The sequence below is a fragment of the Hibiscus syriacus genome, unplaced genomic scaffold, assembly GCF_006381635.1.
Source record: "Hibiscus syriacus cultivar Baekdansim isolate YM2019G1 unplaced genomic scaffold, ASM638163v2 tig00110912_pilon, whole genome shotgun sequence".
Taxonomy (NCBI): Eukaryota; Viridiplantae; Streptophyta; class Magnoliopsida; order Malvales; family Malvaceae; genus Hibiscus; species Hibiscus syriacus.
Genome location: NW_024062911.1, coordinates 1,414 through 73,502, shown reverse-complemented (window position 1 = coordinate 73,502; position 72,089 = coordinate 1,414). Strand labels below are relative to the sequence as shown.

Here is a 72,089-nt window from a genome sequence, read left to right as displayed (position 1 = left end):
AATCCAAAAATAAATAAATCAATTCTCAATGATTTAACGTCACTAGGCGATGATACCACTTGTTAAAACCAAGTCATAATAAATATAAAAACTAACCAGTATTTAATCATGTCGAACCATTAAAAATAAAATAAATTAGATTTACAGAAGCGTACCTGAGTTAATCGATAGGTTGAAATCTTGAAGATTGTCTTACTTGTGATCTTCCTAAAAATAGAATTCTCTCAAGTATGAACTCTCTGACGGGATAAGAGTAATTAGAGATGATCTATTTCTTAGGGACCATAACCTTTATATAGCTGATTTAAGAATCAGTTATTATCTTTATTTATAAGTCTGCCCTTCATCATATTATAAATACAATTTTATTTCCATCTCACTTCTAATACCTTGTGACTTCATAACATATTTGGTCGCTTAATTTATGTCATATTATATGATAACATTGTACATTATACATATGTGCCAACAATTTATGTATTTTAATCCAACATAATTGACTCAATATGTTCTTGATTGACCTGTTAATTGACTCGACTTGTTATTGAATCGATCTGATATTGATCCAACTTGATATTTACTTGACTTGTAAGTTGTAATTGATGTAGTCTATGATTTACGAGAGAAGTACGAGGAAGTTAAGACTTGGGAGGCTATGAATTTATGATATTATAATGTGACAAAATAATTTTTCACCATTTAAGGAACATGATTAATTATGATCATTTGATTAATAAATTTACTTTTTATATTTGTAAATTATAATCTATAAATGTATTCAAAAAATTAATTAAATTAATAATTTGTTGTCGATAAATTTATTAGAAAATAATTCTTCATCATTTAAGACACATGACTAATTATGCTCGCTATTCGTTAGAATAATAAGTTTAGGGGTAAACTACATAATGGTCACCAAATTTTTAGGGATCTTGCATTTTAATCACCCATCTTTTAAAACTTGCAATACAAATCATCAAACTTTTAGTTCGCTTTCAGTAAGGTCCCTAACATTACCTCCTATTAGTTTTATCTGACGTAGCACATTACTGTTATTTTTCAACTTAATAAAAAAAATTCTCAAACGACTCCTTATAAAATTTGATAAAAGTTAAAAGGGTTTAAAACTCTTTCACCGATCAAAGTTTAGATCAAATGACTCAAAACATAAGCAAACATCGAAAGACACACGATGACAAATTGATAATTCATGTTCATATTCACAATTTTAGTTGATCTTACATACACTTCAATTTGCATGTTGAACCTCAAATTCCAACTTATCAAAATAAACTTGAAACAACAAACATAAGGGGGAAACACATAATCCCTAAATCCAAAATTACTCCTTTGTTAACCCAACATAACCAGGTACAACAAAACCGTCAAACAAACCACCCAAATCACTCGCTTCTTCCCCTATCCATGGCTCTTGTCTTCCTTAGCAAACCAATGATAACAGTACGTGAAAGTGGATTTAATAGGGGATCATAACAAATAAACAAATTACAATTTCTTTTAAATACACACCCATGGTTAATGCACCCAAAGAACCTTCTTCCAACATTATTATTCATCCAAAATGTGCATAAGGTAGCTAACATTCTAAAAAAACATGTTGGGAGAGTGCGACATATCTGGAAACTGAGGATTGTTACAATCTCCAGGCAGCTCGAGTACAATTCTATCTAGAAAAGTCCTTCCTCTTTTTACTTCCTTACTTTACGTGAAAAGAAGTTCAATTCATATCCACAACCGATCAAGCTCAACCTTCCTATGGTATGATACGATCTTTGTCTCTTTGCTAGATATGAGCAGTAAAGAAAGCATCTCATGACATGGTTCTTGTGACAGAATAGGCTGCAAGTGAGAATGATAGAATCAGCTCATTCTATCCTTACACTTAATTACCTGAATCATATAAAATAACGTTAAGTCGGCGGTTGGACCAAGCTATTATTGCAAAAATCTGTGAATATAACCATCTTTGGACAAAGACAAACAAGGGGGTGGAATACCACAAACAGAAAGCGTACCTACTAAAAATGCAAACCCCGTCACTATGGATTAATTGTCCCTATCTAACTACATGGTAGTACTCTAGGGAGCGCAATTGCCCGAGCATGAGAGAATTGGAGACACCTATTTTCGTCCGGGGTTTATTTAGTATATATAATAATATAGTATAGTTTTTGAAAATATTTTGGAAAAATGTATAACATATAGTTTTTGAAAACTTATAATATGTAGTTTTTTTTATTAAAAAAATCGGTTTTTGGAAATATATATAATATGATTTAAAAACATATACTATATAATTTTGAATACACATTTTTAAAACATATATTATATAATTTTGAAAAACAATTTTTGAAAATGTATATTATATAGTTTTGAAAACACATTTTTGAAAACGCATATTATATAATTTTGAAAAACAATTTTTGAAAATGTATATTATATAGTTTTGAAAACAATTTAAAAAAATTAGTATATAGTTTTTAAAATAATTTTGAAAATGTATAATATATAGTTTTTATAAAAAGATTTTGAAAACGTATAATATATATATTTATACATATATATATATATAGTTAGTTAGTTAGTTATATTATATTATATTTTTTATTTATTTATTTCACTTATTTTTTTTTATTTTTTTTTTGGTTAATAGGTTCAAAGAGTCTAAAGTCCAGAGGAAGGGTCCAAGTCCGGGAAGCATGGCAACAAGTCCACCTGAACCAGTGGACCAACTGCCAAGCCCAACAAAGAAAGCCTATATGCCTGAACCAGTCCAGTATATTAGGATTTTGGAACCCAAGTAGCGCCTCCGGCCATAACAGAAACCGTCTGAGACGTCTGGCCGAAGAACCCGGGACTGCACCATCCCGGGGTTTTCAGTCAACCCACAAACAACCATGAACAATCCAGAAAATCGTGCAACCGTGGTAACAAATTCCGTCATTTTCGATATCAGAACGGCCGACCATGGGGTTATAAAAACCCTGGCAAAGAACAGCAAGGAAGCACAATATACAACGAACCAACAAAAGGCAACCAACACAAATCGATCAACAAGGAAAATCACATGGAAAAAGCCGAGAAAAATACAATCAACCAAAGATCGAACCATAAAAACCACAAATATATAGCCATACAGAAACACAAAAGCAACCCAACCACATACGAAAATACCGAAAGAAACAAACAAAAGAAGCCCCGATCTTGGCTCGTAAAAGGAGCACCGAAAGTCGAAAAGTTCACCAGGAAAGGTAAAAACTGAAGCATTAAAACCTAGATCTACGTGATTTGGGGAGATTTTGGGGATTTGGGATTTGGTTTCGTATTCTCGGGGTTGAGGGCTTTCGAAAGGGGTAAGCCTTTAGGTTTCCGACAACCTGAGGCTGTGGCCGGACCGGTGGTCGACGTGGTGGTTGGTCACAGGAGCGGTGGCCAGATTTTGACCTATTAGGGGAGAGTTGAGAGGATTCAGTGAGGTTGAGAGAGATGATATCTGAGGGAAATGAGAAAATGAGGGGAAATGAGGGGGTTTGGCACATTTATATACCGAGTACCAGTGTGTAATTAAAGGATTTTTAAATCCTTTTCGTCGTCCATGCTACTTTGATATATAAATCATTCTGGTCACTGTATTCAATTTGGCCTCTGAATCTTCAATTAATTCAATTCGGATCCCATATATAATTTACATTTTTTGCAGTTTAACCCCTCTAACTCTTTATTTTTTTGGCAACTTTTTTTAGCATCAATTTGATTCATGAATTTCAATTTATTCGAATTTAGTTCTTTAAATTTATATACTTTTTTCTTTTTATTATGTTTTTTATTTACTTCCAAAATTTAACTTTTTTATTTCATTCTTTCTTCTCTTTTTTTTTTAATTTAACATTTATTTATTTATTTATTTCATTTAAAATAATTTTTTTCTTTCTTAACATTTCTTTTTTATTTTTTCTTTTGTGTCTATTCTTTCATTTAATATTTTATTTTACCATCTAACACCTTTTTGGCCTTTTCAGTAGTAATTTCAACCGATCAAAGGTAAGCAATTCGAATTGAATTTTTAAATTTCAATTTCAATTTTAATTTTTGCAATTAAGATAACCGACAAATTAAATGGTACTGAAAGGGCAGTGTAAGGGTGCTAATCCTTCCTTGACTGTAACCGACTCCCGAATCCGACATATTTCTAGTAAAACGCAAATCAGGTAAGTTGGTGTCCGATCAACCTAAATATTAGTTTTAAATGATCGGGTGGCTCTAACATTTTTTCAAGTAGAAGCCCAATTCTGGGCCCACCCAAAAAATGGTTGCGACAGGTTGGCGACTCCGTCGGGGACAGGTAAGTGAGTCAGGTCAGAATTAATTTCCGGTTGTCATTTTGAGCGAAAATTATAAGTTTAAATTTTAATTTATTTATTCGATTTTTATTATTTATCTTTGATTACTTTTTCAAATAAATAGTTGTACTGGCGTTTTTTTCAATGATTTAAGATTTTTTAAATTTTCATCTCTGGCTCTATACCCGAGCTCTAAACCCTTTTAAGTGGAGGTCAAATCGACGCCTTAGTGGGAATTTATTCTCCGTATAGGCCTAGCAAGTAACATTCGGGATTCATATACCTTATGTCTTCGTGCAAATTTATTCTCCATATAGACATAACGGAATGTATCCTCTCGAGTTTAACTTGTCCATATAAGCTTGTAATGGGCTTAGAAGCCCAAGGGGGCACCAGCAAGGAGAACTCGGGTTCCCTTTTTAGAACTTAAACCGAGAGACTACAAGGAGTTAGAGCCCACCTCAAAACTTCATTTCAAAACCTAGGATGTTTTGAGATTATTTCCTGCTTTATTTTTTGTTCAAAGCATGTGAACTAGAAAGTTTATATGGTTAGGACTTGTTCAAAATTAAATTGCGGGATAGAGATCATGTCTGGGTAGGAATAATAAGTATGTGGAGTTGATATCATGAGGGGTATGACTTTTATTTTCATTATTGTTTTGATTATTATCCTTACCTCACTAACTCTTTCCTTTCATTTTGTTTCTTTCATTTACATTTCATTCAAAAAAGGTGTTGATCCACAAAAAACGTGTTCGTTAAATATAAATAGTTTGCATTAATGGATAAATGGGTTATAATACAAGAGGTGAAAAACGCAGAGGTCCAACTATGGTCAGAAAATACTCAGAAGGAAAAGGGAGACAGTCTGCAAGGCAACTATGTTTCACATTCAATTAAGAAGACGTGGTGCCCACAATCGAATAGTACACCACTCTGCTGCATTGTGAGGGACTCAGAATGGATCGGGTTTACATCAAGCACATCAAAAGTTAACTTTTCAAAAATGGGTTGGTAAAGGTTGCAGGGGCAGATGAGAAAAAGGTTACTGACCTGGAGAGTCCCTTCAAAGACAACAAGAACAAGATGGCAAAACGATAGCTGAAATTGGAGGCCATTGTTGATGAATTCAAGAAACAAGCAAATGAACTTCAGATAGTTCCTATCGATAGAAGGTTCCGATGGTGTTTCCGTTAGGGAACAAGCTCAGCAAATAGTGAAAGCCAGAAATACAATCATTCGAGCAGCTCAACACTTTCACAGTTTAGCCAGATAAGTTGGAGCAGTTTGACAGGGTATCCAACCGGTGACAGGCGAAGGTAGAAGACTAGTCAACCTAGTAGAAGCTATCAGGGGGTTTTTATCTCTTAAGAAATAACACTTTTGTCCCAATAAAGATTATTTATAATAACATATGTGTTTTTGGATCAATGCCTCGAACATTTCATGCATCATGCATATTTTGCATTTGTTATTTTCATTTCTTTACATTCTCATTAACTAACAAAAAATGTCTCATTAAAAAAAGGAACAAACACTGGGTATTCCACCTCAAGCATTGGACACACCTCATCCTCATTACACCCATTCAAAGAAAATAAGATTGAAGCAAAGAAAACTTATAACTTTTGAAAAGAAAAGACAATTAAAAGAGAAGCTTTGAAAGCAAATTGAAGTTACCTGAAGCGTGTATGTAGAAATATCCAATGCAATGAATGAGATATTAGCGCGTGTTAGTAGGATTGAGAAAATTCAAGAGCAACTCGTAAAGACCCAACAGGAGATGATCGATCAAGCAAAAAGGTTTCAGAATGAATCAAGATAACAAATGACCAAATTAATGGACATGGTAAGTGTTATGATCCATGGAGAGAAGCCACTAGTGGATCCCGTTTTGGATAGGACTATAAATGCTAATGTTGAAACTGAAAATCGAGGACTTGTTAAGGAGCCGGATATTTCATGCCAGCTCTAAAAATCAAATGTAGTTGTAGAAGGTTCCACTGGGCCAACAATGAACGAAGAGCTAAAGAGGGATAAAGTTTCCCTTGTGAGAGATAAGCTTTACTCAAAGAAGAGGGGCATAGAAGAGGACCAAATGTTAACCAAGAAAGCTAAGAAGGATCAATCTCTCATGATTAGAGGTTCTAACCCTTTACAATCATCTAGTCAAGACAATCAAGTTTTATCTATAAGGCCATCATCAAGTAGTCTCTCGTCATGGGGATTAAATGAGAAGAAAAAGAAAGTGCAGGGTTTTCGGTTCCCTTTCTTCTATTTTCGCTTGAAAAATTACATTAAAAAATACTCACAGCCAGATTGGTTACACCGGGATATGTCCAGCCACAATGACCCCCGAATGAAAGTGGACCTATAATGAGATTCCTTGGATAAACCATAATAGAACCCCAGATTGTTCAGTTAAGGTTCCTAGCAACCTTGAGGATCATTTAGAGCAAGCAATTCAAGGGTTCAAGGTAGAAGAGAAAGAGGTTAAGGTCAAAACTCAGAAGTCATTGTTTCAACAGAGATTAATACAGGCAATTCCTATGAAGAACATAAGGCGCAAGAGGATGAAAAAGGAAATCCAAGCAAAAGGGCTTCCATGAATGTAATCTGATACTAGCTTGTGGGTTTAAGAATGAATGGGGTAGATGCAGCCTTGAAGACACCTCAAACACCTATATAAGATTTCCTGAAGACAAGTGGGGTTTTGGGCAGTTTAGAAGGCCTGACGAATATTACGTCAATCACAGCTGCAATATGCGTTCAGGATCTGGCCAAAACTATCACCATCAAGGAAAATCATTTTGGATCTAAATTTGGGACCAATTTTCAACTAGGAAAGGAAAAGCTAATGAATAACAATAAAGTGGGATCTTCCCAAGAAGTTGCTCAGGAGGAAGCAGAAATTTGTGCGTCTGAGGATACATCAAAATGAGCCATGGCAAGTGAAATGATCGAAAAATGGGGAGCAAATATGGATGAAGACCCTAATCCAATTAGACATTCAATATTATAGGAGTAATGTGGCATCCTAATTAGAAATAGATCATTTCATTCTATGATGAAGCTTTATTCCATTTGCAGCATTTTGTTTGAACTTGTTTTTTGAACTTTCTCATATTTCTTTTTGTAAGAATATTTAAATGAATTTATGCTACTTTAAATATGGCGAGCATTGAATCAACTTTACAACTTTAAATTCTTCGAATATCAATTGAATTAAAAAAATTCTGTAAATGATTTAAAGATACAGACCTTTGACAAAAGGACATGATTAAAACAACGACCCTTGACTTTACCCCAGAAGACACACTTTAGTACCACATCATTCTCTTGCGGGGACCAATATAGCCTTCTCATTTCATAAGGGAATGAATAAGAGGCTTGGTATTAGGTATGTATAGGAGCGGACAACATGAGGCATCTCCTGTGTATGACTTTTGTTAAGGACGTTCAATGATGATGTTGATCTTCACAGATGGAATAGTCGAATAGGTGAATCTATTTTAGGTCAGTTGCTTGGAAATTGAATTCTAAAGATGAGATTTTTTTTCCTTTCAACAACACCTAGACTATAACATGTTCTTCCTGACAAACTTAAGAAATTGGATCCGTATACCCATATTATAATATTATACAATAAAGCTTGAGTTGTCCCTCTAGAGTAATTGGTTAAACGCCCCGGCTTTATGGATAAGATTCAGCTATCCTGATAAAGGTGAGTATAATATATATACAAAAAAGCTTGAGTTGTCCCTCTAGAACAATTGGTTAAACACCCTGGCTTTATGGATAAGATTTTGCTAGCCTGATAAAGGTGATTATAATATATATATACAATAAAGTTTGAGTTATACCTCTAGAGCAATTGGTTTAGTGTCCCGTCTTTATGGATAAGATTCAGCTAGCATGATAAAGGTGATTATAATATTGAGTTATCCCTCTAGAGAAATTAGTTAAACGCCCCGGCTTTATGGATAAGATTCAGTTAGCCAGATAATGGCAAATTAAATCAAATTTATTTAAATAAGGAGTTTCGGTAAAGATGGACTAAAGGAGTTAAGGAACACCTGTTATAGTCAACTTCACACGAGCACTCAAGAATTTCATTTTTAGACCGATATTTCTGCACTGCCTTTGTTATAGGAGTCTACGAAGCTTGAACAAATGGAAGGTCTCAGAGAACTGAAATAGAAGGTCTAATAATTGATTATGCTAGTTGTGTCATTTTGTCAGCATCCGAGAGGAGGGGCATGTTGCGATGTTCAAAATGATCGAGAAAGAAATAACATTTTGGTGGCTGAAACCTTAGAAAATAGGAAGCCAACCTGAAGTCTACTTATCAATTTGGATACTTGTCAAATAGCTATAACTATGAAAGCATTAAAGAGCTATTGATCTTTTGATATTCTGTGAACTCTTATTTATGATGTGATTTGCTTGTGAGTCTGAATTAAGGGGCAATACTTTATAAAATCTTTTTTTTCCTAAAATAAAAGAAATTAGAAAAACATTTTCAAACAGGACAGTCTCAAATATGAAAGGCCCTTGAAGCTGGTGAGGCTCATTTTGCCTCTATTAAAGAAAGGATAAACAATGCCAGAATAATAGAGCATTTCACATTCTTGAAAGCAAATAATCCGAAAGACCAGATAGAACTTGTAACACTCCCTTGCGACATTGTCAGCAACCCGAGAAGAAAATGGGGCATGATCGATTTCGAGGACAAGACTGACAACAAATAATGAGACTCCATCTAGGAGATAAAACAAGAACTAATTCATGTTGCATACATCTTAGACATACTTAAGAGCATCACATTTATCATTTTTCGCATACATAATTTTTAAAGCTTTAGAGTCAAGTTTTAACTTCAAAACGAATAATACTCGATTCAAAAGCACATTTAAAAAGATCGATGGTTGCTTAACTCAGCAGTAGGGAGCTACACCTAAAACAAACTTGACATATTGAAAGATCGGAAGATCTTATAATCAACTTCAAACAGGTTTGAGAGCCAATTCATAATTGATTCAGTTCAGCTTAACTCAATGACGAAATGCTAGTTTCCAGTTAATGTTTTCATGTCGGATTTAAACTCCACGACGGATGATATCCGACTGACGGAATCAATTATGAATTGGCTCTCAAACCTGTCGAGAAATAATGTCTGTCAACAAACAAATTTCCAGCTAGATTTTAACTTCACGGCGAAATATATTGAACTCGAAATGATGTAACTTATACAAGATTGGATTTCAACTTCACAACGAATGATATCCAACCCAAAGCCAATTTGGCGAAGCACTACAACTCGATATTGGATTTCAACTTGACAACGAAGGATATCCAATTAAAAGCTCAACTTTACTGCGAATGAGCCATCTACGATTTCATCTTCACGAAGAATGATTTTGTGCCCAAATGGATTGACTTAGTTTCACAGCAAATGAGTCATTTTAAATAATAGGGGGTTATCTCTCAGCCTATTATAGTATGGCTCAAGGCGAGAAGGGTTATATGTCAACGAAAAACTCTCGAGTCCGATTCCATTCAGCTCGATGACGTATCAACCGCATGGTAGCAGCAATGAACTATTGTCCGATTGAAGCTTAAACTAAGGTCTTTAAGTCCAGAAGAAGACCCGAGTTGGCTGCGATTTAGCAACAGGGAACTATATCCCAGCCAAATTCACATTATAGCTCAAGGCGAGAATGGCTATCTGTCAACGAAGACTTTTGGGTTTGATTCCATTCAGCTTGAGGACGTATCAACTACATTATAGCAGCGAGGAACTACTTTTCGGTTGAAGTTTAAACTGAGGTCTTTAAGTCAAGAAGAAGACATGTGTTAGCTGTGTTTTAGTGACAATAAACTATCTCCCAGTAGCATAGCTTAAATCGAGAAAAACTATATGTTAACGAAAACTTTCGAGTTCGATTCTATTCAGCTCGAGGGCCTATCAACCACATGGTAGTGTCGAGGAACTACTTTCCATTCGAATTTTCAAACTGAGGTCTTTAAACTGAGGAAAAAACCAAGGTTGACTACGATTTGGAAACAATAAGCCACCTTCCGATTCAAATTCCGAACTACGATTTCAATTTCATGAAAAATGGTATCATTTCAAGACTATCTCAACTTCGCGACAGAGGAGTCATCCGTAATTCTATTTAACAGAGAGTTATTCCTAATTGCAATATCACAGTCAATTTTCAACTCCGCAAGGGAGGATATTAGACTCAGGGACCCCTTCATACCGAACGAAAATTTGTGTCATATTATCTTTATCCTATTTTTCGTTACACGAAAAATGGACAAAGAGGACAGTTGTAGACACCCATTTTCATCTAGGATTTATATAGTATATATAATAATATAGTATAGCTTTTGAAAATATTTTCAAAAAACGTATAATATATGGTTTTTGAAAACGATTTTTGAAAACTTATAATATGTAGTTTTTTTTATAAAAAATCATTTTTTGAAAATATATATATAATATGGTTTAAAACATATATTAAATAATTTTGAAAACACATTTTTAAAAACATATATTTTATAGTTTTGAAAAACAATTTTTGAAAACGTATATTATATAGTTTTGAAAACACATTTTTAAAACGTATATTATATAGTTTTGAAAAACAATTTTTGAAAATGTATATTATATAGTTTTGAAAACAATTTTAAAAACTTTAGTATATAGTTTTTAAAATAAATTTGAAAATGTATAATATATAGTTTTTATAAAAAGGTTTCGAAAACGTATAATATATATATTTTTAGTTAGTTATTTATATTATTTTATTTATTTATTTCACTTATTTTTTATTTTCGTTAATAGGTCCAAAGAGTCTAAAGTACAGAAGAAGGGGCCATGTTCGGGACGTACGGCAACAGGTCCACCTGACCCAGTGGACCAGTTGCCAAACCCAACAAAGGAAGCCTATCTGTTTGAACTAGCCTAGCATATTAGGGTTTCTGAAACCCAAGCAACGCCACCGGGCACAACGAAAACTGGCAGTGACGTCCGGCCGAAGAACCTGGGACTACACCATCCCCAAGTTTTCGGTCAACCCACAAACAACCATGAACAGTCCAGAAAATCACGCAAATATGGCAACAAATCCCGTCATTTTCGAGACCACAATGGCCGGTCATGGGGTTATAATAACCCCGGCCGAGAGCAGCAAAGAAGCACATCATACAACGATCCAACAAAAGGTAACCAACACAAATCGGTCAACAAGGAAAATCACACAAAGAAAGCCGAGCAAAATACAAGCAACCAAAGATCGAACCATAAAAACCACAAATCTATAGCCACACATAAACACAAAAGCAACCCAATCATATACGAAAATACCGAAAAAAACAAACAAAAGAAGCCTCGATCTTGGCTCGGAAAAGAATGAGCCATCGGAAGTCGAAAAGTTCGTCGGGAAAGGTAAAAATAGAAGCATTAAAACCTAGATCTACGTCGATTTGGGGGATTTGGGCTTTGGTTTCATATTCTCGGGTTTAATGGCTTTCGAAAGGGGTAAGCCTTTAGGTTTCAGACAACCGGAGGCGGTGGCAGAAGCGGCGGTCAGCGCGGTGATCGAATTTCGACCAGTTAGGGGAGAATTGAGAGGATTCGGTGAGGATGAGGGAGATTATATCCGAGGGAAATGAGAAAATGAGAGGAAATGAGGGGGTTTGGCACATTTATATACCGAGGACTAGTGTGTAAGGATTTTTAAATCCTTTCCGTTGTCCCTGCTACTTTGATATGTAAATCATTCTGGTCATTGTGTTCAATTTGGCCTCTGAATCTTCAATTAATTTGATTTGGTCTCTATCTATAATTTACATTTTTTGTAATTTAACCCCTCTAACTCTTTATTTTTCTTGCAGCATTTTTTAGCATCAATTTGATCCATGAATTTCAATTTATTCTAATTTAGTCCTTAAATTTATATATTTTTTCTTTTTATTCTGTTTTTTATTTACTTCCAAAATTTAACCTTTTTATTTCATTCTTTCTCCCTTTTTTTAAATTTAACATTTATTTATTTATTTCCTTTAAAATAATTTTTTTTCTTTCTTAACATTTCTTTTTTTATTTTTCCTTTTCTGTTTATCCTTTCATTTAATATTTTATTTTATCATCTAATATTTTTTGGCCTTTTTCAATAGTAATTTCAACCAAAGGTAAGCAATTCAAATTAAATTTTTAAATTTTAATTTTAATTTTCACAATTAAGACAACCGACAAATTAAATGGTACCGAAATGGCAGTTCAAGGGTGTTAATCCTTCTTTGACTATAACTGACTCCTGAATCCGACATATTTCTGGTAAAACGCATATCAGGTAAGATGGTGTCCGATCAACCTAAATATTATTTTTAAATGATCAGTGAGGACTCTAACATTTTTTCAAGTCAAAAACCAATTCTTGACCCACCCAAAAGACGATTACGACAAGAATGAAGAGTAAGAATTTCAACAAGAGCAGTCGTACGGACAACTATAGCGAGTCTAGTGACTACTAGAGTAGAGTCGAGTAAGAAGGTATTGTATAGCAACATTTTCGAGCGAGCCAGTTTCGATTGTTGATCAAACAAAAAGAATAAGAGACGGGAAAATTTAATTTTTAAGATCAATGATCACTTATTTAGTTTCCCCTCAAATTAAAGGTACTTTAAAATTGCGATGATCTAACTATATACATATGATTACAACTAGAGAAAATAACCTCAGTGACCAAAAATACCTTATAATATACGATTTTAACCAACTTTTTTTGGATTTGCCAAAATGACCAACTAAATCGCAATACGATCGATAATTCGCAATGCGATCGATAATTCGCAACGCGATCTCCGGTATCGCAAATCAGTTTCCAAATTCGCAACGCGATTCTGACTATCGCATTGCGATTTTCCAAATTCGCGTTGCGATTTTCCTAATTCGCAATGCTAATACGTAAATCGCAATGCGAATACGTAAATCGCAATGCGATTTACATAGCGTCATTCGTATCCAACGCGTATTTTTTTTTCAAATTCTAAACACGAATATATTAATATATCGGAACACTGAACCGTCCACAGTATATCCCGTAATCGTAACTCATAACCTAAAACCCTAAATCACAACTCAGTCTCATCTCCATCTCTCACTCTCTAAGGCGACATCCATCCCCATCTCCGACAAAAGCAGTCCCCATCTCCGACGATATCAGTCTCCATCTCCGACGAAATCATTTACGGTCAGAAATAGAAAATCAACCAAATCAACCACCGATTGTTAGTTTTTTTAATTATTTTTATTTTGAAATTTTTGCATTATTATTAGGTTTTTCATATTGAAATTGATGATAAGTTTACTGGTATTTTCAATAATAGATTAACCATTTCACTTAGATTGCTTATTATATTCATTCTATTGCTGCCAATACTGCTAAACTGTTTAGTCTTTAACCTTGTAAAGTTAGTATTTGTCTTTGTTTTGTCTTTGTTTTGTCTTTTGGTTGAAGTAATGCAATCCATTCAAGTTTCTTTCAATTTTAGTATTTGAAACCGAGAATGACTATCGCAATGCGATTCTGTCGTTGCGATTTTCATTTCGCGTTGCGATAGTCAAATTCGCGTTGCGATTTTCATTTTCGTGTTGCGATTTTAAGTTTCAGAAACTATTCTTCTTCTGCAAATTGAAACTTGAATAAATTGCATTACTTCAACCAAAAAACAAAGACAAATACTAAATTCACAGTGTTGCAAATTTAAGTTTGAAGAATAAACTACTACTTTTTATGTTTATTATTCTTGTTATATCTTCACAGTTTAGTTTTTGGTATGTTTATTGTTTTTGCATAACTTTTATTCGGCTCAATTGACCTTAAGAAATAAAGTAAGCTTGGTCAAAACAATTGCGTCGAAGCTTTCACCTGCACAAAGAAAAATATTTGAGGATACTTGCTTCGGGCCATGGCTGAAAGTACAACATCCGGGTGGAGATGCTATGTTGACCCATTTGTTTCTTCAAACCATGACTAGCGATCTACCAGAGACTATACAACGTCGTGATGAAGAGATATGATTTGATTTTCTACCGGTGTATACGTGTTTTGGGCGGGAGGAGTTTTGCTTAATCATCGGTCTACGCTTCGGACACGATGATGTAGATCGGTACACTAGACATATTACCCGCCTATCATGGTTTTCCCGAGTTTTTCCTGAGCTGTCGAATTTACATGTGGAAGACTTGACGAGATTATTGAATAAGAAAGATGGTTTTAATCGGATGGATGACGTCGATGTTGTTCGAGTATGCCTTCTAATACTTTTGCAAGCCAGCTTTTTAGGCAGAGAGGCCCGACAACCTATTCCTAATGATTTAATTAAATTGGTAGAGGACCTAAATACATGGAACCTGTTTCCGTAGGGTTCGTATCTATGGAAAGCTACATAGAATAAGTTGTCGTCTGCCTTTGATGACCGGAAAAGTTTGCGTGACGATGGCTCCAAATATACTTTGTCAAGCTTTATTTAGGCCATTAAGGTAAATTTTATATAATGTTTCCAAAATTATAATTAATTCTTTAATAATTACTAATGTTTGTTATTATATTGTTTATAGATTTGGATATTTGAGGCCTTTCTCGCCATGTAGACATATGCATTAAAAACTTCTAATGATATTCCTAGGACTATTTCCTGAAAGTGGAAACGATCCTTGCAGTAATGGGAAGATTTACTACCGTATACTACAATAAATAATTTAAGTTAACACAAATACTACTATATGTTTATAAACAAGTTATTACTAGTACACGTTTAACTTTGTTTGAGCTTTTATATTGTCAGGAGGCCAACAATCCATTACAGAGGCTGACACCTACGGAAGCTGAGCTTGCCACTGATTGGTGGCAAGCTAGTAAGCGTTTTTTTGATGGCACGGATGATGAGCAGCCACCACTTCGAGAACCATCACCTCACCCAGAGTCATCACCTGATCGATACACCTCCACAACGAGAATCATCACCTATTCTGTCACATCATCAAGCGCGCGCATGCACGCACGCACGCACGTAAAAAATAGTGAGAATAATTATCAAAACTAAAACACCAAATGCAATACTCACCTTCCCCTGATACATGCATGGACGAAAATATGTGAGCAGTGCCCCCAGTTTTCTGAACTGACTTCACCAAATCCACATACTTTTGCCTTGTTATTACATCCGAATTCCTGAATGCCACCCACCCATGTTAGCAACAAACTACCATATTAAGCTCATTATATGATAAACCAACCTGAAGAGGTCATCGGTAATAAGAAGTGTTTGAACTGACATTCGCTCACGGGCAATCTCGACATGTTTCGGTCCATAGCATGCACGATTCGGATCCTGTATGATAAAACAACAGCAATTATAACCAAAAATTAATGTGAAAACTCACCCCCACACCAAGGTAGAACCTCACATTTGAAAGCATATTGAAGAAATCCTTGAGAGCTCGGACCTGGTAAAATTGCAAAATGGAAAATAAAAGGCTCTTGTCAAAAGAAATAAATGAAAACAATGAGTAAAAATAAAATTCTTAGCCGAGTATTTCTACAACATACCTCTTCGGCTGCTTTTGTGTCTTTAATCATGTTCATCACACTTGGAGCATCCAATACTTCCCTCAAACTATGCCTGCATTGTAATTAAGTTAAACTAAGATCCATGTCCGTTTGAAAACTCCAAAATGAAATAGCATCAGTTAAAAGAATTATAATTGCGTCAGAATTCACAGGGGAACATAGATAGAATATAGATGTTCTAAATAATGGAGCTGTATGTATATCAACATCAAGCATCTAGATACACGGTATTTCAGATGAGAGGCAGATCTACATTGCTTATCATAGTTAGCAGAGTAAAACCTGAAGCAGCAAAGAAAACATACTTGTATCCAGAGCTTGTATGAACAAGAATTATTCGTGATTTATTCTCAATAATTGGCCTCAGTTGTCTTCTTTCTGCCTCCAACAAAAGATGGCGATGAAACTGGTCCTGAAACAGATCGAAGAAATAAAAATAATAATAATAATAAATGTTTTGAAACGTCTATTTCCAATAGGTATTAAGGAAACTAAAGTAATTGAACAAGGCAATTGGAAAAGAAAATAAGTTGGAAGTTTTCATCCCTGACCTTTGTGAAACCAGGACTAGCAATAACAGCACAGCGAATAACATTGAAATCGACATGTTTGATAAAAGCCTGTCACAGATTCAAAAACAACCACTTAAGCTCACTTAAAATCCATATAAAACAGCGATATCACTGTTCAAGTATAATTTACCTGTAGAACATTCTCAAAGAACTTCTTCAAAGCCTGTAGGATGTTAAAAAATAAATCAATAAGCACACAAAGAAACCAGGTAGACAACAGAACCCAATTCTCATTACATGCTCTTAAAGGTAAACGGCTTTTTAAATCAGAAGTCAATTCCAATTCCAAATATAAAAGAATAATAATAGTAAAAGAGATACATACCGACTCATAACCAGCAATGGCAGGTCCATGCTTACGAGGAATTGGAGTTTCAATCCGTGAACGGGTAGTTGTCATACTGTTGTGCATGCCACCATGATAAGTTAAAAATCTTGTACGCCATTACATGCAGTTTAAAAAGAATTTTGAAGACTACAGGGTCAACAGCCATAATAAAAAGTTAAATGGAAGCTGCTTGTTTTATATATTTCGGAGGTTGTAATAGCAGTGTGGTGACTAAGGCCCTGATTGGAATTGCTTTCGACACCTTAAAATCACTTATTTAAGCAAAAGCAATCCCAAACAAATGCACTTTTAATTAAAATTGGCGTTTCAAACGAGATTTTGGACCCAAACCCAAAAGTTGGGATTTTGAAGCTTTTGAGGTTGAAAAGCTCTATTGGGTTGGAAATACCAATTTTAACCTTCATTAAATGGGCGGGTTGTACTATCTTACAAGTACTTAAAACTTATTTTATAAACAAGGAATTTCTTTTTCTTCCTCACATCTTCTTTAAGGTGGGGGAGGTTGCTGCGCAAAATTCAAAGAAACACATACTTACACCGTTGTAAGTATGTACATCTCCTAATATCTTAATACCTAAAAATAGACACACACTTACACCGGTTTAAGCATGTTTTTGTATTTTCATATACAAAAATATTATTAATGAGTTATCTTAAAATATTTTTCATATTTTTATTGTAGTTTAAGTTGATATATTTCAAATATCATAGTATTAATAAGTGTAAATATAATTTAAACGTTATATTTTTAATTCACAATATAATGTCTAAAATGGACATTTTGTCTTTTCAAAATCACTTTTTAACAACAATCCCAACAATTAGATTTTAAACTGCACTTTTAAAAATCACTTAAAAGTACTTTTCAACGTCACTTTTCAAGAGCAATGCCAAACTGGCCCTAAGAATTAGCTAGAACAACAATCTTGATTCCACTAGAATTTGGGAATATTAATAGTGTCTCCTTCAATTATATTGTTTCTTTGGCTCAAAATTAGATTTTAAGGCTGCCATTCCCCCAGCAAACTAAAGGCAATTTCCCAACTTCATAACAATCACCTTACTATCTACCAAAATTCATCCTTCAAGTTGGTCTCACATACCTTCTACCAACAAGCAGTATATTTGCTAGCCCTTCTTGCATCAATACCACAGCCAGGTCAGCACTCACACCAGGATCTGGAATATGTGAAATTGCAAAGTTAAATCGTGCTTGTTAAAAAGATGCGACTTATTTTTGCATTACTCAAATTACAGACACAGAAAACAAATTAATGAGCAAACAAAGACAAAAGACGAAAAATCTATATTTTAGGAGAAAGACAAGAAACAGGAGGTAGAAGAGAAATCCAAACCCTTATTCAATGAGCGCTAAAAGAGGCAGATAGGCACAGACAAACAAATATGTAGGAATTCTATCATTTAACATTTTTTGGTTGAAGCCTGAATTTTGTTACTCTAGTATTTTAATTCTGTGGATTTAGTCTCCCTGGCTAAATTTTAATGGTTTCAGTCTTGATACATTCTATAAAATACACTTTAAGAACAGTTGATAACAAGGTTAAAAATTTATAGTTAAATTAGACCATGACTTTTTTGTTGCTGATGCAACATGCCATCCTGATTTTTTTAGCACATAGCGCAGTTTAGTACTACGGATACCTTTTTAATAAAAAAAAATTTTAAGTCGCAGTTTAGTACTACAGATACATTTTTTAATAAAAAATTCTAAGTCAGCGAGGGTTGGTTATGGTTCAGCCACAAATAAACAAGTTTTCTGGTATGGATAAACTTTTCCAGCTTTATCTAGATGATGATATGTGAAAATGTGCATAGACCCATGAGATTGCCCGATGATACAATGTTAATACCAAGTATACAACCAATAAGCACTAAATGAAGGAATCAGACCTAAATTAAATATAAAGCCACAAATTACAAATTATCTGATGTAAGATATGCCATTGTAGTATACTGAATAAGGAAAACATGCAAACAAATCTAATAATGAACACTTTAACCTTATTTGTGAAGCTAAAGAGATCATTCTCCCTTATTCAAATCCACACTTTAACCATGAAGTGCAATAAATCAGCTAAAATTTTTGTGATACTAGAACGCTTCTAAAATCTTTAAGCAATATACCAGCAATTTATCAAGAAGCAAAATGAAAATAAGAAATCAGCTCTAAGCATGAAAACAAACGTCAGATGCTTTCATTCTGAAGTTATACAGACAATTGGAGAAGTCAGACTACATACCAGAGGCCTGATGGAGTACATCTAATGCCAATGAGTCCCATACTTCCTGAGATATGAAAGGAAAATTCCATGATTCAGATGAAGTATCAAATATTTTCAGAGCGAGAAGATGACATAATTTAAGGAGAAACAATAATTCAAGAACTAGTAATATTCAACAATAAGACTATTATGATAAACCAAAAACTCTAAGTAACACAATTCAAGTAACTAGCTAATGCAATGTGTTAAAATACTCCAAGTAATCATTATGTATCATGTCCATGAATTCCAAAAGACGGTTGTCATTCAGAAGGCTATAAAAGAAAGAATGGCCATAGGGAATATAACCTAGGAGTTTAGCCAGTATTAAGAGTTGCAATGAGGATAGACTAGAATCATTAATAAGATTTCTTAATGATTTTTATTATTGAGTATGGTTCATTCCACATTAGCTTGCTTTAAATAGCAGCATAGAGCATGCCTATAACTTGATTAATACTAGATAATTACTTTCTTTTTTTGATTAGTTTTAAAAAGTAGGTTTCATTAGGCTATGTTACTCTTCAAACTAATCCAGTAGTAGCTTGCCTGCATATAGCTTATGAAAATATGCCTATGATTGCCAATGCCCTTGACCTCTGTCAACTATTCTCTTTCACACATTCTTGGTGATCTCTATCCCAATTTTTCAAACCCCCTACCCAGAACAGAGAGACATCTCTTGACTAGTAGCCACAAATGTCTGCACATGACATAGCTCTAAAAAAACCAAAAACATGTAGAAAGTAAACAAAGCAACATTTATACCGTATCAAAGATTATTTAACCAGACAGGAATATGTGCACAGATGAATTGCAGCAACTATAGTGATATTAACAACTATAAAAAATAGAAGTTTGCTTACTGAGGTACGAAAGAGATGTCCAAAAGCAAACAATTTGTACATTGCACAGATATAGTGAACAAATTTAGGAAGAAGAAAAGTCTCTTATTTCTTCGAATAGGAGTACACCCTTTTTAACATAGCAGAAAAAAATAAAAAAGGAAATAATCTCTAATAATAAGTCTATCCCTAAAAATCAGTAATTAGATTTTGACTAATATTTACAAGGAAATTCCTAGAACTAAGGTAGAGAATCTCCTTAATTCAAGGATTTCCAACACTCCCCCTCAAACTGGAGTGTAGATGTCAATCGAACCTAGCTTGCCCATAATTTCTTCGAACCTTTTTCTGCTCAAGCTCTTGGTTAACACATCTGCTACTTGTTGTCGAGTAGGTAGATATGAAACACAAACTTCCCCTTTGTTAATTTTCTCTGTAATGAAGTGGCGATCGATTTCACATGCTTGGTGCGGTCATGGTGTACAGGGTTGTGAGCTATATTAACTGCTGTCTGGTTGTCACAGTTCAGTATTATAGGTGTTGTATAGGATAATTTTAGTTCTCCCATTAGCCGTTGTAGCCACATTCCTCCACATATACCTTGGGACAGAGCTCGATACTCAGCTTCAGCACTGCTGCGTGCCACAACCGACTGCTTTTTACTCCTCCATGTCACGAGATTACCCCAAACATAGCTACAATAACCACTTGTGGAGCGCCTGTCATTTATAGCACCTACCCAGTCTGCATCAGTGTAGACTTCTATGCTTCGATTTACATTTTTCTTAAAATGCAACCCCTTACCCAAAGTCCCTTTTAAATATCTCAATATCCTGTAGGCAGCTTCCAAATGTTTCTCCCTAGGAGCATGCATAAATTAACTAATAACACTTACTCCAAACGCTATGTCTGGACGAGTATGAGAAAGATAGATAAGTTTTCCCACTAACCTTTGATATCTCCCCCTGTCTACCTCTTCTCCATCCTTATCAGTTCCTAATTTAAGGTTGGGTTCCATGGGAGTCTCGGCTGGTTTGCAACCCAACAGTCCGACTTCAGAAAGTTGATCAAGAACATACTTTCTTTGAGAGATTGAAATACCTGCCTTTGACCTTACTATCTCCATTCCAAGAAAATATCTAAGATTCCCCAAGTCTTTAAGTTGAAACTCAAGACTTAAGAAGTCTTTTAGTCTTTCAATTTCAATAGAGTCATCTCCTGTCAATATTATGTCATCAACGTATACAATGAGAATATAACACTTCCCATTAGTCGAGTGTTTGTAGAATAAGGTGTGATCAGCATGACCTTGAATATACTGTCTACTCGTCATGGCTTTGGCAAAACGATTAAACCAAGCCCTGGGGGATTGCTTTAGTCCATACAAAGAATCCGGGCGGAAAATCCATGTAGACTTCTTCGTTTAATTCTCCATTGAGAAAAGCATTCTTTACATCCAATTGGATCAAAGGCCAATCTAAATTGATAGCAATTGAGAACAGCACTCGAATAGTATTTAGTTTGGCCACTGGTGCAAATGTTTCCTCGTAGTCCAACCCATATGTTTGAGTGAAACCCCTAGCCACAAGTCTAGCCTTGTATCGATCAATGCTCCCATCTGGTTTAACTTTCGTAGTGAAAATCCACTTACAATCTACTTAAAACCCCTTGGTACGCTTGCTAATTGAGAGTAAATTACAAGAAAGATTTGGAACATATAAAACTTTATCAATGGAAAAATTTTCAGCAAGTCTGATCGTTCCAATTCCAGCCACCAGGGAGTAAGATCCATCAGCTATGCGAATCCGGGAGTGATCATGAAAAGGTAAATATGTGTGAAACAAACTTATATTACTTGTCATGTGGTTGGATGCACTTGAATCTAGTATCCAGATTGGTTCATGTGTAGTATTTAAGGCAGTACCTTGAATAGCTAGTGATCCAATGGTTGTAGGAGTCCCGAGGAGTTTATGAAGAGCCTCAAGTTGAGTTTTGGTGAGCCGAACATCCTGGGCATCTTCTTCAGTAGATATCATTGCTGCCTTGTTTTCTTTCTGATTTTTTTCAGGATAACCATGGAGTTTAAAGCATTTCTCCTTGGTATGTCCAACCCGGTTACAGTGGCTACACTATGGCCTATTTGAACCGGAATTAGAGAGGGTTTCATTGATATCACCCATGAGAGAAGAAAAAAAGAAAAAAAATGTTTAGGAAGAGAGATGAGAGACAAATGAGTATGATCGAATGAATCCTATGGCTCTCGATACCATGAACAAATTTAGGAAGAAGAAAAGTCTCTTATTTCTTCGAATAGGAGTACACCCTTTTTAACATAGCAGAAAAAAATAAAAAAGGAAATAATATCTAATAATAAGCCTATCCCTAAAAATCAGTAATTAGATTATGACTAATATTTACAAGGAAATTCCTAGAACTAAGATAGAGAATCTCCTTAATTTAAGGATTTCCAACATATAGCACCCAAGGTTAGTGGACAAACAAGAAAGGATACAGTATTATAGATTATTCCAGAAAGGATAACTACCTTTTTTAATACAAAAGGTCGTTGAAGCTCAAGTTCTAGAGTATGGAATGCCCCTATCTGCAACAAGACAATGATGCATTTAAAAGCAATAAAAAAAATATTAAAAAAGTGACAACATTATATGCTGCACCTACCTTAACATGTTCATTCTCCAAGGTGTTCTTCCCCCTTATCCGCAAAACTGATCCTTCTTTGTCATAATCTACCGCCTAAAGAAATATGACTTTATATCAGTATCAAATATCAATGCTCATAATTAAAAGCAGCTTCAGAAAATTTTTCATGTTTGGAGGATTTAAAATTTAATCATAACCAAAAAAGTACAAATCAATCACACTGTTAAAAATTGTTGGCAATTCAACAACTAAAGAAAAAAATCAATTATACCTCGACTTTTATTTCCAACTTCAAGGCAACACGTTCTGCATCTCTTCCACCAGATGTCTCTCTTAGAACTTTCCTATTATAGAATGTACATAATACTTATAAGGATTGACATCAAGATACTTATGAACATCAAATTATTCAGATTTACACACTAAAAATACATTTGTTGTTAAACTTATGAATTATAATCTAGTGTGAGAAAAAACTTTGAGTTTGAAGTGTATGTTTTATAGAACAACTATTATACTTGCATTGCTATAAGGCACGGAATGTTAGATTAACAAGAAACATATACAAAAGATGAGTATAGCCAAGATGAAAATGTTACAATGTATGTATGGTATAACAACTAACAAAAACGAGTTAGAAAAAACGATCAATCCTAACAATCACATAAGACACAGATCAAGGGATGCACTTTTAGAATGATGGAGAAAATTAACGTAGCATGGGGTGAAAGCTTGAAGGGAAGACCAAAAACTATATGGTTAACAGTTATAAAGAACGAAATAAAATTATTAGAACTTTAACACATGATGGTCAAGCATTCATGCACCCAACATAAATTATTTTATTTTATTATTTTTGTAGCCGAATCCAAAAATATTAATTGGGATTAAAATTCGTTGATTTGGTATAAGTAGTAGCTACCATTGGAAACAAGATCGACAATTACTATAAGAAAGGTATATATATATATATATTAAAAAATTATCAACTTACAAATAACCGACCTATGAGTAATAATTCATGGACAAAAAAACACCATAATAACAGAAAATAATAACAATAAAAAAAGATGTCGAACAGATAAAAAATTAAAGTAATTATACTACAAAAAGCACAATCAAACCCTAATTTACCTCATCCATAAAAATATAAAGCAGCTAAATTCTATCCAGATTACATAAATTTTTTTTAAACACAGAAAATTAAGAAAGTGGAGCAAAGAAAACCTGACGGTTCGAGCCATAACCCGGTCTCCAATAGCTATCAAATTGTAAACAAACCAAAGATCATCTGAATCTACCGGTATCATCTGCAATAAACAATATTTCATTAAAAAAGAAAAGCTCAAATTTCAAAAAAGAAAAGGAAAAAGAAAAACCTTCTATATACCTTTACGACGCCAGGGCCGTTGGGAACTAGGTCTCTGTGTACAACTTTCATGATTTTACTTCAAAATCTGTGTTTCTTTCGGTGGAGGGGAGAATCTTAACAGACATACTGATTTGAAGTTTTAGGTGCACAAATCGGAATCTAACTAAACATAAATTGTATAAAAATTATGAAAGCTTGTAAAATTAACTAATTTAGCTTTGCACTAAGGCAATTCAATCATCGAATGTTTAAAAGCCTAATTTCTAATCAGAGACAAGATTAAAGGGGGAAAATAGGTAAAGCTGATTAAATTGTATATGCTTATATATAAAAGCAGTGGTAGTTTAAAATCCAAGGATAAAACATTGAAAATTGCAAAGCGCGATCAGAACACTGAAGATTTAAAAAAAAAATGCAACATATTCAAATTCAAATACAATCGAAATTGAGAGGGAAAACCCAGATTATAATCAGATTAAAGAAATATGATAGAGATGTACGGTTAGGATGAAAAGGAAATCGGAATCAAACATACCTGAATTTGTATGATTTGTAGTCAAGGAGGGGAAAGAGAGAGTTGTGGGAGTGTGGAGGTTTACAAAATTGTGGAACCCGAAGTACGAACAATGATTTTAGATTTTTCCTTCTTTTTAATGGACTAATTAAGATTATGTTATTACTATGTAGGGTGCGTTTGGTTCACGGAATGTAAGATTACCAGCGGGAATAAAAGATTATCAGGGAATAGGATTACTGGGAATGTTACATTACTATGTTTGGTTGGTTTGGCAGAAATGTAAGATTACAGTGTTTGGTTGAAGGAATAAAAGATTACTGGAATGTATATTTTATCAAATTGTCCTTGCTCTATATTTGTTTTATTAACAAGTGAAATTCTAAATATTTAAATAAAAATTATTTATATAAAAAGTCTATTTTTTGATAATATATTACTTGAATATTTAAATATATCATGTATTGTTTTAATTAATATTAAATTTTACATAATTTATGTAAAAATATATTAAAATGAGTTTTTGTTATGTAACAAATGAGATAATACTTGAGTAAGAATACAAATGTAAATTAAAATTCAAACTCTGTATCTTTATTTTGAGGAATTATGATTATCAGTTTTTATTTTATTATAACGAGAACCACATTACAAAATGTAGCTAGCAAATTCATTAAAATCTTTTTGGATGACTGTGTAATCCATAAAAGTGTTCACATGAATTTATTCGGTTGAACAAGATGACAAATACAGTGTAATGAAAGTTCATAATCCTAATTCCATGCAATAAAATATAAAGAGCTTATTTTGTGCTTATTCTGTTATTTATCCTTTCCCACATGAAGATATAAGTTTTTGTTCACTTGATTCTTGGTTTGTTAAAATAAATTTATTTAACTTCCTAAAAGAAGGGAATTACTTTTACAACATTCTTTAAGCCATGGCTTTGTAATTATTATGTTTCCTTGATTTGCAGTTCCGATGATCTGGGTGCACTTCACCAACTTTTGGTTGATCAACCCAATATACTAAGAGAAGAAGGCACATTCTGGACAAAGTTAGCTAGATTTGTTTTGTTTGTTTTTAGCTTTAATTAACTTCTTGATCAACACATTATATTGAACAAGAAAGGTTTATTCTGGTCAAAGTTAGTTATATCTATTTTGCATGTGTTTAGTTTTAGTTTCTTGATTTATTAATAATAAGTGATTTATTTATTTTTTGGTGGGGGGTTGGGGGATAATAATCAATTCTTACAATCATATTTATGGAGAGTTACAATCATACAAATAGTTGGAGACTTTTTTTTTAATTCTGTAGATGTGTTAGTCGAGAATGAATCATTATCAGGTATCTAACCTTGTTAAGCAATCATTTCTAAAATTTCACTTTTCATTTGTACAATTCACCAAGACCAGAAGCAACAAGGATTGGACAGCTCAACTAGATCAAAGTGTAATTTCTTGCAAAGAAAATGCTACAAATTTAGAGTGGTAGAAGTTGCATCTTTTGTGACACTCTCTCATAGAATTCCTAATTCCATTACACCAGGAAACAGAGACAGATTAAGGAAGTCCCTGGTCCTGGTGTAACCATGCTATTAATAGCAATTAGTCCTTTATAGTTATGAAGATAATACGAGTATTTTTTATAAGAATTAGAAGATACTCAATACATTCATATTACTATTCAATTGGACAAATTTTTGTTTAGCCTGTTTGGAAGTATATACAAAATGTGTTAGTAGCTTCAACTTATAAAGATTACATTAGCAAATAGCAACTACTTTAACTTTTAGCTTTATACTAACAATGATTGGATCTGTTTGCCGGATCTTTTTCTTCTTCCATTTCTTTTAATTGTCTTCTTTTTGCAATTTAATCATATTGTATTTGTGCATAATAGGTTCTAACTACTGCTTTCTCATATACTCCTTTTACAGTACAGTACATCTTTGACATCATATTTGCGGAAGAGATATGCTGATTTTTATAGACAACTTCTGATTCCCTGGTTTTGTTTAAGTGGTGCTATGGTCGATGCCTCTCGGTTTTGTTACATTAGCTAAAGGAATCATTCTGCAACTAGCACATTCCAGGAAAAGTTGTGGCCCTTGCACCATGAACAATAGCGGACAAATGCATGCAGTTCTCCAAGATCAGTGACTGATCGGTAAAATATCCCCCAATGGCCTCGTGCTTTTGAAGTATTTGTGCATAGGTGTAAACAATTCCAGCACTAGAATATCCTTCACAATGTTTTCTATGTACAGTTATAGACAGTTTCAGTGGTTGATCCAGTACACTGCTCTACTTGTCTATGTAGCACCATCTATCAAAGACTTCCAATATTCACTACCGATAAGTTGCGACCACAAGAAGAGATAACTCTTAACTATCAAAGATAATTTTTTACTACATAACAAAAACTATCAAAGTAAAACATATTCGAACTAGCACATTACTTGCAACTCATATATACATAACAAAAAGAAGTATAACATTAGCCATCAAAAGATTGTACAATGTTCAGATTTACAAAAATAATAGCCATGACATTCTAAACGTATCATATATGTTAGCTATATATATACACAAATTCTTCAAGTCAATATGACATATACTTGACATAACAGTCTCAACAACATAAAGGTAGGGGGATAGCAGACGAATTGAATCAGACGGGCCAGCAATACATCATGAGCAAAAGCATTTGATTAAGCACCACCAAATTATATTAAGTTGTCTAAGAAATACAAAGGATATACATTTAGAGGTACAAGTAAAAATCTTTTTTCATGCCAAATACTCTAACAAGGATACACTCACAGCGATGAATCTTATTTAGAGATTGCATGTTACAGGGTCACTTTGAACTGTAGTGGCTTCGTGATATAACTCTCTAGGTTCATTCAAATGCCCAATTTCTATCCAGAAAAAATATGCCCTATTCTTCTAACTTGGAATTGTCCAATAAAAAGTCTATAATCATTTCAAAGTTGTTTACACGATAAGTTAGGTTTTATGTATACTGCCCTGCGTACACAGACACTTAATAGTATGATTTAGGTAGTACCAATAGTGTATACTACACTTCCGCCTCAACTTAAGTCATATAGGTTGGTGTTCTCAGCAGTATGAGATTCAAAAAAATGTTTGCTCTTATTTTCAATAGGAAAACAATAAATTTGTTAGCCAGGAGCAGGTTTAATAGGGTTTGTCCACGTAAAACCTCTCTTGATGAGATATATATGCATATGGCTGGGTAAAAGATAATATTATTTTCTCAAAAAAATCAGAATTTGAATATTAATTGGGATTAAAATTCGTTGATTGGTATAAGTAGTAGCTACCATTGGAAACAAGATCGACAATTACTATAAGAAAGGTATATATATATATATTAAAAATTATCAACTTACAAATAACCGACCTATGAGTAATAATTCATGGACAAAAAAACACCATAATAACGAAAATAAACAATAAAAAAAGATGTCGAACTGATAAAAAATTAAAGTAATTATACTACAAAAAGCACAATCAAACCCTAATTTACCTCATCCATAAAAATATAAAGCAGCTAAATTCTATCCAGATTACATAAATTTTTTTTAAACACAGAAAATTAAGAAAGTGGAGCAAAGAAAACCTGACGGTTCGAGCCATAACCCGGTCTCCAATAGCTATCAAATTGTAAACAAACCAAAGATCATCTGAATCTACCGTATCATCTGCAATAAACAATATTTCATTAAAAAGAAAAGCTCAAATTTCAAAAAAGAAAAGGAAAAAGAAAAACCTTCTATATACCTTTACGACGCCAGGGCCGTTGGGAACTAGGTCTCTGTGTACAACTTTCATGATTTTACTTCAAAATCTGTTTTTCTTTCGGTGGAGGGAGAATCTTAACAGACATACTGATTTGAAGTTTTAGGTGCACAAATCGGAATCTAACTAAACAAATGTATAAAAATTATGAAAGCTTGTAAAATTAACTAATTTAGCTTTGCACTAAGGCAATTCAATCATCGAATGTTTAAAAGCCTAATTTCTAATCAGAGACAAGATTAAAGGGGGAAAATAGGTAAAGCTGATTAAATTGTATATGCTTATATATAAAAGCAGTGGTAGTTTAAAATCCAAGGATAAAACATTGAAAATTGCAAAGCGCGATCAGAACACTGAAGATTTAAAAAAAATGCAACATATTCAAATTCAAATACAATCGAAATTGAGAGGGAAACCCAGATTATAATCAGATTAAAGAATATGATAGAGATGTACGGTAGGATGAAAAGGAAATCGGAATCAAACATACCTGAATTTGTAGATTGTAGTCAAGGAGGGGAAAGAGAGAGTTGTGGGAGTGTGGAGGTTTACAAAATTGTGGAACCCGAAGTACGAACAATGATTTTAGATTTTTCCTTCTTTTTAATGGACTAATTAAGATTATGTTATTACTATGTAAAGTAAGTCAAATTTACTGAACTTTGGGAAAAATACCTCATTAATATATTTTAAATTTTAAAAAGGGTAAAGTACACAAATGGTCCCTCAACTATAAATAATATTTTATTAAGTTTCTCGAGTATTAAAAGTTATAAAATGATCACCTGACTATTCATTATATTCTAAACTCGTCTTTTTCGTTAAAAAATTAACACTCGCCTGAGCTAGACGTTAACATGCTGACTGAGATATGATAGTCGTTTGAGATTATAAGATCATATTTTATCTTATCTCAGTCAGTATATTAATGTCTAGCTCAGGCTGCCGTTAATTTTTTAACGGAAAATGACGATTTTGAAACATAAATGAATAGTTAAGTGAACATTTTATAACTTTTAATAGTCAACGGACTCAATAGAGTAACTCCTATAGTTGAAAGACCGTTTTATATCTTTTAATAATCAATGACTTAACAAAATAATATTTTATAGTCATGAGACTATTTGTGTACTTTATCCTTTCTAAATACATGTTTTTATTTTTAGGATTATGAGATTTGAATCATCCCTGGATTTTGCATCTATACATCACAGATAAAATAAATCTTTTTCTGAACGATAAAAGCAAGATGAAAATGATCGGGTTTTTTTTAAAAGGTAGATATATGATAGTTTTAATATTTCCTTCTTTATTCATTTTAAGGGTTAGTTTCCGTTTAAAGTAGATATCTAATATTTCTGTTGTTATTGTTTTAAGTGTTTAAGAAAATTTATGATTTGACACATTATAATGACGATAACAATTTGATAATCAATAATGGATAAGTAGCAACCACCAATAACATATAAAAGAGAGTATGGAATTAAAATTTTAAGGATTTGAAGTTTTATGAGATTTTAGAAAATAATTTGGAATTCTTTTAGAAAATAATAATAATTTTTAAATAACAATTTCAAGTATATATATATATATATATATATATATAAGTGACATATTTCAAATAATACTTTTTTTAATATATGTAAAGACCAAACACCTAAGAACATAACGTAAAAAAAATAGAGATTCACCTTCAATCAAAAATACTTTTAAGTTTATAAAGCAAACGAAGATATGGGTAGTCGATGCAATTGTCACGTGGACGGATTTTACAAGCAGAGATTTAATATCATACAGTGGTCGAAAAAGAAGGGTGGTCAGAGAGGCTAGTGAGATTGAGACTGAGGGTGGGGATTATGATTCAAGGTTGGGGAATATCGATTATGATGTGAGGTTTCAGGTTTAAAAGTTTGGGATTAGGGTTTAGGATTAGAATTTAAGAGTTTTATTTTTTATTTTATTTTAAATATTACATTTCATAATTAAAAATTAATGAAATATATGTATTATCATTATATACTAATAAAATAAGCCACATCATCGGATTATTAGTGAGGGAACGAATAATACAATGAGTGAAATAGAATAAAGGGTAAAGTCTAGTAAAAATAAATGGGTAAACTAATAGTCCCTCACTGACTTTAGTCATCAATTTAAAAATTAAGGATAAATGGTCCCTCACATTATTAGTTCGTCCGGTTTAAGTTTCTCTTTTATTAATTTCCATTAACCCCTTTTGTTTAAGTCCCTTTTGTGTAACACCTCAACCCGTACCTAACCCAGATACGAGTCCGAAATGTCACATTGACTTTTAAAACGATATTCTTATAAAATATCAAAACATTTGAACTTGTTTTAAGAAAATACAATAATATTCTATTAAAATTATATTTCATTATAAAATCTGGAAAAAAAATATGTATCTATGAACAGTACTATACGGTATGAATAGTACCGTGAACAATACCATGAACAGTGAAAATTTCGAATATCAATTGTGTATATATGCACTGCTACAGTTCATCGATGCACTGTTACAGTAACTTTCGTAAAACGTTCATAAAACTCGTAAAAATTTAACTGTTCATTATTATACATTTTCCAATCACATACTTACTTTAAAACATTACAAAATTCAATCATATGATTTTACAAAACCGATTAGAGCATATTGTAACACCCCCAACCCGTATCCGACCCGGATCCGAGTCCGAGGTGTCACATCAACTTTTAAACCTTTACTTGTACAAAATAATGAAAAATCCACGTTAAAGAAAACTTGATATTATTTCAAAATAAAAGTTTTCACACTTATCAGAGCATATACAATTCAAATCGTTTATATTACATGCCAACTACATCTAAAAGAATAAAATACATATAAAACATTTCTTTTCTGATCTGAACTTTGTAAGGAAGATACTGACCTATCTTGCTCCTCCCAGTTTCTATATTCACTTTTTGTAATGTTGAGTTAATCGATCGACGGAATCGGCCAAGAGGGGGGTGAATTGGCAATTAAAAAATTCGTGGAAGCTTTTGCAGAAAAATTGAAAGTAATTGCACAGCGATTTACAGTGGTTCGACTTTCTCAAACAAAGTCTACGTCCACTACCTTAGCTATCCACACTAAGGATTTTCCAACAAATTCACTAATTTGTTCTTTCTTTTGAGGCCAAAGAGATAACCTTACAAAATCCCTCAAGAGTATACCCCAACTCTTGAGAACACTCTTTTTCCCAAAGAGAAGATTACAAATTTGCAAACTTACAAGAAAACCTCACAAGGTAAGATGTTTGCACAATTCTAGAACAAGAAAAGAACACTCAAAGATAATTACAAATGAGCACAAATGGTGTTCTTGAAAGCAATATGAATATTGAAAGGAAAATTGGCTTGATTTGCACAAACTTGGTGTTTGATGCTTTCTCTCTTGTTTCTCTATGATTTCTTGTTGATCAAGGGCTTCAGAACTTGTTTAAATACACCTTGAATCTCTTCTGAACGTTGGGGATGATTAGTGAAGATCATATAGCCGTTTTAGTGTGAAAACAATTAATAAAACAGTTTGGAGCGTGGGGGGAATCGGTACCCCCTATGGGGAATCGGTTCCCTAAGTGTAAAATTCAAATATTTCGACCGTTGAGCAGGGGGGAATCGGTACCCCCTATGGGGGAATCGGTTCCCTCCGAGCATTCTGGAAATCTCGAAGCCAAACCATTCAGGGGGGAATCGGTTCCCTCTGAGCAATCTGGAATTTTTGGCTTTGAAATGGTTCGAAATACTTTGAAAGATTATTTTGAAATTGTTTTAAGATTAAAACTTAATTTTACACTTAAGTAAGGATTAAAAATGATTTTGAAATATTTTGAGTAATGTTTTGATATTCGAATAATTATATCGAATATACTTAGAAAATCATTTTGGAAAATCTTAAAATTCATTTAACTTAATTTGTTATATCGAAATATCAAAATGTTTTCAACAATCTCCCCCTTTTTTATATAACAAAACATTTTAGTAATTTTAAGATTTTGAAATCAAGTTTTGAAATTACTCCCCCTTACTTTAACACTTCTCCCATTTATCATTTTAAAACAAAAACTTCTCCCCCTTTTTGTTAATCAAAAAGATTCAATAACGTGAAAAATATTAAGCCAATTGATTAGGTATAAGTATGCATAAGCTGCTAAGATCACAATTAAGAGAAACGTTAGCCATTAGTTCCGTAATCAATATTCATAAATAATGTGATATGGTAAAATTGGTCATATTACTGATAATGATGTAAATGATGCAATAATAAATAAATCACAAAATATAAGTTCAAACCATCCATAAATCCAAACAATTCACAATCCTCAAATTCAAACATCCCAAAATATTCAAATGTTAAAACAATAAGTTTGGAAAACAAAGTAAAACATTTAATCATATATCCGGATTAGGAGGAGGAAAACGAGCTCGCATAGCGGCCATTTCGTTAGTGAGGTCATTAATACGTGCGTTGGTTGCTTCATTATTTGCACGCATTTCCCGAAGAATTTCTAATTGTTGAGCTCCCATTGTGGATAAATGGGACTCTATAGAAATAAAGCGCGAATCCATGGTCGCATATCGGTAATCAAATGTCTCCATAAAAGATTGAAAATATGGAGGCATTTGAGTCGATTGTTGTGCTTGCTCTTCGGGCTGCTCCTCGACCTGCTCAGGTTCAGCTTCAGCTTCATCGATGTCTCGCATTAGTTGCTCAAGCTCGAGATCTTCGTCAGCTTCGGGTGGAGCTTGTGAAGAACTAGCTCCCGGAGTAGTTGCAGAAGTTCGAACCCATTCCCCGGTTTCCTTATCCTTAATCCATCCCGCTCTCGTTAAGGAAAGAAGGTTAATTTGTTTCTTAAAAGGAAAAACGACATCTAGATCGACTCTAAGCCCAGCTTTGGAAAACAGATTACTCAAAATACAACTGTAAACAAGAGATGAACAAAGTTTTTTATTAGGAACAAGATTTACGGTTTCAACAATTTCAGCAAAAATAATCTGAGGTAGGTTGATTTTAATATTGTTTTCGAAACAATGTAACCACCAAAGATCTAAGGCTCTAAGAGTAGAATAACGACCTCCAGATGGTCGAAACCACCAAGAAATCATTAGATGAAGAAAACGTTCATGAAGGTCTAGGACACTTGCACTATCCCTTCTTTTATAACGAGATCCTAAAACCTGTTTCTCATTTGAAATCCCTTCATTATCTAATCCGAATGATTGGCTATGTAAGCCGAGTCAATATAAGAATTGTCCTAGAAGGTAGGAACGAATTCCTATGATTTCGGTTTCAGTTTGGTCTTTAACACAAACGACATTAGAATAGAAAATACGAACAAGTTGATGGTAAACGATGGGTTCAAGGTCAAAGAGTTTATCAAATTTCCACTCTTGTAAAAGAGGAAGATATTTAAAATTGATAGCTAACATAGCTTGACGAGAAGGAATACATTCTTCCCGGATTTTGTAAGAGTCGAAATATTGATAATACCAAAAACGATGATTTCTAGGACCAGGATGATTGAAACACGAATTTTGGATAGTCAAATTAGGATCAATAGGATTAGGATTAGAAATTGGAATAGGTGGAGGATTTGGAGGTGGATTTGGTTGTCGGTGTGAACGACTAGATGAAGACCTAGCACGTTTAGGATTAGACATGGTGAAGGAAATCGGAATAGATTGGATAACCTGCAATTTTAAAACAAATGTATGCAATTCAATTAATCCCAAAACTCAATTGAGTCCTCAATATTTCAAGGTTCTCTAAATCAATCCTAATGGGAAAAGTTTTTGAAAAACTTTTAAAAAAATATGGTTTTGAGAAACAATATATGTATAGTTTTCATAACAATAACATAATTTAATCAAAACACAATAATTTGAAAAACAACGATATTTTTTTTTTTAATTTCGAAAATTTAAAAATTTTGGAAATTTTTTGTGTTTTTGATGAAATTAGTTGTAACATCTAGTTTCTAATCACTAAACAATCAATGCCCGATCACTATTTCAACCTAGAACTAATTAAAACTAATCCTATGTTCAAAATCAATGAAATATAGAGTTTAGAAAAATTTACCTTGAAAGATGAAGATTGAGGGGATTTAGATGTTGTTTGCACGATTTTAATGATGATTTCAAGTTTAGGAGATGATATTTGAAGTGATTTCCGATTAAAATCAATGATTTGAGGCAAGAATGGAGATTTGAGTGTTTGAGGGAGAGAAACGGTGGAATAGGTTTTGGGTGTTCTTGCCCGATTTTAACAGAACCCCAGGGGGGTATCGATTCCCCTGTGGGGGGAATCGGTTCCCCTTCAAAGGGGGAATCGGTTCCCTCATGGGGGGATCGATTCCCTCTGCACCAAAATGCTAAAATCCGACTTTTAAGCACATAAAATGCTAAATTAATCTTCTCTAGTGGTATAGGCACTCATATATTGAAAATAATTATGTTCAAACAATTAAATTAATCTTTAAACATTATTTGAACATAAAATTAATTTTCACTAAGAATCATAAACTCCCCCTAACTAATAGCAAGAATGCAATCAAAAATTATTATTATAAGCATTTTTCAGTATTTATTAAAAGTGCTAAATTATTTTAAACACTAAGTGAAGATAGGTTAGTTAAACCTAATTCTCTTCTAAGTGTCCAAAACCTTTCCTTGTCTAAGGGTTTGTAAAGATATCCGCTAATTGATGCAAAGTATCAACATATTCTAGAACTACATCTTCCTTAGTGACATGGTCTCTAATGAAGTGATGTCTTATTTCAATGTGCTTAGTTCTAGAGTGTTGGATGGGATTTTTAGTGAGACAAATAGCACTAGTATTGTCACACTTGATAGGAATGGTACCTACTTCAATTCCATAATCAAAAAGTTGTTGTTTCATCCATAAAACTTGTGCACAATAACTACCGGCTGAAATGTATTCCGCTTCAGTGGTAGATAATGCAACACAATTTTGTTTCTTTGAAAACCAAGAAATCAGCATATTTCCAAGGAATTGGCAAGTACCGGAGGTGCTTTTCCTATCTAATTTGCATCCTCCATAATCCGCATCAGAAAAGGCATGCAAGCTAAAGCTAGAGTCTCTAGGATACCAAAGTCCTAAACTAGGAGTGTCCTTAAGGTATCTAAAGATTCTTAACAGCTAGTAAATGTGATTCTTAGGACATGATTGAAACCTAGCACACAAGCAAACACTAAACATAATATCCGGTCTACTTGCGGTTAGATAAAGCAAAGAGCCAATCATTGACCTATATAATTTAACATCTACACATTTACCTCCTTCATCTAAGTCAAGCTTTGTTGAAGAGCTCATTGGAGTGTTATGAGGTTTCCCATTTTCCATTCCAAACTTCTTGAGCATATCTTTGACGTACTTAGCTTGATTAATGAAGATGCATCTTTTCTTTGCTTGATTTGGAGTCCCAAGAAAAATGAGAGCTCCCCCATCATGCTCATCTCAAACTCACTTTGCATTAGCTTAGAAAATTCTTGGCAAAGAACATCATTAGTAGAACCAAATATTATATCATCAACATAAATTTGAACTACTAATAAATCTTTACCTTTTCTCTTTAAAACAATGTAGTGTCAACCTTTCCTTTTAAAAAACCTTTTTCAATTAAAAATTTGATAATCTTTCATACCAAGCTCTAGGAGCTTGTTTTAAACCATAAGAGCTTTTGTCAATTTTAAAACATGATCCGGAAAATTTGAATCTTCAAAACCTGGAGGTTGTTCCACGTACACTTCTTCTTTTATAAAACCATTTAAAATGCACTTTTAACATCCATTTGATATAATTTAAATTCATTGAAACATGCAAATGCTAATAACATTCTAATTGCTTCCATCCTAGCTACGGGAGCGTATGTTTCATCATAGTCTATGCCCTCTTCTTGAGTATAGCCTTGAGCAACAAGTCTAGCCTTGTTCCTCACTATATTACCACTTTCATCAAGTTTATTTCTAAAAACCCATCTAGTACCTACAGTAGATTTATTACTAGGCCTTTCAACTAATGTCCATACTTTACTTCTCCAAATTGATTTAATTCTTCTTGCATAGCCATAATCCAATGTTCATCTTTTAATGCTTCTTTGATGTTGTTAGGCTCTATGCATGAAATAAATGCAACATAATTACGATATTTCTAAGAGAAGATCGAGTAGTTACCCCTTTTGATGGATCACCTATAATTTCACCATCCTTGACATAGTTGTACTCTCTTGGAAAATATACTTCCCTTTCTTCACTGGTTGGATTCTCGAGGGGATCATGAGTTTTCTCATCTTTTGTTTCTTCCTTTGATGATGATTCTCCAATGTCATGTCTAACGTCATTTGCTTGTATAATTCCTACATCATCATTAACAGAAGAATCCTTCCTCGGAAGGGGATTATCATCGAAAAACAACATGTATAGACTCTTCTACAACTAAAGTTCTTTTATTAAATACACGATAAGCTTTAGAATTTATGGAATACCCAGAAAAATTCCTTCATCACTTTTAGCATCAAATTTGCCAAGGTTTTCTTTACCGTTGTTTAAAACAAAACATTTACATCCAAAAGGATGAAAATAGCTAATGTTAGGCTTTTATTTTTGAGAATTTCATATGGAGTTTTCTTTAAAATTGGTCTAATCATTACTCGATTTACAACATAACAAGCGGTATTTGTGGCTTTCGCCCAAAAATATTTTGGCAAATTATTTTCACAAAGCATGGTTCTAGCCATTTCTTCTAAAGTTTGATTTTTCCTCTCAACAACTCCATTTTGTTGAGGGGTTCTAGGTGCTGAAAAATTATGGCTAATACCATTAGAATTACAAAACTCAATAAATCCAAGATTTTCAAATTCAGTTCCATGATCACTTCTAACACTAGTGATAGAGTAACCTTTTTCATTTTGGATTATTTTGAAAATGTGATGAAATTTTCTAATGCTTCATCTTTAGTACTTAAGAATAGAACCCAAGTGTATCTAGAATAGTCATCTACCAAGACAAATGCATATTGTTTTCCTCCCAAGCTAGTAGTTCTAGTTGGCCCAAAAAGATCTAAATGGATCAATTGTAATACTCTACTAGTTGATACATCATTAATAGATTTAAAAAAACTCGTTTTTGTTTTCCTTTAGCACAAGCATCACAGATTTTATCATTATCAAATTAAGCTTAGGCAACCCTCTTACTAAGTCTCCTTAAATTAACCGTTGCAAAACACTCATACTAGCATGACCTAGTCTCCTATGCCATAACCAACTATCATGCTCATCCTTAGCAACTAGGCATAAATTAGTCATATCAATAGAATCTAAATGCACCATGTAAATGTTTCCTATTCTATGACCAACAAGCATAATCCGATTAGATGCAATGTCAATGACTTTACAACCATTAATTTCAAATAAGACATTGAATCCTTTATCGCATAATTGACTAATACTCAATAGATTATGCTTTAATCCATTCACATATAAAACATTCTTAATTTGTATGGAAGAGGTATTACCTATTGTACCAATACCTTCAATGTGACCTTTTGAATTGTCTCTAAAAGTCACTTCTCCTCTATTTTTGGCGTTAAGCTCAATGAACCAGCTTTTGTCTCCGGTCATATGTCTTGAGCATCCACTATCAAGGTACCATGAATTTGAATTTGTTTCCCGTGCCTTGTAGCAATGCTCCTTTCCCTACAAACATAGATTAATTTTTGATTTTTGGTACCCAAATTCTTTTGGGTCCATATTCATTAGTTTCCAAAATCCTAGTCCCCTTAGGTATCCATTTGTGTAGGATATTTTTATCTTTAGTAGTAATAAGTTCTTTAGGAACCCACATACTTCTAATGATTTTTCCATTAGAGGTTCTTTGGGGACCTCTATGATTGTAGTTTCTAAAACTTTTTCTAACAAAGTTGGATTTTGAATTTCCACCTTTTCAAAATGTTTTGTTCCAACTTTATCAAAAAAGTTTTAAGATCATCAATTTTCTTTTGATGATCATCATTGATCTTTGAAAGTAAATTTTGCAAATCTAAATTTTTCTTTTCAAACTCTTCTAGTTTGATTTGCAAATCTTTGATTTTACTTTCAAGATCGTTGTTGGTTTTGGATATGAGTTTGTTTTCATTTTTCAATTTTGAAACATCATTTTTATATTTTAAAAACAATTTCTCATAATCCGAAACCAACCCATTGTACTCCTCAAATAACTCACCATAAGATAAATCATCAAAATCGGATGAGTTAGAGGTTACCTTAGAATCTTCCCCGAATGCCATCAAGCACAAGTTTGCTACTTCTTGTTCCTCTTCATCGGAACTTTCTTCATCGCTCCATGTAGCCACATGAGCCTTGTGCTTATTCTTTGATTGACCCTTTTTCTTCAATTGTGGGCAATCATATTTGACATGCCCCGGCTTTTTACATTCATAGCAAATGATTGGGTCCTTCTCTTTTGGTTCATTTTTTAGGCCTTCGTTTCGTTTGAATTTTCTTCCTTGGTAAGGTCTCATCATTTTTCTGAACCGTTTGGCAAACAATGCCATTTCCTCGTCATCATCATCATTATTAGAATCACTCTCATCTTTGTGGATTTGAGAGCAACTCAAATATTTTTTCTTCTCCTTTTCCTTTGGTGTCTCTTCAACTTTATCAAGGTCCACCTCATCTTCAAGCATCATCTCATGAGTGAGGAGTGAACCGATAAGTTCTTCAAGAGTTAAGGACGATAGGACCTTAGACTCGATGATTGCCGTCTTCTTTGATTGCCATGATTTTGGGAGGGAGTAGACTAACTTCCTCACAAGCTTTTCATTTGAGATGATCTCTCCATATGATTTGAGACCATTGACAATCGTTGAAAATCTATCAGTCATAGCTTTGATGTCTTCATTTGGTTTCATCCTGAAATTTTCATAGCTATGCGTTAGAATACTAATTTTTTATTTCTTTACCTCATCTGTACCTTCATGTGTGACTTGAAGCTTGTCCCATATTTCTTTGGCGGTTGTACACAATGAAACTCTTCCGTATTCATCTGGTCCAAGAGCACAAAAAATAATATGGATGGCTTTGGAGTTGAGCTGGAACATTCTTGTCTCTCCTTCACTCCACAACCTTGGATGAGTGAGAGGTTTGATGTATCCTTCTTCTACAGCATTCCATGCTCCCATGTCACTTGCTTGAATGAAGTACATCATTTTATTCTTCCAATAGGCATAGTTAGCTCCATTGAAGAAAAGAGGCTTGTTGACGGGCATCGAATCGAGACCGGAGTCGAAGTTTGAAGCGGAGGCCATTGATGACTTTAATAATCGATATAACTCTTCCCGAATCGACTCAAGAGGCGATTAAACCTTCAAATGAGTTAGGCTCTGATACCAATTGTTGAGTTAATCAATCGACGGAATCGGCTAAGAGAGGGTGAATTGGCAATTAAAAATTTCGTGGAAGCTTTTGCAGAAAAATTGAAAGTAATTGCACAGCGATTTACAGTGGTTCGACTTTCTCAAACAAAGTCTACGTCCACTACCTTAGCTATCCACACTAAGGATTTTCCAACAAATTCACTAATTTGTTCTTTCTTTTGAGGCCAAAGAGATAACCTTACAAATCCCTCAAGAGTATACCCCAACTCTTGAGAACACTCTTTTTCCCAAAGAGAAGATTACAAATTTGCAAACTTACAAGAAAACCTCACAAGGTAAGATGTTTGCACAATTCTAGAACAAGAAAAGAACACTCAAAGATAATTACAAATGAGCACAAATGGTGTTCTTGAAAGCAAAATGAATATTGAAAGGAAAATTGGCTTGATTTGCACAAACTTGGTGTTTGATGCTTTCTCTCTTGTTTCTCTATGATTTCTTGTTGATCAAGGGCTTCAGAACTTGTTTAAATACACCTTGAATCTCTTCTGAACGTTGGGGATGATTAGTGAAGATCATATAGCCGTTTTAGTGTAAAAACAATTAATAAAATAGTTTGGAGCGTGGGGGGAATCAGTACCCCCTATGGGGAATCGGTTCCCTAAGTGTAAAATTCAAATATTTCGACCGTTGAACAGGGGGAATCGGTACCCCCTATGGGGGAATCAGTTCCCTCCGAGCATTCTGGAAATCTCGGAGCCAAACCATTCAGGGGGAATCAGTACCCCCTTGGGGGGGAATCGGTTCCCTCTGAGCAATCTGGAATTTTTGGCTTTGAAATGGTTCGAAATACTTTGAAAGATTATTTTGAAATTGTTTTAAGATTAAAACTTAATTTTACACTTAAGTAAGGATTAAAAATGATTTTTGAAATATTTTGAGTAATGTTTTGATATTCGAATAATTATATCGAATATACTTAGAAAATCATTTTGAAAAATCTTAAAATTCATTTAACTTAATTTGTTATATCGAAATATCAAAATGTTTTCAACATGTAACCTGCTTGTAAAACACTCACACGCTAAGTCTATGACTTAGTGAGGCAATAAACATATAATGCAAACTATACTTGTAATAATGTCGTAACAATCACTGCTATCATATCATATCACTTATATCCTTATTCATATAACAAATACCTAAAACACATATACAATATATCATTACATGTAAGAACATACACACATATACTCATCACTCATCAGTTCCATCATTAGCCTTATTTCACTATCAATATTATTATCATTTATATCACTTAAACGTATCTTCTTATGCCTGTCATTTTAACCAACATATGACTCATTCATTCATACAATCCAAATATAATCATATAAACATGTAATATAATTCATAACACAAAAACATATAAGTCACATGTAATATGGTTATTGTTATCTCTTTATTAGCCCATGTACACATGTGAGAACTATCGATATGTGAGTCTATAGAGGTTGTGCACTAATGTTGTCACCACAGCTCGTATAAATGCACCGAAGTGCCACGTAGAATTGCACCATAGTGCCGCGTAGAAATGCACCGAAGTGCCATATAAGGTTGTCCCTAAGGGCCACGTAGAAAATTCCTTAAGAATCATATACATATGCCAAGGATCAATTATGTGTCTCAAAAGACCTCACACATGTTCCAAAGAATACATATATGTCCCGAAGGACCGTGTAGACCCTCGACTCTTGGCATGCCAACTATGTCCCTAGCTCTCATGACACATAACATGGGCATTATCATTTATGTCATTTCACACATTCATATACACATAGTTCACTTACGAGTAGAACATTTTCATATGATTCACATTTACATGTCACATAGCTTATATACTTTCTCACGTAGTCACATAGATCCATGTCATATAACATATATCCAAAGTGCATATAATTACGTAGATCATATCATATAGCTTAGATCATTTCTCAGATAATCATGTAAACATACATATCATATCTTGTTCACATATGATCATATTTACTTCATATAGCACATAGAAACACCTAGAACACTTTCACATAGCTTATATAAATTTTCAGATTCCTTTCATATTACTTGATAACATATATCATATATGTATATAATAACTTATATCATATCATCTACCTTATGCTTCATTTCTTTGTATTCCCTTAGATTACATAAATTATGTCGTGTTTCTAAACATATATCATTTAATAGTATTTTATTTATGTATTAATTTAATCTATTTACTTAATTCAATTTAATATATTCATTATAACCTTTTCATATAGCTCCATAGATCTTTAGCATATAACTTATCTTACATATTCGTATCATCCCTTTGTATTCAAGTTTCCTAATTGATATACTATTCCCATTTCATTCTATAATTCAATCTTATTTAGTTCCCTTCACTCTCAATTAATCAAAAAGCTCTATTATACTAATTCTCATAATGGATCATACCACTATATACTTGTCCAACTCATGTTTCTATTATGCATATAACTGTTACACATGTTTACTTAGTTCTTATCACTTCTCATGAACTCACTTTCATCATATTTTTCCTATTATTACATATTTTATCTCATAACCATGTATTCACATAGTCTTATATTTTATTATCATATAACTTATATTTGTTCTTCTATGACTCTTCATAGACATCTATTTCCATTTCCATATATCACTTGACTTATCTTCCATATTCCTATAATTTCATAACTTGTTTTATATTCTCTCATTAACACTTAATAGTTTTTACATAAACCACATAGCACATACAAAAACATATCAATTCATATAATCAAACATACATACACTTCATGTTGTTAACATACTTATAATCAAGACTTAATGAGCTATTACTATAGGAAATAAACTTATCACAAGTCCAATTTATATATAATCTTATAAAATAAGATGCACTCACCTTGGCCTCATTAAGTTCCAATCCACTTTTATGATTTCCTCTCTTTCGATAGAATCTTAACTCGATAATCGTTTCGGAACTTGTTCATGTTCGATATCTATATAATCATACATTGATACATATCAGTATCCCATTGATATACTCTAATCTATCATTTCTTAGACCAAAAGAAATGTTTATTTCAATTTCCCCTTGAAGTGCATCGATACAGTCTACAGTGTATCGATGCATTCTTTAACATGTGTATCGATGCACTACCCATGCATCGATACACAAATCACCTTTGATGTTTTCATTTTAAGGGGGTGCATCGATGCACTCCTTATTCATCGATGCACTAATTGCATTCGATGTTTCTTCTTTAAAGAGTGCATCGATACACATTGAATGTGCATCGATACCCTTTGCCCAAAATTTGCATTTTAAGCCTGAAAACCATCAACTCTTCACTCAATTCTTCTATTTTAAACCCCTATCATGTCATTAAACTCAACTACCATTACTTAAACCAACTTATATCCATATAAACCATCTTTATCTTCCATATCTCATCATGATTCTTAAAATTTAAGAATCTTACTTAACTTTCAACTTTGTTATTAATCCTTTCTAACTTCATAAATCTCTTATTCTTATTGATGGGCAAGTAAAATTTAACTTTCAATTCTTATTATAACTCTATTTCAATATTTCACTCAAGAACTCCAAATCTTTAATCTTCCCTAACTCCTTTATCTTTTGATTTTAAGATAACTTAAGCTTTCCTTAAGCTTAGTTATCATCTAATGATCATAACCCAACCTTAAATTTATCTAGAAATTATCTAAATAGAAGACTCACCTTTGGTTCAAGCCTTCACGTATGAAGAAGGAAGAAGAGAAGAGAACTCTAGAACCTTTTGATTTCTTCTCCCTTCCACCCACGTGTATATAGCCATATTTAATTATTTTTCCTTGTAAATGACCCTTTTGCCCTTCAATTCATCTAATAATTATTAATAACTTTATGATTTATTTCCAAATAAATCATTGAACTAATCCATGGCTCTACTCTAGTCATTAAATTCTGAAACTTTACAATTTGATCACTAACCCTATATTGAGGATATTACAATATCATATTCAAATCTTTATTTACATGCCAACCACTATTATTATTACAAAATAAATACTATTCAATTCTTTTATGATCTGATCTTTGGATAGGAGAAACTGACCTGTCTTGCATAACTTTTAGCAATCTTCCTCTTCTCGGAACCTACGCGTGAAACAATCATACGCTAAGTCGTTGACTTAGTGAGGCATATAAAACATATAATATAACCATATAACATTTCATATAACAAAATATATGCATGCACATATACCATCATTATCATGATCTTGTACTTATCATTTCTATATGTCATGTATCCTTTCATATAACCAATTCACGCATATACATATCATCAACATGCTTATCGGTACTTATATTACTATCACTAATTTCTTTTTATCATATAAGCATATACTGAATATCTCTATACATACCATGGAACAAATATACCATTTCACAACCGAGCATACATAGTACTATATCAATTGATTTATTTACTCTCTTTAAAGATCATGTATTAGCCCATGTATACTTTTGAGAACTTAAGGTATGTGAGTACATTGAGGTTGTGCACTATTATGATGTCACCACAGCTCGTATAAATGTCCCAAAGGACCAATCCATAGATTCCGAAGAACCTAAGTAATCAGTCCATATGTACCGAAGAACATAGGTAAACAATCCATATGTCCCGAAGAACATAAGTAAACAGTCCATATGTCCCGAAGAACATAGGTAAACCCTAACCCTTGACATGACAACTATATCCCTAGCTCTCATCACATAACATGGGCATTATCATTTATAACAGTTCACATTACTTATTCATATCCTTTCTCTTATAAACACATATCTTTTCTTTTCAGTCACGTATCACATATACGTGTAATCATTGATCTTATAATCACATGTTCCTTCTCTTCTGTCACATACCACATGTATGTGTAAACATATATCTAATATCATATAACACGTATCACAAATGCATGTATTCACATAGATTTTCATATAGCTTTTATCATTTCTCATTTGTTCAGGTAACCTTGCATGTCATATCAAGTAACATATAACATATGTTGCATTTTCACGTAAGCATGTAAATCATGTAACATATAATAACATACATATATTTCTATGTACTAATGCACACATAGTAATCACATAACATTTTATAAGTTACTTCTTACTATATTAACTCCATCATTGGCTCATCACAAGCCAATGTTTGATCAATCATATAAGTACAATTTAAATTGCACTCACCTTAGCCTTGCTTGCTTTGATTCAATCCTAACTCTTCGATTGTTCCGAAACTTGTTTAGGCTCAATACCTACATAAACATAATTTCCAAGACGATTTTCAGAAGCCTAAACCTTATAACTTGATATTACTAACTTAGGCTAATTTAATGAACCAAAATTCACTTTTCCTTTAGGAGTGTAACGATGCACTATGGGTGCATCGGTACACAAAATAGCTTCGAAATATCCATGCATCGATGCACCCCTTAATGCATCGATGCACCTTCAAAATTTATCTTAGTGCAACGATGCACCCCTTAATGCATCGATGCACTTGCCCAGAATAGGCCATTTGATAGGGAAGCGGTGGCAGGTTAATGAACGTTGCTCTTGTTGAAGAATGAAACCTAGAAAAGATCTAGACTCGATGAAGAACAATAAGGGATGAATGGGGAAGGTGGCGGTAATAGCTAGGGTTCTTTAGGGTTTCTTTTTGGTGCAAGAAATCAAAAGATCTCCCTTATGAAAGTGCATGGTAAAGATGATTGATAGCGTGGATGGATATGTGGAAAATTGATGGATAATGTCCTATCGAGCCCTCCTAGTCGCAATGAAAAGGCAAATTGGAGTGTGAAGATTAATCTCCCTCACAAGAACTTGAAAGAACTCCAGGAGAATAAGCTACGAAGGCACAAGGAAATCAGCACTTGCAAAAACGAACTCTCGTTGTATTATTAATCAAAGAAATCTTGATTTACAAAGTTTAATGAAGCCTCCTTTATATTGGGGCTGAGTTCTAAAGGTCCTAAATAACTAATGAATAAAATAATAATAAACTAAACATATCTTAACTCTAATTCCTAATAAAATAATAATAACTAAAGATAATATTTTTAACCCAACCTTAATTTCTAATCAAATAATAAATCTAATCCTAAAAGATAATGCATCATCCTATATTAAGTTATATTACAAATAATCAATAAAAAATATTGAAAATTCGTAATATTTACAAAATCTCGTATTAATCCCGTATAGGTTTTTCTGCATGCACCGTCTTCAGTAAAATGGTCATATCTTGAGTTCCCGATATCGGATTGACGCGATTCAAGAACCGTTGGAAATATAAGAGATAGACGGTCGTATCTCCAGAAGACATATTAACTAAATAATATCAGGATCCCATTCAAAAAGTCGTCGCAAGTCTTCTTCTGTTCTGATCTTCTTTTCCAATGCTTGGACGAGTGTATCATTTGGAAGAGTTATTACTTCTTCCTTTAATGTGAGCCTTGTGATGCATGTATCATCCTCCCTTTCTTCAAAAAGATTCGACCTCGAATCGAATAGATGTGCTTTGAATCTTCGAGACTTTGTTCTTCTAATAGGTTTGAGTAGAAACATTAGTCCAAAGAAGCATGTATTATGGACTCTGGTGCATGTATCACCATTTTATCCGAAAATCCTCAACATTTCATCCAAATTGTCATGTATAAAATCCTTATTATGCTACTAAATTCATCTATAACAACTTTAACAAATTCCTATCATTCCAACACCTTAAAATCTTCCATATTTCATCCAAATTATTAAGGCTAAGAATCATACCAAATTTTCCATGTTATCCAAACTTAATTCTAACACTTCTAACTTCTTATTCTTATAGATGACAAGTCAAATTCATCCTCCAAATTCACTTAAACCTTCTTATTCAAAATTCCACCTAAAAACCCATTTTCTTTAATCTTTCATAACTTCTTCATCTTTTGATTTTAAGATAAATTAAGTTTTCCTTAAGCTTAATTATCATCTAAGGATCAAAACTCAAACTTTAAATCAATAAATAATCAACTAATGAGAAAACTTACCTTTGTAAGCTTGGCTCTCTCTCTCTCGTACATGGAGAAGAAGAAGATGAAATGGAGAAATATCTCATCATCCTTATCCCCTTAAACATATATATACCATTTATTTATCATTTCAATGTCAAATGACTATTTTTCTCTTTCGTTATTTTAATAATTACTAACAACTTTTCAGAAATATCACCACATATATCATTGAACTATTGAACTATTCTACTTTTATCCCCAAATTCTAAAATTTTACAATTTAGTCACTAACCCGGTATTGAGGATGTTACATTTTGTTTAAGTCCTTAATATGGTTGAGGGATTAAAATTGAATGAGAGTTAACGATTGAGGGACTAAATTGAACGAATTGATAACATTAGGAAATAAATTCGAACGTGAACAAAGTCAGTCATACCGAAAACATAAGGGACTATTCTCATAGTTTACCCTAAATAAATTTGTAATTTACCTAAAAAATATTTGTGATAATTAAAATATTTAAATATTTGTGATAATTTACCTAAATTAACCTGATATTTAACTAATTCATACCCGAATCGTTTTGACCTAAATTGATATTGACCTTAACTAAAATTAACCCGACCTGAACCCGAATTGAGTCTAAATTAAAAATCAGTCTGACATTAACCCGAACCTAAGTCGATTGGGACTCAACCTGACTTGAGTCGAACCATTAAATTGACCTAACTTGTACCCGATTTGACTTGACCTAGCATGACCTAAAACTCGTTTGATTACATAATTTTATATCACTGTTGTTATGCTTAAAAGTTTCGGGTTCGAGCACGACATCAAGGAATATGTAAATGTTTATTGTCAAATGATTGAAATCTTTCGAACAAATACTACCTTTAATTCTTTTATGATTAAGAATCTTTAAAACAAATATTACCTTTAATTATCCTAAACTAATAAAAAAAAATATGATAGTCACCCTTCTCCGGTGAGTTTCCCCGATAACAGGTAGGTAAAACATCTTTTTAATCAGCCCCTTGGATTTTGGAGGGAGCTTGTTGAGTTTGATAAAACCCATGAATAGTATTAAATTACGGCCAAACGTAACATAACAACTGCATCGTAATATTTTTCAAAGTCACAGCCACACCACACCACAATCACATTTGTAATTTAAAAACATAATTATCGTAACCGTAATTTAATACTATTTTCAATATCAAGAAACCATACCCAGAAACTTGTATTACATCATGGTAATTCGGGTGATATATTAATATAGAAAATTGTTTACTGAGAACATTGTTCTAAAGTCAGATTTCAACTTATGAATTGAATGAAAACAAATTGAAAAACAAAAAAGCAGTTGATAAAAAACAAATGCTATGGACAAAGATCAAATATACATAATGGCAAGGAAATGGGAAGACTCTCGATCAAGCAGAATATGAACACTCGGCATTATACAATGAAAAAAATCACTGGTTCCTACATGTTGTGTATAATGTCACCGTGTTTTTCAAGGAAATGTTACCGGTGGCGGGTTAATGAACCTTTTTCCCAGAATAGGCCATTTGATAGGGAGTCGGTGTAGTCGTAGTTTAACTTCTCGTGTATAATGTTCCGGTAGGAATCGCTTCCTCATGGTTTGCTTGAGGTCGGTCCAAGAAGTGATTGTTGGAATTTGGAAGTTCTGGATCTTTTTCCTTGTTTGCATCCACCAAGTTCGAGCATATCCTTCGAATTGTATGGTGATGAGGTGAACTCGTTTAGCTTGGGGGCAGTAATGGTATGCGAACATGAGATCACTTTTCCTTCCCATTCGATGTACATGTCTGGATCATTGTCTCCTTTGAAAGACGGAATCGTGAACTTTGGTTTTGTAAAGAGTTCGGGTGCTTGGAAACGTGGTTGTTGTCATCCGGGTACCAAAAGTTCAACATTGTTTGGTCTTGGATTCTGGTTTGGTAGATCTAGTTGTGGTTCTTGTCATTCTCTCACAAATTCATCAAATCTTTCAACTTGAGTCGTGAGTCGGGAAAGTGCGGCTAAGATAGCCGTAAGTGTCTTGTTGTTTCTGTCGCCCATCCTGAAATCATAACACTCGAAAGAAAATTTTAAAGTAAAATAAAAAAAAAAAGAAAGAAAATTCAACAAAACAAGAAACCTCACAAGTCACTCCAAGAAAGTTTGTACTCTTTAAAACTCACTTTACCAAGTAGTCTTCCACAGTTCGTATCCGAGTTTGATTACTAGCAAAGGCGATAAGAAAACATAAAAGTTTTAAGAGGCCAAACAAGGGTTAGACTCCAAGAGAACGAGAATGCAAGGAAGGAAGAAGTATGCAAACTCTTTAATCCTACTAACACAAGAAAGATAATGTGTTAGATAATGCAAAAGAACAATAAGAAGGAAAAACAAAAGAACCTAAAGCACTAAGTGTCAAAGAAAAAAAAGAACCAACCCAGAAACCTAGAAAACGCTTGATCAACTTGAGCAACGTTTTTGAGGGGTTACCGGTGTCCGAAAATTTTGGAAAAATACTTGAATGTCTTTCGATGCGTCAAGAAACCTCCTGTAAAAGTTCAGAACCAAATACCTTCAGTAGTATCCAGTGGACTCTATTGAACGGTGAGTCCTTAAACAATCTATTTTTATTGATCGCTTTGTTCAAAGGTGTTCTTGATCTCCAAATATTCTACTTTTTTGTGTAAATGATATTCAATATATGAAGTTGCAATCTGGAAATTTTCATCACGAAATTCCTCCTGTAGAATTTTCAAGAAATTCGACAAGATCCTAGACCGAATCTGCCAATGAAACTTGAAGAATGTATTTGAAGGCTCTAATGAACTCCAATTTGGGTGAATTTTGGACTGGAGATTTATATTAGGATGAATATGATATCTGAAGAAAATCATCCCTAAATACCTTCGTTTGCAATTTTTTTTTTTTTGAAATTTTGGTTTTTTTTTTGTTTTTGTTTTTTTTTTGCCTTTTTTTGTTTTTTTGAAAAAAATAGCAAACTAAAAATAAGGATTTGAATCTAAATTAAAATTAAATAAAAAGAACCTGAAATGATGAATCTTCTCTGGACTAGCTCTGTTGGGATACCTTGACGGTTTTGTGTGCAAGAACAAGCAAGATTGCTTGCTTCTTTCCAATAATCGGCCCAAATCTGATACCAATTGATAGGGAAGCGGTGGCGGGTTAATGAACGTTGCTCTTGTTGAAGAATCAAACCTAGAAAAGATCTAGACTCAATGAAGAACAATAAGGGATGAATGGGGAAGGTGGCGGCAATAGTTAGGGTTCTTTAGGGTTTTTTTGTTCAAGAAATCAAAAGATCTCATTTATGAAAGTGCACGGTAATGATGATTGATGGTGTTGATGGATATGTGGAAAATCGATGAATAATATCCTATCGAGCCTCCTAGTCGCAATGAAAAGACAAACACGATAATATGGCTCTAACCAACCCTCCTAGTCGTAATGAAAAGGCAAATTGGAGTGTGAAGATTAATCTCCCTCACAAGAACTTGAAAGAACTCCAGGAGAATAAGCTTCGAAGGCACAAGGCAATCAACACTTGCAAAAACGAACTCTCGTTGTATTATTAATCAAAGAAATCTTGATTTACAAAGTTTAATCAAGCATCGGGCTGAGTTCTAAAGGTCCTAAATAACTAATGAATAAAATAATAATAAATTAAACATATCTTAACTCTAATTCCTAATAAAATAATAATAACTAAAGATAATATTTTTAACCCAACCTTAATTCCTAATCAAATAATAAATCTAATCCTAAAAGATAATTCATCATCCTATATTAAGTTATATTACAAATAATCAATAAAATATTGAAAATTCGTAATATTTACAAAATCACGTATTAATCCCGTATAGGTTTTTCTGCATGCATCGTCTTCGGTAAAATGGTCATATCTTGAGTTTCCGATTGCATTGATGCGATTCAAGAACCGTTGGAAATATAATAGATAGACAAACATATCTCCAGAAGACATCTTAACTAAATAAGATCAGGATCCCATTCAAAAAGTCGTCGCAAGTCTGCTTCTGTTCTGATCTTCTTTTCCAATGCTTGGACGAGTGGATCATTTGGAAGAGTTATTACTTCTTCCTTTAATGTGAGCCTTGTGATGCATGTATCATCCTCCCTTTCTTCAAAAAGATTCGACCTCGAATCGAATAGATGTGCTTTGAATCTTCGAGACTTTGTTCTTCTAATAGGTTCGAGTAGAAACATTAGTCCAAAGAAGCATGTATTATGGACTCTGGTGCATGTATCACCATTTCATCCGAAAATCCTCAACATTTCATCCAAATTGTCATGTATAAAATCCTTATTATGCTACTAAATTCATCTATAACAACTTTAAAAATTCCTATCATTCCAACACCTTAAAATCTTCCATATTTCATCCAAATTATTAAGGCTAAGAATCATACCAAATTTTCCATGTTATCCAAACTTAATTCTGACACTTCTAACTTCTTATTCTTATAGATGACAAGTCAAATTCATCCTCCAAATTCACTTAAACCTTCTTATTCAAAATTCCACCTAAAAACCCATTTTCTTTAATCTTTCATAACTTCTTCATCTTTTGATTTTAAGATAAATTAAGCTTTCCTTAAGCTTAATTATCATCTAAGGATCAAAACTCAAACTTTAAATCAATAAATAATCAACTAATGAGAAAACTTACCTTTGTAAGCTTGGCTCTCTCTCTCTCTTACATGGAGAAGAAGAAGATGAAATGGAGAAATATCTCATCATCCTTATCCCCTTATATATATATATCATTTATTTATCATTTCAATGTCAAATGATTATTTGCCCTTTCATTCTTTTAATAATTACTAACTTTTCGGAAATATCACCACATATCATTGAACTATTGAACTATTCTACTTTTATCCCCAAATTCTAAAATTTTACAATTTAGTCACTAACCTGGTATTGAGGATGTTACATTTTGTTTAAGTCCTTAATATGGTTGAGGGATTAAAATTGAATGAGAGTTAATGATTGAGGGACTAAATTGAACGAATTGATAACATTAGGAAATAAATTCGAACGTGAACAAAGTCAGTCATACCGAAAAATAAGGGACTATTCTCATAGTTTACCCTAAATAAATTTGTAATTTACCTAAAAAATATTTGTGATAATTAAAATATTGTAAATATTTGTGATAATTTACCTAAATTAACCTGATATTTAACTAATTCATACCCGAATCGTTTTGACCTAAATTAATATTGACCTTAACTAAAATTAACCCGACCTGAACCCGAATTGAGTCTAAATTAAAAATCAGTATGACATTAACCCGAACCTAAGTCGATTGGGACTCAACCTGACTTGAGTCGAACCATTAAATTGACCTAACTTGTACCCGATTTGACTTGACCTAGCATGACCTAAAACTCGTTTGATTACCTAATTTTACATCACTATTGTTATGCTTAAAAGTTTCGGGTTCGAGCACGACATCAAGGAATATGTAAATGTTTATTGTCAAATGATTGAAATCTTTCGAACAAATACTACCTTTAATTCTTTTATGATTAAGAATCTTTAAAACAAATATTACCTTTAATTATCCTAAACTAATAAAAAAATATGATAGTCACCCTTCTCCGGTGAGTTTCCCCGATAACAGGTAGGTAAAACATCTTTTTAATTAGCCCCTTGGATTTTGGAGGGAGCTTGTTGAGTTTGATAAAACCCATGCATAGTATTAAATTACGGCCAAACGTAACATAACAACTGCATCGTAATATTTTTCAAAGTCACAGCCACACCACACCACAATCACATTTGTAATTTAAAAACATAATTATCGTAACCGTAATTTAATACTATTTTCAATATCAAGAAACCATACCCAGAAACTTGTATTACATCATGGTAATTCGGGTGATATATTAATATAGAAAATTGTTTACTGAGAACATTGTTCTAAAGTCAGATTTCAACTTATGAATTGAATGAAAACAAATTGAAAAACAAAAAGCAGTTGATCAAAAACAAATGCTATGGACAAAGATCAAATATACAGAATGGCAAGGAAATGGGAAGACTCTCGATCAAGCAGAACATGAACACTCGGCATTATACAATGAACAAAATCACTGGTTCCTACACGCTGTGTATATTCATTCCGTCGATGGTGACGCCAAGGAAAGATTTAACAGAAAACCGACCATTATTCCTATCAGTCCCACAAAGGATGCGAACATGAAGGAGAAGCTGGAGTCGTTCCTGCGTCTCCTTTGCCTCTTCAGAAAATCCTGTTGAGGAAAAACATAACATGTATTATAAAGTTCTCAGATTTACCATTCAGTTTGCTGCGGGTGAAGAATTGGAGAGTTACATTATCAATTTATGATAACTAAAAACATGGTATTTTAACTAGCAAACATAACTCAATGCTTCATTAATCACAGCACAGGAAGTTTTGGGCTAGAATTTCAAGCATTTAGCAGATCAAGGTAGCTAATCCATTAAAAAAATACCTAATAATGGCACTTTTAGGTAAGAGACAAACAAAAAGATTGCAAAACCATATTAAATTCTCGATTAGCAAAACCGAGTTTCTCTTATTATTTTCCCTGTATTGGGGTGTCTGATGTGCCTGTCCATTTTTTGAGCTTATTATTGGGACACTCCTCACTGAGACCAAAATATCAGAAGTAAAAACATACCAGGTCTTGTTGCAGCTTCAATGTTTGCCGAACTGCAGCTGCAATGTTTGCCGAACTGCAGCATCCCTTTCATCCTTAAGGTGTCGTATGGTCTGATTTCATGAATAAAGAAACTTTAGAAATGAAGACATGGAAACCTGATTCTGGGTTTGAGTATTTCAGGTTAGTTTCACCAGAAAAATATCACGAAAAGTAGAAAGAAAATGGTTTTCAGTAGCTAGCTGAACATTTTTAGGGGGGGAAGACCAAGATCCTTAATCCCATAATATGCATTTCATAGAGAAGACATAGATAACAAGGAACTGAAATCATGCGCTCAAGATTTGCTTACATAAATTGAAACGAGTATGTGCAGTTCATAATATCGACTTGCTTACATTCAAACCAATTTGCGAATTCCAGAGAATTGATCAAAAGGTCTAAGCATGCATATTTCTTCCTTACAATTACAAGGAAGATGAATGATGTTGTTATACGAGAAAACTACAGTCAAGAAAGTACAGCCACCAACAAGACTCACCGAGTTTGCATCAGGGGATTGTGATGTGAAGCTCTTAAATCCTCCGTCTTCTGAATTTGCTTCACCCGAGGGAGATTCATAGAAAACTTTAACTTTGCACTCCTTGACCTCCTTAGAACCATCCTTGTTGAACTGGATGTAAAGACACATATTGCATTCCAAAAATCAAATTAGCTTTTAGATAATATCATAAAGGTAGTCAAATGAAAACATTATTCCAGTATTCTTACAGTATCTGCTGGGTGGCGGCACTATTGTACTCTGCAGCAGAAATTTGTCCTTGCATTGCATATCGGGAGGATATTCGCTTTGGGCTTGGAGAGTGACTGATAGATCAATGAAATCAGTGGCATACATAAGGTGATCTCAATGAACTAACAGAGAAATTTTACAGGAAATGAAATGGTTTGTGGGATCAAAAGTAATACCTCTGATGATACATGAGTCCCGAGGCATTACAATACCGGTGTTCGGTCGAACAAAGTTCTTAGGTGAAGTTGTTTTAACCTAAGATGATAACAAGTTGGGAAAATTAAAATCAAACAATCATATAACGGGAGAATAAACATAAACATAACAAGATATTCATGCACATATGCAACAATGACAGAAATGGTACCTTATAAGCCACATGGTTATCTGTGTTGTTCATCACTTGAAGATTACACAAAATCGGCTTGTCTAGCTCACCTGAAAACATGAATCCCATGAACAAAATTAAACTAAAAAACTTGTTTAACAACAAATATACAGAAGAAAAATCTGCATAATAACGTCTAAGAAGGATTTTAGCATTAATGCATTTGGAATAAAGAGGCTCCCAAATGCCGAAATTAAGGTAACTAAACATCGATGAGCTTTGACATATTAAACAAGCTGATAAACTAAAAAAGAGCATTCAAAACTACTTTCTTCTCCCTGAATCTTTTAAAGAATGATAGGTTAACCCTACATTACCTACTATTCATACAAGTTAGAATTCAAAAAACATCAACAATGGTTGCCAATTACAGATCAAGGGACCAGGGACGGACCGAGGGGGGCTGGCCGAGTGGTCCCCTTAAAAATTCCAAATTCTCATACAATTTAGGTATTTTCTTTGCATTTTCTATTGATAATCTATTTTTGCTCCTATAATTTTAAATTCTCCTTCCTAACATAAAATATGTGTCCGTCCCTGCAAAGGACCTTAATGAAGTCAAGAATCTGAACATAACTGAAGCAAAACAATAAAGAAATATATCAATCAAACAAAATAGGATTCATTTCCACAAGAAATTCAACACAACACCAATCCTTTGCACACATATTTTTCCTTCCCCCTAGTTCATCACACAACCATGGAACTGAATCATGAACACCCACAATCATATACAGTTTGAAGCATATGTACATACACGCATACATATAGACATCATGCATGCATGCAATGACGGATGCAGAATTTTATTTCAGGATGTACGAACTTCTAAAAGTTAACGAATTTATAAAATTTTAAGACAAAAGAGATTATTAATAGAATATACATAAAAAATATAAATATATGATGGAGGTGTGGACATAGATAAGATTGGACTTACAAATAAACTTGAGGTCATTGGGTTGAACAGATATCAACTGATTAGCGTCACCGGCAGTCATGACTAGAGCCCCCAGCGCCACTGACACCACTCTTTGAAAAACTTTTCAATCAAAACAACCCACAAACCTTTAAGAAAAATCAAAGCAAACCAAAAGGAAAGGATGATATAAAATCAACAAACAGAACCCAGAAAAGTCTTAAAAACCATTTCTCCAATAGAGTTTCTACTTCAGTTTTTTTTTTTGGGTTCATTGAAGAGATTGAAATGATTTGGTTAATATTAATCACCCGAACTAGTACGAATGAGGAACAAACATGTGGCGGGAAATGCAGCTGGTTCGGTCTTACGAGAAAGGAGTCACCGATGTCGTCGCCACAAAGGTCGGAGGTTTGCCCGAATAAAAGGAAATGGACGGTAGTTCGGAGATTCTCTATGCACCATCTGTTGCTTTGGGGAAAGGCAGAGTGAGAAAGGAAAGAGATAAACGCCGACACATGTCTATTTAACATGGAATGCAACCCGGTTCCAAGTAACAGCCTGGGGAGGGGATCCATTGACGTGGCACTTGTAAAAAAAAAGTAAGTTAGCTATTGTTCCCTTTTATTTTAACAAGATTTTTTATTTTTATCAATCGCATTATTTAATTATTTAATTATATCTAATCAAATTATTAATCGATAACATTTGATGAAGATGTTGACCTAATAATTAATAAATTGATATAATTATATATTTAATCTTCATTATTTATATATTTTATTAATTTATTTTAATAAATTTAATCTCCAATTAAATGATAGTATGTGTCATAATAGAATTAGAGGGTATTTTTGCACACTTTCCTATGTCTTTATGACATTATTTCAAACTTCTTTATTATAAAGGTTGAATTTAACGTCGTATTGAATAATCAATATGTCACTTATTGTTATAATATTGATATTCTTTATTTTAGATCTTTAAATTGAATTTGGATATACGGTTTACGACTGAAGATAGTTTTGCATGACGTTCGGTTTTGATTTGAGATCTTCGGTGATCTTTTAGTAGTTTTATCTCTTATTATGATTTATTTATCGATACAGTCGGCTCTATTCATGTTTATATTATGTTTGAGTTTTTAATATTTTTCTTGTATGATCTATATGATTACACGTGACTAGTTTCTCGTGTTAATGATTATATGAAATGTTTTAATAATATGTTTAGTTTATGTTTAATTGTAGACGTTGATTGTAATTTCAGATGTTTCATCTTTTTTTTTAATAAAACCCAATTTCACCAACAACATGTTGGTCTAGTAGAATGATACACTATATCCCTTAAACAAAGATCATACATTTATGAATGAACTAAATTGAATTGAGAAGGTCGTCATTACCTAAACATGTGGTTATAAAAAATAATAAAACAAAATTTTTGTTACATAAAAAAATTGAAATGAAAAAGCTAATTTTCTTTTATGAATCCCATTATGCAAACGGTAAATCTAAAATATTCCAATGTAAGCACTTTGAAATGAATAATTAACAGAAATAATAATTTGGACTGATTGATAATATTATAAAAGAAAAATGATTAAGTTACATTTAATTAAAATATGGAGATTAAATTCAAATTAAATACAATATAAGAATTAAAATAATTTTTTTTGTAAAAGCTTCATATATATATATATATGCACTTAATCATTTTATTAAATTTGAATTGTTCTCCTTAATAATCTACGGTAGTGAGTCCATAGGCCCATAAGCTTTAACTTTAGTTAGTGTGAAATTTAGGCATTATAGGTGATAATTAGGGATGGACATGGTCCGGCTTGCGTAGGATCGGGTCGGGTAGAATTTCCGACCAACTCAATTCGATTTGAAAATTTTATTACCTTCACCAAAAATTCGACCCAACTCCTAATATGATCCGATTTTTGAGATAAAATCCGATTCTAATCCGATTCGACGTAAAATAATATAGAATTATTTATTTTTATTCAATAAAAAAAGAAATTAATTGAAAAATAATATTATAAGAGAGATATATTTACAATTATCTCTAGATATATAAGATAATATATTATTTTTCGAATGAGGTCGAGTCGGATATTTTTCATCTAAAGCCGAACTGACCCAATTCGAATTCTATTTTTTTTAAAAAATATAACCCATTGAGTCGAGTAACATCAAACTCGACGGATTTGGGTTCCGTACCATCATTAATCATAATCATTGGATATTAATAGGAAAAATGATGTAATTGAGTTAAAATTGATAGTTTTTAATATAATTATGATTGATTGTTGATATAAACTAACATACAATGGACGGAGACGATGATAGGTTGCTAAGATTAACACGAATTGATGGGGGAAAAAAGTTTAAAAATGCATTTAAACAATTAATTGTTCCTCAATAACGACAAAGTACGTCATGGGTATGGCCGTAAATGAGTGTAGTTGAGTTCGAGTATTGTTGAATTCAACTCGAATTGAAAAGTGTAAAATTGAGTTCAATTCAACTAGAAATTCATGAACTTAAAATTGTTAAGCTCCTCGACATCGACTCAAAATTAAAATTGATGCTAAACAAACTTGAATTCAAAAAAAAATCAGACTTAACTCGAATGAAGTTCAAACTCGAACTTAAATCTTAAGTACATAAAAACCTTATATTGTATTTTTTTTAAATAACAACATATAAATACTGATATTTAACAATTTAATTTTAAAAACCTAAAAATTTAATATATTATTTTTTTCAAATTGTTTGCAAACTTTTTGAGTCGAATATACAATAACTCATTTTGGCTCGTTAAGAATTCAAATCAAGTTCGAGTCGAGTCCATTTAATTTAAGAGTTTATAAATTTATAATCAAAGCGATATTAAATAACTCACGATATATCTCGTTTGATTTATGGGGAGGTATATCATTACCGACACTTTCCCACTATGACACCAATATAAAATAAAATAATTCAATGTTAGCTTTAAAATTTTCAATTTCCACGTTGCTTGCTTGTGCTAAGCATAATATTAATACCCCCACTTTCTTCAATAATTGAGGATTCCCTGTCTTAGCTTGGAGAAAATACAGCCTTTAAAGCTTGGTTAGCTTTTAAAGAAAATGTACCTCACTCTCACGTAGGGGTGAATTAACAAAGCCTTCAATGAATTGTTTGTGAATCGTTCGTATAACGTTTATTTATATTCGTTCGATAAGCTAAATAAACAAGTATAAACAAATTTTTTTATATTTATTTAATAAACGAACGAACACGGAAAAAATGGAAATACCTAACGAAAACCCTGCTTCTCCATTACGAGATCGCAGTCATCATCCGCCGCCTGCTTTTGTTTCTCCGGCACCTCCCCCTATTGGCGGTAATATCGTTGGAAATCTTCATGGGATTGAAGTGTTGACTTCACCAACTTTGGAGAGACCATGTTCCCCCTTTCCCGACGAGGATCAACGTGTTTCTAAGAATTTCGTAATAAGGAATTTAACGATGACCGAATGGAAGAAGATCAGAACGTATGGAATTTCAGTCGACGGTGGATAGCACTAATGAGGGATCTCGGCAACAGGAAAACAAACTTATGCCAGTGCAGTCATGGGCCAATCGAAGCAGACAGTTGATGCTGTTTCGCTTCAGGCTATGGATGAGGTGGTGGTTCTGGGTGGTGAATGTATCGTGGATAATAATGGTTGTATCCTGTGATTCAATTTGCTGATCAAGTTCATGATAGAATTGACTATAGTATGCGGTGCTCGGTGATAGTCCGACTCCTGGGACGTGTCGTGGGTTACAAGACGTTGATGAATCGGATTGGTTTAATATGGCAGCTTCAAGGGCAATACCAAGTCATTGATTTAGAGAATGAATATTTCCTGGTGAAGTTTGAGAGAGAACAGGAGTATATCCATGTCTTGATGGAAGGGCCATGGACGATTTACGGAAGCTATCTTACGGTTCAACCATGGAGTCGTACATTTTCCACGTCGGAAAAACATCCATCACATGTAATTGTTTGGGTTAGATTACCGGGTCTTCCTTATAGATACTATTCCAAAGCGATCTTTCGTCGTATTGCGTCGGTTATTGGACAGGTTGTGAAGATCGATTATAGTACAAATTCAGGGGAGAGGTCGTTTTGCTCGTTTGGCAGTGTTAGTGAATCTTAACAAGCCATTAATTCCATGCTTAAAGATTGATGGGTTTTGGCAGAAAATCGAGTATGAAGGATTACAGCAAATATATTTCCAATGTGGAGTATATGGTCACTCGAAAGATATTTGTGGCTCTGTTGAAGCGAATACAAGTAAGGGAGGAGTTGTTAATGGTTCAAGCGCTGAGTTGGAGAAAGAAGTAGGTGGCGAGGAGTATGGTTTTGGACCATGGATGATAGCTGAAACGCGGCAAAGGCGTACAAAGAAATTCATGATCCGAATATGAAAACAAGTAGTGATGTTGCGAGAGGTTCACGATTTGCTATCTTGGGTGAAAAAAATAATGGCGTAACTGAAGATACTGCGAAGGTTCCAGATATAGCAACGATTGAAAGTATTCATGAGAAAATTCCAGCCAACATCTCTCGGATAGATACACGAGCAAAAGGAAAAGGTACAAAAGACAATGGTTTAATGGAGGTCGGTGCAAGTAGTCTGGGATATCTAGGTCGAACGGAAAAGGTTGGGGAAATTCGAACACTACAGCAGATAAATGTGGTAACCATAAAGGATGGGGTGACTCCCCAAGTAACGGAACATCGCAATGTTAAAGTTGCGGGTAACCACTCGGCAGTCACCATTTCGGAGGACAGTCGACCTACTGTCACAAACAAAAGCATTCGGAATAAAGGAAATAAGCGTGAGGTGGGGGATGGTTCTAAGGGACTGAAAGTGAAAAAGAAAAATAAAGATTTTAAATTCCCACCGGCAATTCTTACAGATTGGTTACAGAATGCAACGCTTAGCACATGGACCGCATATCGCTGCATGGAGAGGGCTCATCCTCCTTACGTGAAAACAATAGGGAGAAGGAAACTCACCTGTAGTGGGACCGTTGGAAATAGTAGCGGCAGATGTTATTTTCCCAAATGGCGAGAACGCTAACCCGAATTTACCCCAGTAAGGGTGCTCTTGAATATTTTGTTTAATGGTTAATATTTTTTTGGAATTGTCAGGGCGCTGGTAGCCCAAATTTTAGACGTTACTTTCGGGAACATTGTCGGGAAAGTAAACCTGGAATTGTTGCGCTACTAGAGACTCAGATTAGTGGTAATGCTGCTGAGAAAGTCATCCGGAAATTCGGTTTTCAGAACTCTTTTAGAGTCGAAGCTTTGGGATTTAGTGGTGGAATTTGGCTACTTTGGAAAGATGGATTAAATGTCGAAGTTTTTACTATTTCAACTCAATTTATTCATAGCAGATGTTGGTCTGATGTTGTAAATAGATGGCTATTTTACTGTAGTTTATGCGAGCCCTCAAGTGGAGAAACGAAAGCTAGTATGAAAGCATCTTATGAATCTTGATCCAGGTGACAATGAAGCTTGGGCATTGGGTGTTTATTTCAATTCCATTCTTCGTCTCGAGGAAAGGGAGGGAGGAGCAAGTCATGGTTCAGGAGTTAGTAACTTGTTTGCGGAGTTTGTTTTTGAGATGGGGTTATTCGAAGTGAATTATCGGGGACCAAAGTTCACGTGGAGAAGAGGTAATCTTTGTAAACGATTAGATCGCTGCCTTATGAACATTTGTTGGGCGGATGTTTTCTCGGGCACTTTGGTCTTACATCTAGACAGGGTGGGTTCGGATCATTGCCCTCTTCTAAAGCTCAGAGTAACACGAGAGTTCAGGGGACTCGACCTTTTCGTTTATTGTTGCATGGCAGGACCACCCTCAATTTAAGAATTTCTTGTCCGAAGCTTGGAATAATGATTTGGATGGCCTTTTGACAAGGAACTCAATCGAACTCTTTTGGTACTTATCCCAAAAATTAAAGTACCAGAGTCGTTTAACCATTTTCGACCCATTAGTTTGTGCTCAGTTTTATATAAGCTGATCACAAAGATCATTGTGAATCGGCTGAAACCTTTAATGAGTCTCTGGATCTCGAAAACTCAAACAAGCTTTGTCCCTGACAGGTCGATCACTGATATATCGTTGCGCAAGAGGTAGTCCACTCTATGAGATTGAAGAAAGGAAAGACTGGTTATATGGCTATCAAGATTGATCTTGAGAAAGCGTATGATCGACTTGAATGGCCTTTCATCGATGACACATTAAAAGAGCTTCACATCCCGGACAATCTTAGGATGCTTATCATGCGTTGTGTGTCTTCAGTCTCGACTCAAGTGCTTTGGAACGGTGCTATGTCTGCATCGTTCAACCCATCAAGAGGGCTTCGCCAATGTGATCCTTTATCACCTTATTTGTTTGTTATGTGCATGGAGAGGTTAGCATATGCGATAGCTGGTGCGGTGACTAATGGAATGTGAAAGCCTATTCGCTTGTGTCGTAATGGGCCTGCTCTCCCATCTATTCTTCGCCGATGACTTGGTTCTTTTTGCAGAGGCTTCTATCGAGCAATGTAATGTTTTACGGGGAATATTGGAGCTATTCTGTAATTTTTCGGGACAAAAGATCAATATCCAGAAAACTACTATTTATTACTCAATGAATGTGGATTCGAGCTTGAAAAATTCTATCAGTGCATCTTTTGGCTTCCAAGAGGTTCAAAATTTGGGTAAGTATCTTGGAGTTCCTCTTTTACATTCTCGGATTACGAAATCTTCGTACAATTATATGTTTCGAGAGTTCGTGATAAGGTCTCAGGGTGGACGGTTAAAACTTTGTCATTGGCTGGAAGAATCACCTTGGCAAAAACAGTGCTATCGGTTATTCCTTGTTACTCAATGCAATCAACGAAGCTTCCGAAAGGGACATGTGACGAGATAGAAAGGCTAATTCGAGGTTTTATTTGGGGACATACTGAGACTAGAAGTGGAGTACATCTCGTTCATTGGGAGAACATTTGCAAACCAACTGTTAAGGGTGGCCTGGGTATGAAGAAATTGAACGTACAAAATGAGGCTTTTCTCATGAAACTAGCTTACAAATTGGCGGTTAATTCCGATCAGTTGTGGGCTAGAGTACTACGCACAAAATATAAGTGGGTGGAATTGATACCCAGTCCATTAATCGCACGAGAAGTTCGCATGTTTGGAAGGGTATATCTCAAGTATGGAACGAGGTGAGACAATACTTTGTTTGGAATATTAGTAATGGGTGTACTGTTGACTTTTGGAGGGGGGATTGGCTTAGTGACATGGGACCTTTGGAGAGTTGTATTGTCAATCCAGCAGAAAGAAACAATCTCCCAAGGATATCAGTTTCTTCTATGATCGATACTAATGGTCAGTGGCGTTGGGATTTCATCATTGACAAACTGCCAAACAGCATCATTCATCGTCTGGCAGCAACAATGCCCCCACGGCAAAACTGTCGAACTGATACTCTGGGTTGGAAATGGAATGTTGACCGGCAATTCTCGGTTAAATCAGCTTACGAGTTGAGGCGGGGAATTTTGAATGATGATTCGCATAAAGTGTGGGAGGTGATATCAAAGTATCGAGGATTGCAGCGAATTAAAATCTTTTTATGGTTACTAGCGAATTATCGACTACTTACTAATGCAGAGCGAGTCAGACGACATATGGCCACATTTAACAGCTGTGGAATCTGCGGACAGTCAGGCGAAACATCATATCATCTCTTTCGTCAGTGTCATATGGCTATGGCTATTTGGTCATCATTAATTAAAACGGAGAAGTTAGCGGATTTTTTCACAAGGGATTTCATAGATTGGATGCAAATTAACATCGCTTCTCCGGGGTTTATGCACGTGAAGAAAGTGATTGGGACTTATTGTTTGGTTCGATTCTTTGGTTGATCTGGAAGAACCAGAATAGAAGATTGTTTGATCCAGATTATTTTGAGCATGAGTCTGTACTAGAAAAGAGTAGGCGCCTCACTCTTGAAGCTACCTGTGCATTGGATTCAGCTTTGTCAAAGTTCCAGCCTTCTCATCGTTCCTCTACTATGTCCGATATTTGGCATCCGCCTCCTCATAATTGGTGTAAGGTTAATACAGATGGGTCTCGTAACGTAGAAAATGGATTAGCGTCATGTGGAGGCGTCATTCGATCCTCGAATGGTGGTTGGATGTTTGGATTTCTAAAGTGATCGGAGTTTGTTCCATAGTTGAAGCGGAGTTATGGGGTATCCATGAAGGTCTCTCCATGCTTGGAACCTAGGAGAAAGGCAAATCATAGTGGAAGCAGATCGTTTTGAGGTTGTCCGAATGCTAAAGGTAAACTCTAAGAGAGGCTCGATTTTTACACTTCTTGACCGCGTTTTTGAGTTGATTAACTGATTGGAATATTATTTTGAGGCATATAAGCCGGACTACAATAAGGTGGCAGATCGACTAGCTAAGATTGCCATAACAAGAGGAGAGGTTCATAAGGTATTCTCCGTTCCACTGCGGGAAGTGGTTGAATTAGTTCAACAGGAAGCTGCCGACTGCATTTTGACAGCAGAAGCTTAATCTACTGCAGTTTATTTCTTTTGTTCACAAAAAAAAAATAAACGAACGAACACGAACAAATGTGTGTTCAGTTCGTTTATTTTCACGAACAAACTCGTTTATGTTCACGAACAAACTCGTTTATGAGCTCATTTATCGACTAGTATTTTTGTTCATGAACATGCTTGTTACTATGTTCTCTTCTTTTTTTTTTACATTTTAAATATTTGTGAAGATAGAGACTAAATTTAACACATGATAAAAGTTAAAATTTAAATTGTAAATTTTAAGGAGTTTAAGCACCAGTGGTGTAACTTTGTCATTTTTCTTTAGCTTACAAATGAAAGTGTAAATGACAACATACTAAAGGAACACTAAATGAATGATAAATGAATAAACTCTAAATGAACCCTAAAGAAACATATTAGTGAACATATAAATGAACATGTTCGCAAACATTAAACGAGCATGTTCTTGAACAATAAACAAACAAACAGAAACACCTTCAAAAATAAATAAACGAATATGATATTAAAATTTAAATGAACACGAAGTGAACAAAAATATCTTAAAAATAAACAAACAAACACGTACATAACCTTGTTCATTCAAGCTCGGTTCATTTACGCCTCTAACTCTCACATAACCTTCAAGGCAGGAACACATCTCTTTAGAGCTCCTAGTTTCTTTGAAACTAGTTTAAAGATCAGGAAATGGGAAGGCTCCATTGCAAATCAAGTAAAATCAAAACAATGCTTAGTTTGGAATCTAAGGCAATCATTTTTAATAGTTTGAGTGATTATAAAGTTAATATCTATTTTTTTGTGTAAATGATATTCAATATATGAAGTTGCAATCTGGAAATTTTCATCACGAAATTCCTCCTGTAGAATTTTCAAGAAATTCGACAAGATCCTAGACCGAATCTGCCAATGAAACTTGAAGAATGTATTTGAAGGCTCTAATGAACTCCAATTTGGGTGAATTTTGGACTGGAGATTATATTAGGATGAATATGATATCTGAAGAAAATCATCCCTAAATACCTTCGTTTGCAATTTTTTTTTGAAATTTTGGTTTTTTGTTTTTTTTTTTTTTGCCTTTTTTTGTTTTTTGAAAAAATAGCAAACTAACAAGAAGGATTTGAATCTAAATTAAAATTAAATAAAAAGAACCTGAAATGATGAATCTTCTCTGGACTAGCTCTGTTGGGATACCTTGACGGTTTTGTGTGCAAGAACAAGCAAGATTGCTTGCTTCTTTCCAATAATCGGCCCAAATCTGATACCAATTGATAGGGAAGCGGTGGCGGGTTAATGAACGTTGCTCTTGTTGAAGAATCAAACCTAGAAAAGATCTAGACTCAATGAAGAACAATAAGGGATGAATGGGGAAGGTGGCGGCAATAGTTAGGGTTCTTTAGGGTTTTTTTGTTCAAGAAATCAAAAGATCTCATTTATGAAAGTGCACGGTAATGATGATTGATGGTGTTGATGGATATGTGGAAAATCGATGAATAATATCCTATCGAGTCCTCCTAGTCGCAATGAAAAGACAAACACGATAATATGGCTCTAACCAACCCTCCTAGTCGTAATGAAAAGGCAAATTGGAGTGTGAAGATTAATCTCCTCACAAGAACTTGAAAGAACTCCAGGAGAATAAGCTTCGAAGGCACAAGGCAATCAACACTTGCAAAAACGAACTCTCGTTGTATTATTAATCAAAGAAATCTTGATTACAAAGTTTAATCAAGCATCCTTTATATTGGGGCTGAGTCTAAAGGTCCTAAATAACTAATGAATAAAATAATAATAAATTAAACATATCTTAACTCTAATTCCTAATAAAATAATAATAACTAAAGATAATATTTTAACCCAGCCTTAATTCCTAATCAAATAATAAATCTAATCCTAAAAGATAATTCATCATCCTATATTAAGTTATATTACAAATAATCAATAAAATATTGAAAATTCGTAATATTTACAAAATCACGTATTAATCCCGTATAGGTTTTTCTGCATGCATCGTCTTCGGTAAAATGGTCATATCTTGAGTTTCCGATATTGCATTGATGCGATTCAAGAACCGTTGGAAATATAATAGATAGACAAACATCTCCAGAAGACATCTAACTAAATAAGATCAGGATCACATTCAAAAAGTCGTCGCAAGTCTGCTTCTGTTCTGATCTTCTTTCCAATGCTTGGACGAGTGGATCATTTGGAAGAGTTATTACTTCTTCCTTTAATGTGAGCCTTGTGATGCATGTGTATCATCCTCCCTTTCTTCAAAAAGATTCGACCTCGAATCGAATAGATGTGCTTTGAATCTTCGAGACTTGTTCTTCTAATAGGTTCGAGTAGAAACATTAGTCCAAAGAAGCATGTATTATGGACTCTGGTGCATGTATCACCATTTCATCCGAAATCCTCAACATTTCATCCAAATTGTCATGTATAAAATCCTTATTATGCTACTAAATTCATCTATAACAACTTTAACAAATTCCTATCATTCCAACACCTTAAAATCTTCCATATTTCATCCAAATTATTAAGGCTAAGAATCACCAAATTTTCCATGTTATCCAAACTTAATTCTGACACTTCTAACTTCTTATTCTTATAGATGACAAGTCAAATTCATCCTCCAAATTCACTTAAACATTCTTATTCAAAATTCCACCTAAAAACCCATTTTCTTTAATCTTCATAACTTCTTCATCTTTTGATTTAAGATAAATTAAGCTTTCCTTAAGCTTAATTATCATAAGGATCAAAACTCAAACTTTAAATCAATAAATAATCAACTAATGAGAAAAACTTACCTTTGTAAGCTTGGCTCTCTCTCTCTTTACATGGAGAAGAAGAAGATGAAATGGAGAAATATCTCATCATCCTTATCCCTTAAATATATATATATATCATTTATTTCATTTCAATGTCAAATGACTATTTTGCCCTTTCATTCTTTTAATAATTACTAATAACTTTTCGGAAATATCACCACATTATCATTGAACTATTGAACTATTCTACTTTTATCCCCAAATTCTAAATTTTACAATTTAGTCACTAACCTGGTATTGAGGATGTTACATTTTGTTTAAGTCCTTAATATGGTTGAGGGATTAAAATTGAATGAGAGTTAATGATTGAGGGACTAAATTGAACGAATTGATAACATTAGGAAATAAATTCGAACGTGAACAAAGTCAGTCATACCGAAAAATAAGGGACTATTCTCATAGTTTACCCTAATAAATTTGTAATTTACCTAAAAAATATTTGTGATAATTAAAATATTGTAAATATTTGTGATAATTTACCTAAATTAACCTGATATTTAACTAATTCATACCCGAATCGTTTTGACCTAAATTATATTGACCTTAACTAAAATTAACCCGACCTGAACCCGAATTGAGTCTAAATTAAAAATCAGTATGACATTAACCGAACCTAAGTCGATTGGGACTCAACCTGACTTGAGTCGAACCATTAAATTGACCTAACTTGTACCCGATTTGACTTGACCTAGCATGACCTAAAACTCGTTTGATTACCTAATTTTACATCACTATTGTTATGCTTAAAAGTTTCGGGTTCGAGCACGACATCAAGGAATATGTAAATGTTTATTGTCAAATGATTGAAATCTTTCGAAATACTACCTTTAATTCTTTTATGATTAAGAATCTTTAAAACAAATATTACCTTTAATTATCCTAAACTAATAAAAAAAATATGATAGTCACCCTTCTCCGGTGAGTTTCCCCGATAACAGGTAGGTAAAACATCTTTTTAATTAGCCCCTTGGATTTGGAGGGAGCTTGTTGAGTTGATAAAACCCATGCATAGTATTAAATTACGGCCAAACGTAACATAACAACTGCATCGTAATATTTTTCAAAGTCACAGCCACACCACACCACAATCACATTTGTAATTTAAAAACATAATTATCGTAACCGTAATTTAATACTATTTTCAATATCAAAAACCATACCCAGAAACTTGTATTACATCATGGTAATTCGGGGATATATTATATAGAAAATTGTTTACTGAGAACATTGTTCTAAAGTCAGATTTCAACTTATGAATTGAATGAAAACAATTGAAAAACAAAAAGCAGTTGATCAAAAACAAATGCTATGGACAAAGATCAAAATACAGAATGGCAAGGAAATGGGAAGACTCTCGATCAAGCAGAACATGAACTCGGCATTATACAATGAACAAAATCACTGGTTCTACACGCTGTGTTATTCATTCCGTCGATGGTGACCAAGGAAAGATTTAACAGAAAACCGACCATTATTCCTATCAGTCCCACAAAGGATGCGAACATGAAGGAGAAGCTGGAGTCGTTCCTGCGTCTCCTTGCCTCTTCAGAAAATCCTGTTGAGGAAAAACATAACATGTATGTATTATAAAGTTCTCAGATTTACCATTCAGTTTGCTGCGGGTGAAGAATTGGAGAGTTACATTATCAATTTATGATAACTAAAAACATGGTATTTTAACTAGCAAACATAACTCAATGCTTCATTAATCACAGCACAGGAAGTTTTGGGCTAGAATTTCAAGCATTTAGCAGATCAAGGTAGCTAATCCATTAAAAAAATACCTAATAATGGCACTTTTAGGTAAGAGACAAACAAAAAGATTGCAAAACCATATTAAATTCTCGATTAGCAAAACCGAGTTTCTCTTATTATTTTCCTGTATGGGGTGTCTGATGTGCCTGTCCATTTTTGAGCTTATTATTGGGACTCCTCACTGAGACCAAAATATCAGAAGTAAAAACATACCAGGTCTTGTTGCAGCTTCAATGTTTGCCGAACTGCAGCTGCAATGTTTGCCGAACTGCAGCATCCCTTTCATCCTTAAGGTGTCGTATGGTCTGATTCATGAATAAAGAAACTTTAGAAATGAAGACATGGAAACCTGATTCTGGGTTTGAGTATTTCAGGTTAGTTCACCAGAAAAATATCACGAAAAGTAGAAAGAAATGGTTTTCAGTAGCTAGCTGAACATTTTTAGGGGGGGAAGACCAAGATCCTTAATCCCCTAATATGCATTCATAGAGAAGACATAGATAACAAGGAACTGAAATCATGCGCTCAAGATTTGCTTACATAAATTGAAACGAGTATGTGCAGTTCATAATATCGACTTGCTTACATTCAAAACCAATTTGCGAATTCCAGAGAATTGATCAAAAGGTCTAAGCATGCATATTTCTTCCTTACAATTACAAGGAAGATGAATGATGTTGTTATACGAGAAAACTACAGTCAAGAAGTACAGCCACCAACAAGACTCACCGAGTTTGCATCAGGGGATTGTGATGTGAAGCTCTTAAATCCTCCGTCTTCTGAATTTGCTTCACCCGAGGGAGATTCATAGAAAACTTTAACTTTGCACTCCTTGACCTCCTTAGAACCATCTTGTTGAACTGGATGTAAAGACACATATTGCATTCCAAAAATCAAATTAGCTTTTAGATAATATAAAGGTAGTCAAATGAAAACATTATTCCAGTATTCTTACAGTATCTGCTGGGTGGCGGCACTATTGTACTCTGCAGCAGAAATTTGTCCTTGCATTGCATATCGGGAGGATATTCGCTTTGGGCTTGGAGAGTGACTGATAGATCAATGAAAGTGGCATACATAAGGTGATCTCAATGACTAACAGAGAAATTTTACAGGAAATGAAATGGTTTGTGGGATCAAAAGTAATACCTCTGATGATACATGAGTCCCGAGGCATTACAATACGGTGTTCGGTCGAACAAAGTTCTTAGGTGAAGTTGTTTTAACCTAAGATGATAACAAGTTGGGAAAATTAAAATCAAACAATCATATAACGGGAGGAGAATAAACATAAACATAACAAATATTCAGCACATATGCAACAATGACAGAAATGGTACCTTATAAGCCACATGGTTATCTGTGTTGTTCATCACTTGAAGATTACACAAAATCGGCTTGTCTAGCTCACCTGAAAACATGAATCCCATGAACAAAATTAAACTAAAAAACTTGTTTAACAAAAAATACAGAAGAAAAATCGCATAATAACGTCTAAGAAGGATTTTAGCATTAATGCATTTGGAATAAAGAGGCTCCCAAATGCCGAAATTAAGGTAACTAAACATCGATGAGCTTTGACATATTAAACAAGCTGATAAACTAAAAAGAGCATTCAAAACTACTTTCTTCTCCCTGAATCTTTTAAAGAATGATAGGTTAACCCTACATTACCTACTATTCATACAAGTTAGAATTCAAAAAACATCAACAATGGTTGCCAATTACAGATCAAGGGACCAGGGACGGACCGAGGGGGGCTGGCCGAGTGGTCCCCTTAAAAATTCCAAATTCTCATACAATTTAGGTATTTTCTTTGCATTTTCTATTGATAATCTATTTTTGCTCCTATAATTTTATAATTCTCCTTCCTAACATAAAATATGTGTCCGTCCCTGCAAAGGACCTTAATGAAGTCAAGAATCTGAACATAACTGAAGCAAAACAATAAAGAAATATATCAATCAAACAAAATAGGATTCATTTCCACAAGAAATTCAACACAACACCATCCTTTGCACATATTTTTCCTTCCCCCTAGTTCATCACACAACCATGGAACTGAATCATGAACACCCACAATCATATACAGTTTGAAGCATATTACATACACGCATACATATAGACATCATGCATGCATGCAATGACGGATGCAGAATTTTATTTCAGGATGTACGAACTTCTAAAAGTTAACGAATTTATAAAATTTTAAGACAAAAGAGATTATTAATAGAATATACATAAAAAAATATAAAATATATGATGGAGGTGTGGACATAGATAAGATTGGACTTACAAATAACTTGAGGTCATTGGGTTGAACAGATATCAACTGATTAGCGTCACCGGCAGTCATGACTAGAGCCCCCAGCGCCACTGACACCACTCTTTGAAAAACTTTTCAATCAAAACAACCCACAAACCTTTAAGAAAAATCAAAGCAAACCAAAGGAAAGGATGATATAAAATCAACAAACAGAACCCAGAAAAGTCTTAAAAACCATTTCTCCAATAGAGTTTCTACTTCAGTTTTTTTTTTTTGGGTTCATTGAAGAGATTGAAATGATTTGGTTAATATTAATCACCCGAACTAGTACGAATGAGGAACAAACATGTGGCGGGAAATGCAGCTGTTCGGTCTTACGAGAAAGGAGTCACCGATGTCGTCGCCACAAAGGTCGGAGGTTTGCCCGAATAAAAGGAAATGGACGGTAGTTCGGAGATTCTCTATGCACCATCTGTTGCTTTGGGGAAAGGCAGAGTGAGAAAGGAAAGAGATAAACGCCGACACATGTCTATTTAACATGGATGCAACCGGTTCCAAGTAACAGCCTGGGGGGGATCCATTGACGTGGCACTTGTAAAAAAAAAGTAAGTTAGCTATTGTTCCCTTTTATTTTAACAAGATTTTATTTTTATCAACGCATTATTAATATTTAATTATATCTAATCAAATTATTAATCGATAACATTTGATGATGTTGACCTAATAATTAATAAAATTGATATAATTATATATTAATCTTCATTATTTTATATTTTATTAATTATTTTAA

General features: G+C 33.7%; 2 protein-coding genes and 2 pseudogenes across 2 annotated transcripts; 1 reads left to right on the top strand and 3 right to left on the bottom strand.

Annotated features, from left to right (window-relative positions):
• Nucleotides 1–15,367: 15,367 nt before the first annotated feature.
• On the bottom strand, nucleotides 15,368–24,707 carry LOC120146340 (protein PELOTA 1-like). Its single transcript, XM_039159930.1, has 17 exons — nucleotides 24,625–24,707; nucleotides 24,108–24,248; nucleotides 23,945–24,027; nucleotides 22,989–23,061; nucleotides 22,736–22,810; nucleotides 22,602–22,658; nucleotides 19,191–19,236; nucleotides 18,033–18,108; nucleotides 16,906–16,981; nucleotides 16,711–16,743; nucleotides 16,560–16,628; nucleotides 16,314–16,420; nucleotides 15,988–16,060; nucleotides 15,846–15,884; nucleotides 15,675–15,769; nucleotides 15,503–15,609; nucleotides 15,368–15,407 (listed from the first exon to the last, which is right to left on the bottom strand). The coding sequence occupies exons 2-17, from the start codon at nucleotides 24,156–24,158 to the stop codon at nucleotides 15,403–15,405; spliced, it is 1,065 nt and encodes a 354-aa protein (XP_039015861.1). The 5' UTR covers nucleotides 24,159–24,248; nucleotides 24,625–24,707; the 3' UTR covers nucleotides 15,368–15,402.
• Nucleotides 24,708–53,034: 28,327 nt separating this feature from the next.
• LOC120146353 lies at nucleotides 53,035–56,299 on the bottom strand (annotated as a pseudogene).
• Nucleotides 56,300–59,447: 3,148 nt separating this feature from the next.
• Nucleotides 59,448–60,290, top strand: LOC120146360. Its single transcript, XM_039159948.1, has 3 exons — nucleotides 59,448–59,523; nucleotides 59,616–59,944; nucleotides 60,063–60,290. The coding sequence occupies exons 1-3, from the start codon at nucleotides 59,448–59,450 to the stop codon at nucleotides 60,288–60,290; spliced, it is 633 nt and encodes a 210-aa protein (XP_039015879.1).
• Nucleotides 60,291–68,815: 8,525 nt separating this feature from the next.
• On the bottom strand, nucleotides 68,816–71,645 carry LOC120146359 (annotated as a pseudogene).
• Between the last annotated feature and the right edge of the window lie 444 nt (nucleotides 71,646–72,089).

Bases quoted from the DNA above. Each gene is read 5' to 3' on its own strand.
- LOC120146360 (XM_039159948.1), top strand. From the start codon at position 59,448: ATGGGCCAATCGAAGCAGACAGTTGATGCTGTTTCGCTTCAGGCTATG. The intron at 59,524-59,615 runs GTATCGTGGATA...GCTCGGTGATAG, and splicing joins GGTGGTTCTGGGTGGTGAAT to TCCGACTCCTGGGACGTGTC. The intron at 59,945-60,062 runs GTTGTGAAGATC...GGGTTTTGGCAG, and splicing joins TTGCGTCGGTTATTGGACAG to AAAATCGAGTATGAAGGATT.
- LOC120146340 (XM_039159930.1), bottom strand. From the start codon at position 24,158: ATGAAAGTTGTACACAGAGACCTAGTTCCCAACGGCCCTGGCGTCGTA. The intron at 16,061-16,313 runs GTATGTTTTCTT...ATTACAATGCAG, and splicing joins CATACAAGCTCTGGATACAA to GCATAGTTTGAGGGAAGTAT. The intron at 15,610-15,674 runs GTTGGTTTATCA...GGTGGCATTCAG, and splicing joins ATTACCGATGACCTCTTCAG to GAATTCGGATGTAATAACAA.